At 36.2% G+C, this 61,422-nt stretch overlaps 1 protein-coding gene across 1 annotated transcript; it reads left to right on the forward strand.

Moving 5' to 3' along the window:
- Nucleotides 1–32,168: 32,168 nt before the first annotated feature.
- Nucleotides 32,169–47,794, forward strand: LOC140822580 (epoxide hydrolase 2-like). The gene is made up of 3 exons (XM_073183359.1): nucleotides 32,169–32,766; nucleotides 46,800–47,038; nucleotides 47,343–47,794. The coding sequence occupies exons 1-3, from the start codon at nucleotides 32,302–32,304 to the stop codon at nucleotides 47,593–47,595; spliced, it is 957 nt and encodes a 318-aa protein (XP_073039460.1). The 5' UTR covers nucleotides 32,169–32,301; the 3' UTR covers nucleotides 47,596–47,794.
- The last annotated feature ends 13,628 nt before the right edge of the window (nucleotides 47,795–61,422 follow it).

Consider the following 61,422-nt stretch of genomic DNA (forward strand, 5'->3'; position numbering starts at 1 on the left):
TGGACTTCCCTGGATAATACTTGATTTCACAATCGAAGTCTTTCAGTAAATACAGCCATCTCCGCTGTCTCATATTCAACTCTGATTGCGAAAACAGATATTTCAAGCTCTTGTGATCAGAATATATTTCAAATTTCTCACCGTAGAGGTAATGTCGCCATATCTTCAATGCAAAGACTATGGCCGCCAATTCAAGATCATGAATTGGATAACGGGTCTCATGTGGTTTCAATTGTCTTGAGGCATAGGCAATGACATGCCCTCGCTGCATCAGTATACATCCCAGTCCTCTATGAGATGCATCACAATAAACCACAAAATCACCAGTACCTGAAGGAATCGTCAACACAGGCGCACTGGTCAATCTCTTCTTTAACTCAAGAAAACTGGTCTCACATTCCTCAGACCAATTAAACGGAGCATTCTTCTGAGTCAACTGCGTAATCGGTTTGGCAATACTCGAAAAATCTTGGATAAATCGACGATAATATCCTGCCAAACCCATAAAACTGCGAATCTCGGGTACAGATGTCGGTCTTGGCCAAGAAATCACTGCCTCAACCTTACTGGGATCAACTGATATACCGTCTCCGGATATAATATGACCCAGAAATATCACCTGTTTCAGCCAAAACTCGCATTTCGACAATTTAGCATACAGTTTCTCTGCCCTCAAAATTCTCAATACAGTCCTCAGATGATTAGCATGCTCAATCATATTCTTTGAATAAATCAATATATCATCAATGAATATGATAACAAAATCATCCAAGTATTTCTGAAATACGCGGTTCATCAATCCCATAAATACCGCAGGTGCATTCGTCAAACCAAAAGGCATGACAATAAACTCATAGTGTCCATACCTGGTTCTGAATGCTGTCTTTGAGATATCAGAATCCCTGACTCTCAATTGATGGTATCCAGATCTCAAGTCGATCTTGGAATATACCGATGAACCCTGCAACTGATCAAATAAATCATCAATACGAGGCAAGGGGTATTTATTCTTTACCGTTGCCTTGTTCAGTTGCCGGTAGTCGATACAAAGTCTCATCGACCCATCTTTCTTCCTCACGAACAGTACTGGAGCACCCCAAGGAGATACACTCGGTCTGATATATCCCTTGGCCAGTAAATCCTCCAACTGTTCCTTCAACTCTTTCAATTCGATTGGAGCCATCCGGTATGGAGCTCTCGAAATCGGAACTGTTCCTGGCATTAACTCTATGCTGAAGTCTATCTCTCGAATCGGAGGCAATCCAGGAATTTCGTCTGGAAAGACATCAGCAAATTCGCACACCACTGGCAAATCCGCCAATGATGGGCTCGTCTTCAGTAAATTAACTGAATATACTAGGAATCCATCCGCTCCCTTCTGCAATAATCGAGTCATATTCATTGCAGATATCAAAGGAATTCTAGCACGAGAACCCTTACCATAAAATTTCCACTCCTTAGCCATCTCAGGTCTGAATCGAACTATCTTGTGGAAACAATCGACTGTAGCTCGGTACTTGGTCAACATGTCGATGCCGACAATACAATCAAAATCAGATAAACCAAGAACAATACAGTCTAAATCAATCGTATGCCCGTCGTACTGCAGTATACACGATTTCACAGATTTCACCGATATCAAACCTGTTCCTAACGGAGACGTGACAGATACTACAGTAGCTAAGGACTCAACAGGCAATGAATGCATTAAAGCAAATCGTTCAGACATAAAAGTATGTGATGCACCAGTATCAATCAGTACATAAGCAGGATAACCAGAAATAAAACAGTTACCTGCAACTACATCATCAGGTGCATCTTGTGCCTGCTCCTCGGTCAAAGCAAAAACTCTGGCCTGCTGTCTCGGAGGCTGGCTCGCGATCTGGCCCCCTCCTGGCCTCTGCTGTGACAGAGTAGACGGTGCTGGCTGAAAGGAATGAACGGCAGAAGATCGTCTCCCGGTCTGAGCCGCTGATCCAGACGACTCAGCAACCTGTGATCCCTGGGCACTCCTCTGGGGACACACTCGGGCAAAGTGTCCCTGCTGTTTACAGATACGACAGCTGCCAACTACTCCTCGGCACTAATCTGTGGAATTTCTCCCTCCACAAGTACCACAGTATGGTCCTGCATAGCTCTGGCTCTGACCGGTCTGTCTAGAGCCACTCGAACTGGACGAGGTAGTCCCTGATTTCTTGAATTGCTTCCCTCTAGCCTTCAAGAAATCCTTCTTTCCGCTACCGCTGCTGCCACCTTCAAATCTAGGAGGTGGTGGTTGTCCCGATACTGGAACCACAAACGAAGCCTCTTTCTGCCTCATCAGGCCTGCCTCGGCTCCCTTGGCTCTGTTCAGGGCATCGGTGAAGTTGTTGGGCCTCCCAGTATTCACCAGAGTAAAAATTTCAGGATTTAGGCCATTTATGAACTGGTCTGCTACGGCCTCATCACTTCCTGCCACATGAGGGGCAAATCGGAGCAGAGTAGAAAACTTAGCCACATAATCCTCAATGTTCAACTGGCCTTGTTTCAGGTTCGCAAACTGGGCTCCCTTGTCCTTCCTATAAGAAACTGGAAAGAACCGTAGATAGAATTCAGTCTTAAACACATTCCAGGTAATGGCCATACCTCTCTGTTCCAATGCCCTTCTAGTCGTGATCCACCAGTGTTTAGCAACGTCATGCAACTGGTGTATTATCAGTTTCACCCTCTTTTCCTCAGTATACTCCAAAGATTCAAACAGTGATTCAATGTCGTCCAACCAACTTTCACATTCCACGGAGTTCTCCGTTCCTTTCAAAGTCGGTGGATGAAATGACTGAAACCTTTTCAGCAATTTCTCCATTGCTGTAGGTGTCACATCCATGGGAGGGTTCGAGGTACTCCCCTGTTCTGGCATTCTCCTCGGAGGCATATCTGATAACCAAAAGGGTTAGCAATTCCAACAATAATCCTATTTCAAGCCTCCCTGGATCATCTTACAGCTGATCCATTCCAATAATACACAATACCATATCAGTAGCAGATAAGTCAGGTAACATGTATTAAAACAGGAATCAGGCTAGCAATCAACAGCAGGAAAGAAAACACATTCTACCTCGCTCACTAGCTCCTATCTCAATCTCAAGGATCTATCGCTCTGATACCACCTGTTGTGGGGACCCGGACGCTAATCAAGTTCTTAATCATTATTGGGACTAATTAATCAATTATAAACAGGGTCTAAAATTTTTTTTTTAAAAATGCGGAACGTAGTGTCATACAAACATATATACATATCAGTATACAAAAATACAAATCCTGTATTTCAATATTTATTCAAACTAGGGTTTAAAAACTAAAGTCAAGTGTTCAACCCTACATCTAGTCCAAGTCCGGTGCCACCACTCTAATCACGATCTAGCTCTTCATCTCCTCGACCCTGGACCTGTCCCACCTGTTGTCAAGTACACATACAGACAAGACAACAGCCGGATATACCGGTGAGAATATAATCCCCAGTATAAATCAATGAAACATGCAATCATATAAATCATATAAAGAATGAAATCAGGTAACATGAATACGTATCAAAATCTGAAACATAAACAATATCAAATCAAACTGTCGACATCAATCATAATTCAGACTAGACTCAATCCTAGTCTAGGGATCCCGGTTTCCAGATGTGGTATTCCTATATCGAATTCCGTAAAGGATGGAACCATAATATATATTACTCGATATAACCAGTGCCCTGGTATTCCTATATCGAATTCCGTAATAGAAGAATTCCAATACCCTTTACTCGATATAACCAAATATGGTGTTCCTATATCGAATTCCGTAATAGATTCCATTACTCGATATAACCAAACATCCAGTGTCCTGACCTAACCGTCAAGGACTATAGCTCTATCACTAGCATCCTATCTTGAGACATAGTGCAATGTGCCGTGGCGATACCACCACTATCCGGCACTTCCGTCCCAAGATTTCTATACTATCTTGTGACATCGTGCAATGTGCCCGTGGCGATCCCGCCACTATCAGGCACTTCTGTCCCAAGATTACTTGTCCGATACCTGCTATCTATAATTCAAGAAAACAAGTACATCAATCCAATCAATGCAAATATCAATGCAATAAAGTAAAGTATGTGATTTAGGGAAACTCAAGTCTAAACCGACTCAAGTCGATCTCCCAATACCACATTGACTTATACCTTTCTTTCGTCGGTTTCTGGCTCAGTCGAAGTCCTGAACTCACAATCTGTCTGGTACTGACAATATCAATAATCTCATATCAATATACTAGTCAACTTCATAACAATCTGATCAATCTGGAATTAATTCAAAATCAACGGTATAACGGTATACTTCCAATATCCCCGTCCATACCAATTCACCAAATAATAGTTACAATCTATAACCCATCTCCAATACAATCTATAATCAATCCATAATCCAAATCTGTCCGGTATCAACTTATTATAATCCGAAAATCATAACAATTCCATAATCAGTCTATTTCTTAATTTGACTTCGATTCTACGATGTCTAACATATCAAGAACATCATATATGAATCCTATTTAATTCTGACAATAGCATAATTTCAAAGCATGTCAAAACGTAGCAAAACTTACGTCAAAGTGTAGCCTACGTCGATAGGATAACAGTACCGAAGTCGGATTACAATTCGGACGGACGAATTGATCACATGATTGAAATTGAATTCAAATTCCAAAACTTTCTCTCAATTCCTCGATTTTTCGTTTCTGAAAGAAAAAAATTGTAATGTATATATATGTATATATATATATATATATATATATATATACACGTACATGCAATTGCCAAATGTCGAATTTTCCTTCTGCATGACTCGCGCATATGCGCCACATCTTCCGCGCATATGCGCGAGACCTACTGGATTCGGCCTCGGCAGCTCGCGCATATGCGCGACTCTTTCCGCGCATATGCGCGAGACCTACTGGATTCGGCCTCGGCAGCTCGCGCATATGCGCGACTCTTTCCGCGCATATGCGCGAGGGCTACTGGAGTTTACCGTGGCGTTCCGCACAACTCGCGCATATGCGCGCACATTCATCGCGCATATGCGCGAGACCTTCTGTCCTGTTGGCGCATGTGCGCGCATTGGTTCGCGCATGTGCGCCACAGCTACTGTCCTCGCACATTCCTTTTCACATGTAATCTTATTTCGTGTCTCGGTTAATCCCTTCATAATCATATCAAATTATAATTCAATAATTACTGATTACTGGGATTAATTTTCCAGGCATTACATATTGGAACCATTTTATTAAGTGGATTTCAATCATGTTCATTACTGCTAACTTTATTAAAATACCAATAGTGGATCCTTTAATCTCAACTACTTGAATTAAAATTCGAACAATTAAAAATTACCAATTAATTATTCAAACCATTTAAAGAAAAAAAAACAAAAACAAAAACAAAAAGACATTGTAGTGGACTTGCAATTACCTTAGCTTCCCTGTGGATACGATATTCGGACTCACCGAATAATACTACTTGTGGACAACCTGCTCTTGGGAGTGCAACAATCAAAGTCGCAACAAGTTTTTGGCGCCGTTGCCGGGGAAGTATAATTTAATTTCAAGTCTATTTAATTTCGTTTATAGTTTATTTTTCTTTATTTGAATTTTTATTGCTTTTGTGTGTTTTTATTCTTTTGCATTTGCATTTTCATGAGCATTTGGTCACGTACACTTAGTGGTCGACTCATTCGAAATAATCCTTTATTTTTACAAAACATGGCGGAAGAACCCATCCAAGAAAGTGAAGATGAAATTCAATCTCAACATGATCATGATAGACGAAGAACACTTAGAGATCACATGAATCCTAGACGTATTAGTGCACCTTCATGTCTAGTTTTTCCCCCTGATGCATCTCATTTCAATTTTAAGCCTGGTATTATCCAACTTTTTCCCAATTTTCATGGCTTAGATTCTGAAAATCCATACATGCATTTACAAGAGTTTGAAGAAGTGTGCAACACATATAATGATCTAAATTGTAGCATGAACACCATTTGACTTAAGCTTTTTCCTTTTTCTTTAAAAGATAAAGCTAAAACTTGGCTACAAAATTTTAGATCGGGATCCATTCGAACTTGGGATGAATTGCAACAACAATTTTTGAAAAAGTTTTTTCCATCTCATAGAACAAATTCTTTCAAAAGGAAAATCATCACTTTAACTCAAAAACAAGGAGAAACTTTTTATCAGTGTTGGGATAAATACAAAGAATTGCTTAATCTTTGTCCACATCATGGTTTTGAAATTTGGAGAGTTGTTTCTCAATTTTATAAAGGCTTAACACCTAAATATAGGCAAATTGTTGAATTTATGTGTAATGGAACATTTGAAGATAAAGATCCAAATGAGGCAATTGAGTATCTCGATTCATAAGCTGAAAATACTCAAAATTGGTACACTATAGGTACAATCGAACCATCAAACAAGATTCAATCTCCCACATCTGGTGGAGGTATGTACACCCTCAAGGATGAACATGATCTCCAAGTTAGATTTACCTCTTTGGCAAGAAAAGTTGAGGCACTTGAATTGAAAAAAAATGGTCAATTAAAAGCTATTCAAGAAATTGCGTGTCACATCTGTGATACAAGTGATCATTCTACAAAAGATTGTCCCACTTTGCCCTCTTTTAAAGAATGTTTCCATGAACAAGTCAATGTTTTGAACAATTTCAAAAGGCCAAATTTTGAACCATTTTTTTTCAAATTACAATCCAGGTTGGCGAAATCATCCAAATTTTAGTTGGAGGAATGATAATGCTGCACAATTTCCGCAACCACATTTTCAAAATCAACAAAATTTTCAAAATTATGCACCTTATGTTCCTCCACTGAAAAGGAATTTGGAAGATTTATTGAATTCTTTCATTGCAAAGCAAGAGTCTGTCAATACTCAAACTGCTCAAACCATGACAGATTTGAAAGATACTCTTGCTAAATTTGCATCTGCACTTAATGTTCATGAAAAAGGTAAATTTCCTTCACAACCACAACCTAATCCCAAGGATCATCATTCACAAACTGGAACTTCTGGAACTCAACCGATGGATCAGGTAAAATCTGTTATTATCCTTCGAAGTGGTAAGGTTGTGGAAAAATCCATTCCTGTACCTTGTGAAGATGATGATAAATCAACTCTAAAAGGTAAGGATGTGGAACCCATAACTTGCGAAGAGGAGGTTCAACAGATAGTGTTACCACCATTCCCTCATGCATTGAAAAATACAAAAAAAAAAAAAATCAAATTTGAATTCTGATATATATGATATTTTTAAACAAGTAAAATTTAATATTCCTTTATTAGATGCAATAAAACAGGTACCATCATATGCCAATTTTTTGAAAAATTTGTGCACTGTGAAAAGAAAATTGAATGTGAAAAAAATCATTTTTATCCGAACAAGTAAATGCAATAATTCAAAATAATAATACTTTGAAATACAAAGACCCTGGTTGTCCTACTATTTCATGTATTATTGGATAACGAAAGATTAAAAAAGCCTTGCTTGATCTTGGAGCTAGTGTGAATGTTAAAGTGCCAAGAGCTATGGTAGAAGACGTGTTGGTCCAAGTTGATAACTTTGTATATCCTGTCGATTTAATAGTTTTAGATACACAACCTATCGAAGATTGTAATGCAATTCCTCTAATTCTGGTCGTCCATTTTTAGCAACTTCTAATGCTCTTATAAATTGCAGGAATGGAATAATGAAGTTGTCATTTGGTAACATGACCTTGGAGCTCAATGTTTTTAATTTTTGTAAGCAACCCCGTGACAAAGGAGATGAAAGTGAAGATAAAAATCTTATTGAAACTATTGTGGAAGAAAACATTCAAGAAGGGAGTATTCGTAATCAATTAGATATTTTTTCAATTGAAACTGTTAAAGAAAATATTGAAATTCATCTTGATGATTTTATTAGGTATCACTCGTTACCAGGATCAGAGACAGAATTTGATGCAAAATATGATGACAAAGACGAACCACCCATATTGGAGTTAAAACCCTTGCCAGAAGAATTGAAATATGCATTTCTTGGAGAAGATGAAACATATCTGGTGGTAATTTCTTCCAAACTAGCAAGTGATCAAGAAGCTAAATTAGTTGATATGCTTAAAAGGCATAAAAATGAAATTGGTTGGACACTAAAAGATCTCAAGGGCATTAATCCACTAATTTGCACTCACAAAATTCACTTAGAAGAAAATGCAAAACATCTCAACAACCACAAAGGAGATTAAATTCACACATGAAAGATGGTGAAAATTGAAGTTCTCAAATTACTCGATGTTGGGATTATCTACCCTATTTCTGATAGTAATTGGGTAAGCCCAACACAAGTAGTTCCAAAAAAATCTGGCATCACAGTGATAAAAAATGAAAAAGGTGAATTGTTAACAAGTCGAGTCCCATCTAGTTGGCGGATGTGTATTGATTATAGAAAATTAAATGACGCCACTAGAAAAGATCATTTTCTATTACCATTTTTGGTCAAATTTTAGAAAGAGTAGCAGGTCATCCATACTACTGTTTTCTTGGTGGATATTTAGGTTATTATCAAATTCCCATTGCACTCGAAGATCAAGATAAACTACATTCACATGTTCTTTTGGAACATTTGCATTTAGAAGGATGCCATTTGGATTATGCAATGCCCCAGCAACATTTCAAAGATGTATGCTAAGCATTTTTAGCGACATGGTTGAAAATTGTTTGGAGATTTTCATGGATGATTTAACTGTTTTTGGGAATACATTTGATAATTGTCTTTAAAATTTGGAAAAAGTTTTAAAAAGATGCGAGGAAAAAGGTCTTATTTTAAATTGGAAAAAATGTCATTACATGATTACTTCTGGGATTTTTCTGGGACATATCGTGTCATCTCATGGAATTGAAGTTGATAAAGCCAAAGTTGATGTCATTGCCATTTACCCCCTTAAAAAACCATTAAAGAAATTCGCTCATTTTTGGGACATGCTGGATTTTATAGGAGGTTTATAAAGGACTTTAGTTCAATCTCTATACCCATTTGTAACCTCTTAACAAAAGACACTGCATTTGAGTAGACTCAAGAATGTCAAAATGCTTTTGATAAAATCATTCGACATTTAACATCAGCTCCTATCAAGCAACCTCCTGATTGGTCTTTACCATTTGAAATCATGTGCGATGCAAGTGATTATGCAGTCGGTGCAGTACTAGGTCAAAGAAGAAACGGTAAGCCTTACGTGATATATTATGCAAATAGAACTTTATATAATGCTCAAATGAATTACTTCACAACTGAAAAGAACTACTTGCTGCAATATTTGCATTAGATAAATTTCGTTCTTATTTGATTGAATCAACGAATATTGTGTTTACTGATCATTCTGCTATTAGATATTTGTTGATCAAACAGGATGCAAAGCCACGACTGATACGATAGATTTTGCTGCTCCAAGAATTTGACATTGTGATCAAAGATAAAAAAGGAACCGAGAATGTCGTAGCCGATCATTTATTGAGATTAGTAACAGGATCATCTTGTGAAATGACACCAATTAACGATAATTTTCCTGATGAAATCTATTTTCAGTTATTACTACACCTTGGTTTGCTAACATAAAAAATTTTCTTGTGACAAGAAAAATGCCACCGCAATGGAGTTCCCAAGATAAAAGAAAATTTTTGAATGAGGTAAAAAACTTTTATTGGGATGATCCGTATCTGTTCAAGTATTGTCCAGATCAAATTTTTCGACTTTGCATACCCGACAATGAGGTAAGTAATGTCATTAAATTTTGTCATTCAGAAGCATGCGGAGGACATTTTTCTTCAAAGAAAACGACTGCAAAAATCTTGCAATGTGGATTTTATTGGCCCACTTTGTTTAAAGACACCCACGAAATCTACAAGATCTGTGAAAATTGTCAAAAATTGGGTGCGATTTCAAAAAGAAACATGATACATTTGATTCTTATCATTGAAATTGAAATCTTTGACTGTTGGGGAATTGATTTTATGGGACTTTTTTCACCGTCGTTTGGATACTTGTTGATGCGAACACGGGTGGTCAAGCTCAAAGGAAGGCATGGGATCCTTTGCAGTTGTCGGAGGGACCAGTCACGAGGGGATGCCTGAAGAAGTTCAATGAGGCACTACAGGGAGTCATGAGCAAGCATGAAGGGGTCGTGATGCATGGGAGTACGTCAGGAGGCCAAAGGAACATCATTCAAGCATTGTTGGAGACAGCCGAGACTCCACGGACGTGTACACAGACCTGCACACGGGGTCTGTGCCCTTTACAGCCGAGGATGAAGAATTCCAGTGTCTACACGGTACCTGAGCACGGACCAGTACACGGGGTCCGTTTCCTATGACATTTGCGAAGACCGAGTGTACACGGACCAGTACACGGAGGTGGACACGGGGTCAGTGTCCCTTGTTTCCAGCTGAAGATGATTTCCCTAGAGTACACGGACCCGTACACGGAGGGCTACACAGGGTCCGTGTCTGAGGTGGCTGAGCGAGAATATTTTCCTTTCTAGAGTTTTAATTATTTTGGAGACGAGATTTTTCATATCTTTTGTTTATTAAAAACATGTTGGACGAAATTTGACTCATAATTCAGATTATTATTGATATTTTTATCAAAGTTTAGAGTTTTCTCTCAAACATTCAAAGCTTCGTTTTGTTATTCAAAAATCAAACTTATCAAGATTCGTCTTGTGCCGTTTGTCGATCGTGCTTGGGCGGATTGTCTTAGACTTGTTCTTTGAAGGTTCGTTGAGTTTTTCGATTGCTTTATTCCGTGGTTATTTGTTGCTAGACTTTTCATAGTTTAGTGAAAATCACAAAACACACACTTGATTCAAAAGATCGGGACAACAACGATTCTTTGTTTGTTATTGAATTGAGGGCGCTATTTGATTTTAATTGTGTTTGCTATTCGTTCATACGAAGATTCACATCATTTGGTATCAGATCTTAGGTTCATTGAATTCAAGTAAGTATCTTGTTATTCAATTTCAAGATCTGTTTATTTCTTCGTTCGTTTCCAGATCTGTTTTCGTTTTTCGTTCTTCGTCTCTTCGTGAATCTGTGATTCTCGAAGAAAAGTTGATTTTTTATTTTTTTTTGGTGATTTTCGAGCAAGTACTCAGCCAAAAAAAAAAGTACAAAAATTTCGAAAATTCACCATTATTTCTTTTTGATACCTTGTTCTATTTCCTTTAGAGAGTCATATTCAATTGCCTCTCACAGTCAAAATATATATATATATATATATATATATATATATTATATATAATATATATATATATATATATATTTATTTATTTATCTTCAAATTGCTTGTCTACGCAGTCTAAGTGAGTCGATCACAATTGTTCACAAGTTGAACTTGATTGTTTGATATACAAATACAAAGCTTGAGCACACTTTCGAGCATACTTTCACATTCGAGTGAAATTACTTGAGTGCGAGTGAATTTTATTTGGAGTGACTAGTGAGTATTTGTTGTGAGCAAAAAAAAATAAGAGAGGAGAGACGAGTGAATTTTCTTTGGAGTGACCGTGAGAATTTGGGTGAGGACTATTTGTATTCTACTAACGTTTTCTTGCCGGTAAAATTCTAAAAATTAAATGGAGAGGGAGGTAGGAGATGATTCAAACCAAGGGGTTTCTAAGTTCCAACTAGAAGCCTTATTTGGGCATTTTAGTAGGATGATGAGGAATGAATTAGAGCCCTTGCATGAGAGGTTGGATAAGCTTGAGGTTAGTGCTAGTGGGAGTAAATCTAAGCCTAAGGATTTGGGTAGAGATGATGAGGAATATGATTTGGGAGGAGACGATGAGAAATTAGAATTTGGGTAGGAATGGAAGAGGTAGAGGATTTGGGAGAGGAAGAAGAGAAGCCGCACGGGGTGGATAAGATGGGAATAGGGAAGATGGTAACATGGGTAGTATTAAGATGAAAATTCCTTCATTCCATGGGAAATCTGATCCGGAAGCGTACTTAGAATGGGAAAAGAGGGTAGAGTTTGTATTTGAATTTCACCACTACTCCGAACAAAAGAAATTAGGTTGGCGGTGGTGGAGTTCCTAGACTACGCTCTCATTTGGTGGCATCAATTAGTGACCACTAGAAGGAGGTATAATGAGAGACCTATTGAATCTTGGGATGAGATGAAAAGAGTGATGAGAAAAAGGTTTGTGCCCAATTACTATTATAAGGAGATGTTTAAGAGGCTACAAACTTTGAGGCAGGGGGTAAAGAATATGGAGGACTACTATAAGGAGATGGAAGTAGTCATGATTAGGGCAAACATTGAGGAGGATAGTGAGGCAACCATGGCACGTTTTCTTTATGGTTTGAACAGGGAAATTCAAGATCAAGTGGAGTTTAGGCACTACTTGGATCTAGACGAGATGGTTCAAATGGCCATAAAAGTAGAGCAACAACTCAAAAGGCGTGGAGTTGGCCGCACCAATCAAACTGGGGGTTCATCATCTTCTTGGCGACCAAATGTGGCAAAACGTGATGAAAATAAAGTGGTGAACAAGCCCAAGATTGAGACCAAGCAAGAGGCACCTAAACAAGGAGTGCAATGTTCATGTGGAACTCCTCTTACTCGGTCTAGAGATGTTAAATGTTTTAGGTGTCAAGGGTTGGGTCATATTTCTAGTGAATGTCCTAATAAGAGGGTGATGATCTTGAATGACTATGGTGAGTATGAATCTCATAGTGAGGATGATGATGATGAGATGCCTGAATTAGAGGATCCTGATGAGGGCTATGGGGCGGTTATAGGTGAGGCACTAGTGACTAGGCGTATCATGAGTGCCCAAGTCAAGGAGGAGGAGACTAACCAAAGAGAGAACTTGTTCGACACTAGGTGTTTTGTGAATCAAAAGGTTTGAAATTTAATCATAGATGGGTGGAGTTGTACTAATGTGTCTAGTGTTGAGATGGTGGAGAAATTGGGCTTGCCTACACTAAAGCATCCTCAACCATATAGGCTTCAATGGTTGAATGATTGTGCGGAGGTGAAGGTGACAAAACAGGTGTTGGTTTCTTTTTCGATTCGGAAATACATTGATGAGGTTTTATGTGATGTAGTGCCAATGCATGCTTGTCATATCTTGTTGGGTAGGCCTTAACAATACGATAGGAGGGTGACTCATGATGGTTTCAAGAATAAGTATTCATTTATGTTAAAAAAAAGGATTCCATTGTATTACTTCATTTGTCCCCAAAGCAAGTGTTGGAGGACCATTTAAAAAAAAAAGAGAGATGAGGCCGAAAGAGAGAGTGAACTAAAAATTGAGGTTGCCTTGGAAAATAAAAAAGAAATGGCTGAAAAAAAGAGTGATAAAAAGAGTGAGATAGCCATACAAAAGAAAAATGAGAGGAAAGAAGCCCAAAAGAAATCATATATGGCCCAAAAAGGTGAGTTGAAGCAATTGATGCACACACTTGAACCACTTGTGTTGATTCTTTACAAGGAGATCCTCTTTAACACAAGTGATATAGCCGGGTCCCTTCCGAGCATTGTTTTTTCACTTTTGCAGGAATTTGAAGACATATTTCCGGAAGAGCTACCTCAAGGACTACCACCATTGAGGGGGATTGAACACCAAATTGATTTGGTACCCGGGAGTGCCTTACCAAATCGTCCAACATATAGGAGCAATCCGGAGGAGACCAAGGAGCTTCAACGACAGGTAAGTGAGTTGTTAGATAGGGGTTTTGTGCGTGAGTCCATGTCTCCTTGTGTTGTGCCTGCTTTACTAGTTCCTAAGAAAGATGGCTCATGGCGTATGTGTATAGATTGTAGGGCAATTAATAACATAACCATTAAGTATAGGCACCCCATACCTAGACTAGATGATATGTTAGATGAATTGCATGGTGCATGTGTCTTTAGTAAAATTGACTTGAAGAGTGGTTATCACCAAATTAGGATGAGGGAAGGTGACGAGTGGAAAACTGCTTTTAAAACCAAATACGGGTTATATGAGTGGATGGTCATGCCTTTTGGCTTAACTAACGCTCCTAGCACCTTTATGAGGTTAATGAATCATGTTTTGCGTGCACACATAGGAAAGTTTGTTGTGGTTTACTTTGATGATATCCTAGTGTATAGCAAAAATTTGGATGAGCATGTTAATCACTTGAGACTTGTGCTAATCACATTAAGGGCTGAAAATTTATATGCTAACTTAAAGAAATGTGATTTTTGTACAAGCAAACTTGTCTTCCTTGGTTTTGTGGTAAGCTCGCAGGGGATACATGTGGATGAAGACAAGGTAAGTGCTATTCGAGATTGGCCAACGCCTACTACTGTTGGTCAAGTCCGAAGTTTTCATGGACTTGCAAGCTTCTATAGGAGGTTTATTAAGGATTTTAGCACACTGGCAGCACCGATGACAACGGTAATCAAGAAAAATGTTCCATTCCATTGGGTCGAAGAGCAAGAGAAGTCTTTTAATATTATTAAACAAAAATTGATTAATGCTCCTGTACTTGTTTTACCTGATTTTGCTAATACCTTCGAGATTGAATGTGATGCTTCAGGTGTAGGTATTGGTGGAGTGTTGATGCAAGGAGGGCACCCGGTGGCATACTTTAGTGAGAAGCTCAATGGAGTGGCGCTGAACTATCCCACGTATGACAAGAAGTTCTACGCACTCGTGAGGACTCTAGAGATGTGGCAGCACTACTTGAGGCCTAAGGAATTTGTGATCCATACGGACCATGAATCTCTAAAGCACCTTAAGGGTCAATAGAAGTTGAACAAGCGGCATGCCAAGTGGGTGGCATTCATAGAGACATTCCCCTACATCATCAAGTACAAGCAAGGTAAGGAAAATGTAGTGGCCGACGCACTATCACGAAGGTACGTACTAATCTCTACCTTGGAGTCAAAAAATTTAGGGTTTGAGCATGTGAAGGAATTGTATGTGCTAGATGAGGATTTTAAGAGTTTGTTTGAAACTTGTATGCATGGTCCACATGAAAAATTTTATTTGCATCATGGTTTCTTGTTTAGAGAAGATAGGTTGTGCATCCCTAAATCATCCATTCGTGAACTACTTGTTAGGGAGGCACATGGGGGTGGTTTGATGGGACACTTTGGTATAGCGAAAACTTTGAGTGCTTTGCATGAACATTTTTATTGGCCACATATGAAACGTGATGTTGAACGAGTTTGTGATAAGTGCATAACTTGTAGGCAAGCTAAGTCTAGAACACAACCACATGGATTGTATACACCACTTCCTGTCCCTAGTCAACCTTGAGTTGATATTTCTATGGACTTTGTGTTGGGTTTACCTAGGACTAAGAAGGGGAGGGATTCAATATTTGTTGTTGTTGATAGATTCTCTAAAATGGCACATTTTATTGCTTGTCATAAAACTGATGATGCATCTAACATTGCGGATTTGTTCTTTAGAGAAGTCGTTAGGTTGCATGGCATGCCTAGGACTATTGTGTCTGACCGTGATGTTAAGTTTTTGAGTTACTTTTGAAAAACTTTATGGGCTAAACTTGGTACTAAATTGATGTTCTCTACTACTTGTCATCCTCAAACGGATGGACAAACTGAAGTTGTTAATAGAACTTTAGGACACTTTTGCGTGCCATTCTTAAAAAGAACTTAAAGAATTGGGAGAATTGTTTGCCATTTGTTGAGTTTGCTCACAATCGATGCGTGCATTCTACTACCAATTATTCGCCGTTTGAAATTGTTTATGGTTTTAATCCTTTGACTCCGTTGGATTTGATGTCTTTACCTGTGAGTGAAAGGTTAAACATGGATGGGAAAAAGAAGGCTGAATTTGTTAGGAGCTTGCATGAGAAGGTCAAAACCAATATTGAAAAGAAAAATGAAAAATTCACAAAGCAAGCCAACAAGGGAAAGAAAAAGGTGGTGTTTGAGAAGGGTGATTGGGTGTGGCTACACCTGAGGAAGGAAAGGTTTCCTGAGAAGCGGCGTTCAAAACTATTACCAAGAGGCGATGGACCATTCCAAGTTCTTGAGAGGATCAATGACAACGCCTACAAATTCGATCTGCCAGGTGAGTACAACGTGAGTACTACATTTAATGTTAGTGATCTGTCGTTGTTTGATGTAGGTGATGAGCAAGATTTGAGGACAAATCCTTTTCAAGAAGGGGAGGATGATGCGAACACGGGTGGTCAAGCTCCAAGGAAGGCATGGGATCCTTTGCAGTTGTCGGAGCGACCAGTCACGAGGGGACGCCTGAAGAAGTTCAAGGAGGCACTACAGGGAGTCATGAGCAAGCATGAAGGGGTCGTGATGCATGGGAGTACGTCAGAAGCCCAAAGGAACATCATTCAAGCATTGTTGGAGACTGCCGAGACTCCACGGACGTGTACACGGACCTGCACACGGGGTCAGTGCCCTTTACAGCCGAGGATGAAGAATTCCAGCGTCTACACGGACCCGAGCACAGACCAGTACACGGGGTCCATGTCCTATGACATTTGCGAAGACCGAGTGTACACGGACCCGTACACGGAGGTGGACACGGGGTCCGTGTCCCTTGTTTCCAGTTGAAGATGATTTCCCGAGAGTACACGGACACGTACACGGAGGGCTACACGGGGTCCGTGTCTGAGGTGGCTGAGCGAGAATATTTTCCTTTCTAGAGTTTTAATTATTTTGGAGTCTAGATTTTTTATATCTTTTGTTTATTAAAAACATTTTGGACGAAATTTGACACACAATTCAGATTATTATTAATATTTTTATCAAAGTTTAGAGTTTTCTCTCAAACATTCAAAGCTTCTCTTTGTTATTCAAAAATCAAACTTATCAAGATTCGTCTTGTGGCATTTGTCGATCGTGCTTGTGCGGATTGTCTTAGACTTGTTCTTTGAAGGTTCGTTGAGTTTTTCGATTGCTTTATTCCGTGATTATTTGTTGCTAGACTTTTCATAGTTTAGAGGTGAAAATCACAACACACACACTTGATTCAAAATATCGGGACAACAACGATTCTTTGTTCGTTATTGAATTGAGGGCGCGATTTGATTTTAATCGTGTTTGCTATTCGTTCGTACGAAGATTCACATCACTTGTATATTTTAGTTGCAGTTGATTATGTTTCCAAATGGATAGAAGCAATTCCATGTCGAACAAATGATCATAAAATCGTCATCAAATTTTTGAAAGAAAATATTTTTAGTAGATTTGGAATTCCTCGAGCCATGATAAGTGATTGGGGAACTCACTTTGTTAATAAACCATTTTCTTCATTAATGAAAAAATATGGTATTACTCACAAAGTAACTACTCATTATCATCCTCAAACAAATGGACAAGTTGAATTAGCTAATAGGGAGATAAAGAAAATTTTGGAAAAAACTGTTAACTCAAATAGAAAAGATTGGTCTCTGCGACTTAATGATGCACTTTGGGCATATCGAACAGCTTTTAAAACATCATTGAATATGTCTCCCTATAGGTTGGTTTACGGAAAACATTGTCATTTGCCTGTGGAATTGGAACATAAAGCTTATTGGGCGATCAAAACTTTTAATTCAAGCATGGATGATTGCAACAAATTGCGCAAATTGCAACTTAATGAACTTGCTGAACTCAGAAATGATTCGTATGAGAATTCAACGATTTTTATAAAGCAAAAATCAAATCATTTCATGATAAAACAATTCTTAGAAAATCTTTTGAGATTGGTAAAAAAGTTTTGCTTTATAATTCTCGACTTCACATATTCCCAGGAAAATTACGATCAAGATGGACAAGCCCATATGTTGTAAAGCATGTGTATCCTTATGGAGCTGTGGATATTGAAAATCCTGAAAATGGTGATGTTTTTAAAGTGAATGAAAAAATGATTAAACCATTTTTGGAAAATGAAATGTTTCAAGAAGAGTTTATTTCCCTTTCTGATCCTTAAATTTTTATGTTGCATTTAATTTTGTTTGTTTTTATTTCAGGTTTCCTTAATCTTTTATTTTCCTGGTTAAATGGCGGATAACGGTACTCCATGACTCTCATAGTCGGTCAAATCAGTTTCCCACAATTGCTGATACGAAAATAAAAAAAATCATTTCTTTTCTTTTCAAAATGGATGAAAATCTCTCAAAAATTTGTAAATATTTTCCTTCTGTTTCTGAAAATGTTCTAAGAAAAATTTATGCAGGTAGGTGTGAAAGATTGATATTGTTAATGTAAAAAGGAATTCCAGAAGATATTCGTCTTGTAATAGAAGCTAAGGTCCGATTAGGAGGATAAGTTCCACAATCATTGCTCATTCGGTATTTGTCTGGATTAGGAAAAAGTACTTATGCGAAAATACGAAGGGCCAAAAGGTTATGGGTTTTTCATAAGTGTGCAAGATGGACTTGTGACAAACGATGCAGATCTTTGGGATCTGTTTCCGATAACAGAGAAGATAAAATTGGTTTCATTAAGAATGGGCTGATTAAGGAGTCTTTAGATAACATCTTATTGACTCGTGAGACGCATTCTAGTGGACATGTGTATATTGAACTTCTCCATTTATGGAAACAATTTCAAGATGAGCGTCATAGTCTTGGGAATCCGACTAAAAAAGACCCAGTTTTCCAATTTATAAGAAAATTGAATGAGAAGCATATCCTCGACTCATAGAAGGCGTTGAAGCCGATTCTGTACGTAAAACCAGAGGAAAATTTTGAGCCACAATCACACTACTGTTTATATGCATATGTTTCATTATTGTTTTTACTATTTATTCTGTTTACAGCTGTGACCCATAGTTTTGTAATGATAACATATTACCCCTATAAAATCTCTCATCTTTCTCTCTATTTTCGCAGACCAAAAAGAAAGTAAAAACATGGTTGGATCCTCTGCACAAACATTGAAAAATATTTGTGTATTTTGTGGGTCGAGTTCTGGAAAAAATGAAGTATTTGTAGAAGCAGCGAATAAACTTGGAAAGATATTGGCTGAGAGAAAAATTCACTTGGTATATGGGGGAGGTAATATTGGGTTAATGAGATCTGTTTCAACATCTGCTCATCTTAGAGGAAGTCGGGTTTTAGGTATTATTCCTACAGCTTTAGCTGAAGGAAATATTACAGGTGTTACGATTGGGGAGGAATTAAAAGTTTCTTATATGTATGAAAGAATCACCAAAATGATTGAAAATTCTGATGCTTTTTTCGCACTACCAGGTGGTTTTGGTACATTAGAAGAAATCTTTCACACTGTTTCTTGGGCACAACTTAATATCCATAATAAACTTGTGGGCTTCTTGAATATCAATAATTATTATGAAAGTTTGTTGACATTTCTTGATAAAGCTGTGGAACAGAATTTCATTTCAGAAAATTCACGACGGATGCTCATCTGTGCTTCGACTGCCGACAAATTAATTGATGATTTGGAAGCTTTTGTTCATAAGCCTGATCCGATGATAAAAAAATATCAATTGGTCGCAATCAAGCAGTAAGAAAAGAAAGTTGGATCATTGATTCAAAAATCGTGGATTGGTTTGCGTTTGTTTCAGTTTGTTATCTTCAATAAAATTTCAGGTAATATCTCTTTCATTATGTACTCTTTATTAATAGTTATTTTTACATTAGGGACAATGTCATATTCTGATTAGGGGAGAACAAACTTAAAAATATAAAAAAAATTAAAAAACAAAATTATTTTAAAATAAAAACATGTTTATTGTTTGTATCTTAGTAATTTTTGCAAAAATATCATACATTACATGTTTGAAAGGTTTAGATTAGAAATTGTAATAATCTATCTTAGGATGTTTAAATTTTTATTTGAAAAAAAGAAGTCAATTTTAATATTTTGATCACTATAAAAATATGATTTATGAAATCTTTTTGAATGATTAACCATTGTGATAAAATCAGTTATTAAAGTATATGGTCCAAGATATACCTGATAAGTGTGCCTAAAATTTTTAAACTCACACATATTTGTGAGTGAGTGGAGAGGATTGAGAAAACAGCTTGCGAGCCTTTATTGATTATCACCTGTTGTGGGGACCCGGACGCTAATCAAGTTTTTAATCACCATTGGGACTAATTAATCAATTATAACACAGGGTCTAAAAATTTTTCTTTTTAAATTGCGGGACGTAGTGAAATAAAACATATATACATCTCAGTATATAAAATACAAATCCTGTATTACAAAACATTTATTCAAACTAGAGTTTAACAACTAATGTCAAGTGCTCAAACCCTATCTCAGATCAAAGTCCGAAGTCTCCACTCTAACTCGATCTCTCCTCATCTCCTTGACCCTGAAACTGTCCCACCTGTTGTCAAGTACACATACAGACAAGACAACAGCCGGATAAACCGGTGAGAATAACTCCCAGTATAAATCAATAAAACATGCAATCATATAACAAATATAAAGCATGTAATCAGGTATCAACAATATGTAACAATCTGAAACATAATCAATAACCCACTGTCAACAATACTCGTAGCTACAAAATTCAGACTAGACTCAATCCTAGTCTAGGGATCCCGGTTCCAGACGTCGGTCTGTATATATCGACTAACAGTAATAGAAAAGACTCCAGTTCTATCCACGCCGATATAGTATCGATTAATAGTAATAGAAAAGACTCCAGTTCTATCCACACCGATACAGTATCGATTAACAGTAATCGACGAAGCCCTGATTCTATTCACATTGATATATTATCGATTACCAGTAATAGAGCAAGCCCTGATTCTATTCACATTGATATGATATCGATTACCAGTAATAGAACAAAGTCCGATTCTATCCACATCGATATAACATCGATTAACAGTAATAGAAGGAACGATGAATCTATTCACATCGATATAATATCAATCAACAGTAATAGAAGAAGCTATACATCTATCCACATCGATATAATATCAACCAACAGTAATAGAAGAAGCTATCAGTCTACCCACATCGATAATCAATCATCCAGTGACAGTCTTTGGCACAACCGCCAATACACCATCTTATGACATCGTGCAATGTGCCCGTGGTGATCCCACCACTAACGGCACTTCTGTCATAAGATTACTCTTCTAATACCTGTAATCTATAACTCAAGAAAACAAGTATATCACTCAATCAATGCAAATATCAATGCAATAAAGTAAAGTATGTGATTTAGGGAAACCCAAGTCTAAACCGACTCAAGTCCATCTCCCAATACCACATTGACTTATACCTTTGTCTTCATGATCTGACGAAGACGAAGACTCCATTTCACGTCTGTCCATGTCAATGTCAAGTTGTAGCCTACGTTGATAGGAACTTGGTACCGAAGTCGGATTACAATTCAGACGGACGGATTTCTCAGAAAAGGCGTAAGGATTTTCAACACATATACAAGAACCCTTTTCTCGAGCTTCTCTCTTTCTTCTGAATTCTGAGGAATGAATTCGTTCTATACATACATATATATATATCCAACTTGCATGTGTAAGATACGTGTCTATATTTCATGCATTTCGGCCGGCGCTCGGGCGGTAATAAACTACCGCTCGAGCGCGGCATCCTCTGTCCAAATCCTTCCCGGATTGTACATTGGCGCTCGGGCGGTCACAAACTACCGCCCGGGCGCCACTTCTTCTGTCCAAGATGTGTTCCTATTGGACTTTGGCGCTCGGGCGGTCATTTCTTACCGCTCGGGCGCCAATGTTTCTGTCCAAAAATTGCACCCTTCAAATATAATTTTATTTCGTGTCCCGATTAATCCTCTCATAATCATATCAAATTATAAATCAATAATTACAGATTACTAGGATTAAATTTCCGGGCATTACAAGAGAGGCTGTCTATTGTTTAGATATTGTGTTCTTATTTTGAAAAAAAAATTGATATTTCCTGAAAAAAAAAAAAAAAGATGTTGAAGATTTATGTAATTTTTAAGTTATATGCTGCGACCCATTGAGCTCTCATAAAAGTACAAATAAAAAAAAAGAAAAAAAAAGAAAGAGAGAAATATATTGTACAAATTAACAAATATGTGGTCAAGAAGCATTAACTTAGTTTGATTCCATGATGTAAAAAAAAATCAGGAAAAAAATATATAATAAGAACAACTGGATTTTAAATAAATGGATTTCCTATCTTTTGATTAGTTTGGCTCGTTTGTCTGTCTGCATTCTGTAAACCATTTTCCTGATCATTTATCTGTATTCCAACTCCATGAGAGAAATCATTCCCATAAATTGAAACACTTATTAACCTGTGAGAATATGGAGTTGAGCCTCTTACTAGGAATTTCTGAAGGTCATGTACATTTAACTACCTGAAAATAAGCTTCGAATTGATCAGTTCAGATTATTTCATAAATAATAATTATAATGATCTTGATATAACTTTGACAGTTTTCAAATTTAATTTAAACACTTGGATAGTTCTGATTACATTTTTATTTAAATTAATAAATATGTTTTGTGTTGCTATTAACGCTTAAATTGCTAGGGACTAGCAATAAGCTGGTTGGGGAGTGTGATAATGATAAAAAATTGTATATTAATTAAATGTTTTATAATATAAATATATAATTTTTTTTTATTAAATGTTTAAATATTATATGTTTTATAATAAATTGTATAAAATATAAGTTGTTGTGTAATTATAAGTTTTTACTATTTTTTACAGGTTCGATAAAACAAGAATAAACTTGACGTTGCAAATGGGATTAAGATGTTTCTTGGACCTGTAGAAAGTTGATGTTAATATCTACAATATTGGTGGCAAGCATGACATAAAAAAATTCTCACAAGTGGGATCAAATTAAGCAACAATAAAAGTTACCAAAGAAGTGGCAGTTTTACCATGCTCTAGTATTTTGACCATATCTCTCAAATTACTTGGTCAAATGGTTAAAAAAAATACCACAATTCAAACAACTCAGATATCTACATATTTGTTTTTATGTGGAGAAGAAAACTCAGATGGGAAGATTTTAAAAAGTGATGTGTATTAAAATATTATTTCTGGGAACACCAATGAAGACTTATGTGTAAAAAATAATATTTTATTTGTAGTTGTCTCCCCAAATTTGGCTATAAATAGGGGTGCATTGTAATGTATTAAGATATCCCTCATTTTATGAAAAAAAATTTGAGTTCATAATATTTCTCTCTTTGTTTTTCCTTTATTTCTTCATTTAAATATAATTAGCATGTTAAATTCATATTCAAAGTTTTACACTTTGAATAATGAGTAGCTAACTTCCCAAAGTTGAGATGAAAAGGTGAAACTCTTGACATGATAATAAAGTTATTAAAAGGTAAAAATCTATGTTTTATATTATTTAATCATTATTTATTGTTTATGTTATATTTATTTCTTTAAGTATTATTATACCCTATTTATAAGTGGGAGTTTTGATTTATTGTTGCTATATATTACACTAGATTCTTGGAACCATTTAAATGTTAGTTTGGTATTACCAACCATTTAAAGTGGATGCCTTGATTTATTATATGACTATATCTTAATATTAATTTTTTGGAACCATTTAAATGTTAGTTTGGTATTACCAACCATTTAAAGTGGATGCCTTGATTTATTATATATGAATATATCATAATATTAATTTCTTGGTACCATTTAAATGTTTATTTGGTTTTACCAACCATTTAAAATGAATGCCTTGATTTATTATATATGAAAATATCTTAATATTAATTACTTGGTACTATTTAAATGTTTGTTTGGTTTTACTAACCATTTAAAGTGGGAATTTTGATTTAGTATTTACAAATTTATATATATAGCACAATAAATACTTGACAACATTTACAAGTTTTGGTATATATTATATACTTATAAGATAATAATATATAACTTAATAAAAATATGATTATTTAATATATATTGGAACCATTTTGTTAAGTGGATTTCAATAATGTTTATTAATATTAACTTTATTAAAATACCAAGAGTGGATCATTTAATCTCAATTACTTAAATTAAAATTTGAACAATTATAATTACCAATTAAAGATTCAAACCATTAAAAGAAAAAAAAAACAAAAACAAAAAGACATTGTAGTGGATTTGCAATTACCTTAGCTTCCCTGTGGATACGATATTCGGACTCACCGAATTATACTACTTGTGGACAACCTGCTCTTAGGATTGCAACAATCAAAGTCGCAACAATTACCTGCAACAACATATCAAGTGCTTCTTGGGCATGTTCCTCAGTCAATGCAAATACCCTGGCTAGAAAGACTGAACAGCAGATGATCGTCTATCAGGCTGAGCCACTGATTCAGATGATTCTGCTCCCTGGGATCGTTGAGAACCTCGCTGTGGACAGGCTCTGGCAAAGTGTCCCTACTGTCTGCAGATGTTGTAACTACCAAACACTCCTTGGAATTGTTTTGTGGGATGCCTTCCTCCACAAGTTCTACAATAGACCCCGGTATAACTCTGGCTCTGTCGTGAACCATTGGAGCTAGATGAACTACTACCAGACTTTTTAAACTGTTTCCCTCTAGCTTTCAAATAATATTTCTTCCCACTGCTTCTACTACCACTCTCAAATCTGGGAGTTGGTTGGCGGAACTGAGTTGAAGATGGTTGCTATTTCGGTGCTAGTACGATACTGGGAAAAATCGTTGACAAAATTCAGTTTTAAAGATCTTCCAAGTAATAACCGTACCTCGATGCTCCAAAGCCCTTTTAGTCGTAAGCCACCAATTCTTTGCAACATCATGCAACTAGTGCCCAATCAATTTGACTATTCGCTCATCTGTATAGTCTAATGAATCAAACAAGATCTCAATATCATCAAGCCAACTCTCACAATCAACAGACGTCTCAGTGCCTTTCAGAGTCGGCGGTTTAAACGACTGAAATCTCTTCAGCAGTGTTTCCATCGGTGTCGCTGTAACATCCATATGATTATTTGAGGTACTACTCTGTTCTTGGATTCTTAGAGGAGGCATATCTGATTATCAAAAGGATTAATAATCAAGTCTAACAAATCTGTTTCAGTCCTCTTTTGATCATCTTACTGCTGATCCAGAATCGGTTCTGATTCATTTTCAAATCTCACTTGTTTCCAATCAAATCACATAATCAGGTAAACATGTATTAAAGCAGTAAAACATGCTACCACTACAAAATCAAGGAAAGAAAACTCAATCTACCCCGCTCACTCTCTTTTATTCCAGTATAAGGAACATACAGCTCTGATACCACCTGATGTGGGGAACCGGACACTAATTCATCTTCTAAATCATCTTTGAGATTAATTGGATCAATTAAATTAACTGGGTCAATTTTTTTTATATACAATAATTCATAAACTGATGTACAATGACTATTACAATTTATGCTTCATTTATTAAATGCACAAGACCAAGTGTAATCTCTAACAATGATCCAAGATACAAACTTGTTCAAAATACAATCAGAACAACTAGGGTTCAACAACTACATAATAAGTGTTGACAACCCCTTCTACTTATGGGCCCAGATCTCCACTCTAATCTCGATCTCTCATCCTCTTCTCGACCCTGATCCTGTCTCACCTGTTGTTATGCACACATACAAAAACAACAACAACCGGATAACACCGGTGAGAATATAATTCTCAGTATAAACAATGTATATATTCATTTCATATAAGCATATACGAAAGCATATGCAGTTATCAAATAACATGTATCATAATCTGAGGAACATGAATCGATATAACTGTAAATCAAACTCTTAGACTCTTAATCTATGACTCGACTCTTCTCTAGGGATCCCGGTTCCCGGACCTTGGTATATTATATCGAATCTCTACAATAGGAGTTGATCTACTCCTAAGCACATCGATATAAACCAAACATCCAGTGCCTTGGAACCTTTGCCAAAGACTTGGCACCTCTGCCACACACTCTTTCTTGATATCTATCTTCTATTATCTGCTTTCTATAAATCAATAGAATAATCATATTCATTCAAAGAATACAAAGGTAATAAAACAATAACAAATAAGTATGTGGTTTGGGAAACTCAAGTTATATCTTACTCGAGTTATTAATCCTGGTTCAACATTGGTTTATACCTTTCTTTTCGTAGTTCTCGGTTGAATCAAATCCCAATCTGGCTCTATTCGTTCTTCGAAGCTTTCAATATCAAATCTGGAATAACATATTCGAGAAGTATAATATCATATACAACTCAAACAAGAAATCTCAATCTAGTACATTTCGACGGCATAACAGCACAATCTCGAAATACCGGCAATATCAACAACAAACGACAAATCTCAACAACTCATAATCATCAACAAACACAATTCCAATACCAAATCTGTATAATCTCAATCAAATCAATTTTGGAAAATAATTACAATTTCATATGGTGTCCGTTCTGTGATCCGGTTTCGATTATACGATTACAACAATCTCAGGAACATATCATACAAATCATATCATGATTTCCACAATATCATATTTTCGAATCATACAAGAACATAATAAAACTTACGTCCTTGTGAAGCCTTCTACGAGAGAAACACGATACCAAACTCGGATTGAAAATCAGAATGTCGGATCTTGTAACATCAAGTTTCTAAAATGTAAAACTTGAGATGTAGTGACCCGTTCCAGAATCACCTACTAATCAAGAACTAAGCATGCGATTAACTTAATTAAAAACAATCAGAAATAAAGGCGGAAAACTGTCACCAAAAGATAGTTATACAACCCAATCGAAAATCCAGGACAACTCAACTAAAATGAAATATACGGTACAACCATAACGAATCAAAAAGATACCGAAGAACTAAACCAACCAGCTACTCAACGTCCTCCTCCTCCTCCTCCTGAGCTGTCCAACCTGAGGCCTGCCCCGTGGGAATGGGGTGTCCAAGATAAACAAAACCGAGGACATGAGCGATAAGAACGCCCAGTACAAAAGCATGAGTATACAAACCTATATGAAATGCACATGCTATGATATGATACCAGGGTAGTCAAGAAACAGGAGTAACAAAGGATCTCAATATGCTCAGTCTAGAGGCGCCAAGTGGATAGTGCCGCGCGGTACTCCTCTGGGTCACTGCATCCACTACAAGAACAGACGTGGACCTAAAATGTCCCGGATCACCGAAGCCCTCCGGACCCGTCGGCCACTGTGTACTCTCGGTGTCCATGCGTCCACAACACAAGACAGGGCTGAGCGGCCCCACAAGATATAGCTTATCTCGAAAGAGATACAGCTCAACAGTAAAGGCTATCTCGAAGGAGATACGGCTCAACATGAAATGCAACATGCATCATACAGCGTGACATAATAGCATGCATCATATGACATATATCAATGCACCACATAATCATGCAACACATATAAGAATGTATACTCGACCAGGATATCTCGGATAGTACTTTCGTACCTCTATCAGTGCAATCCTAATCCACTGGAAAACCAGACAAACAGGTCTATTCCAAGCCTATTCATCAAGTGAAAACCATCACTAAAACTTATCTACCAGACTTAACTAGATAATCCTGAAATAATAATGATACAATTCCAAACCTTCGTCCGTCGCTAGCCCGCTGATGCCGCTAGCTCCCAACTAGAGCACAGCTCCGCTACAAAGCCAGTAGCTCCCTGCTAGTGCCTGAACCTCGGGAAAGACTAGAAACCTCTCAGAAACGACTAAAACGCTCTGGAACGCTCTGAAATGGCGAGTAAGAAATGAAGCCTCGCGCCTCTATTTATAGCCAATGTTCGGACGATCCGATCCACTTCGGAAGCTCCGATCCGGTACATTCGGACGATCCGAACCCACTTCGGACGATCCGAACCTTGCATGCGTTCTACGTGTCCAGCCACCTGTCTCGGACGATCCGAACCCTTGCTCGGACGATCCGAATTCTGCATGTCTGCCACGGGTCCAGCCACCTGGCTCGGACGATCCGACATCTGGCTCGGACGATCCGAACCATGATCGGACGATCCGAACCCGGTTCGGTCCTTCCGATCCCACCGAAAATAATTAATCCAATAATTAACTCAAATTAGGAATCGGGATACTACATGAGAATTCTCCAGAGGTTCTCGGTTCTTCTTTCTTGCAAAGGTTCTGAATGGAATAAAAGAAGATTACCACTTAAATGAATGGCAAGGCCAAGTGGCTTAATTTTCATACTGCACGTCTCGCGCATATGTGCGACCTTCACCGACGCATATGCGCGAGACTCTTTGTTTCGGCACTTCTGCATTTCACCATCTCGCGCATATGCACGTCCCATGCTCGCGCATATGCGCGAGACCTACTGTCTCGGCATTTTTGGAAAACACCAGCTCGCGCATATGCGCGTCCTCTCTTCGCGCATATGCGCGAGGTCTTCTGCCTCGGCATATTGCAGCTCGGTTATAGGCGCACCTCGTCTCCGCGCATATGCGCGTGACCTTCTGGTCTCACACCACACAATACTCGTGCTATACAAAATCGTGTCTCGTGTGGTCCTTTTATAATAACATCAATTCATAAATCAAAAATCTCGGATTAACAGAATAAAATCTCGGGCATTACAACCATGACATAAAACCACAAAACAAACACTAAAACATTTTTCCCAAAAATGGAGTACACGTACCCCGTGCACCCCTCCGGGTTCGGGTCCGTGTAGGTATTGTGTCTTTACTCTACGGAAATAACTCAGGCACAGACCCCGTGTAAGGGTCCGTCTACAGGTCCGTGTACCTACTGGGTTTTGACATCTCGAAAGAAACATAGGCATGTACCCCGTGTCAGGATCCGTGTACAGGTTCGTGTACCCACTGTGAACGCAAACCAACGAAAATTCTTATACTCAAGGCTTATTTCTCCTAACTTGATCACATTGACCGTAAACCGACACCTCGAGACTCATCCTAGGATGCTTTTACATTGATTCAAACCCGTACAAACACCCCAAATGTTCCCAAGCAACTGCACATCCCAAACAACACAACACAAGTCCGTGGATACGACATTTGACACAAACCATATTTTTATCTAACCCCCACTCAAGTGCCTAACGACACGAAACGAATCAACAATAATCATCCCAACATCAATATCGATATACCTAAACGCAGCAGCGATCACCCGTCAATCCCCAACGAAGCCTGCAACAATAAAACTTCAAGAACACATCAATAGCATATATTTTCGGAAAACGCATTTTGAGCAGTCCCACGAAAACGATCATAGCTCACTCATTTCTTATCCAAATATTTCGAATTTACTGTCAAATCGAAGGTATCAAAAAGTTCTACGTTTTATATGCTGAAAGTTTTTCCAAAAAGGCGAACGAAAAATCACAGTATTTAAAAGAACAGTAAATTTCAAGTTTTAGATCTAAAAACGTTTCCAAAAATCTACGTAACAAGTTTCTGCTCAAACTTTGCACATCACACATGGATTTTTACGCATAAAAACATCACAACAGATAATATGACTAGATCGACGCAGGAAAAATAAAATATACATGTCTTTAAATCTTTAACGTTACCAAACGACGACACCGAAGTAGGAAGGATGCGAGAGACGATCCGGGACAAACGTGGCACGATTTGCTTACAACGAAAGTGACGAAAACTTGCTGAAAATTGAGAGGGATAGGGGCGGCTGCTCTCTCTCTACTAAAAATCCTAGTTTTCTCTTTTAAAAATTATGAAAGTGAACAATGAAGTGTGTGTGTGTGTGTGTGTGTTAGCCAATAACATGTGTGTATGAGTTAGCCGATAACATGTGTGTGTGTGTTAGTGGGTGTGCGTGAATTAGTGTGATTAGGGAGGTAATTAGTGAGTTAATTGGCAAATAAAAATTATTAATAACAAATACACCCACTACAAAAAAAATACTAATACATCACTAAAATACTAGCATCAATAAATTTAAAATAAAGCACACAAGTGATTAACTTTAAAAGTTTTAAAATTCTGAAATCACTAAATAAATAATTTAGGCTTTAAAATGAAAAACTTAATAAATTATTTAAAATGTCATATCCTTAACTTAAAATAAAATACCACGTTTGAAAATTGACAAACTCGTCGCCGGTCTCATTTCCTCGATCCCGCATCAAATAATCTCTTGAAACATGAAACTCAAGAAAATATTTTTAACGTGCATCACATATACATAAAAAATTTAAAATAATGTAGTTTCATAAAACATGCATCACTAAAATCATTTTAAAATTAAATAAATGATTTAACAATTAAATAAATACATGGAAGTTACGTGTACTGATTTTGGGCTCTATAGAGTTTACAAAAAAAAAAGTTCCTTGTAATTCGTTTAAGTAGTAGACGTTTCACTAAATCATATATTTATAACAAACAACAAATTGATATACAGCAAGAAATTTAATTATTGACTTAGTTATTTTAATCTCTAGATAATGTCAAAGGTTATATTTAAGACTAAACAAAGATTAGGGATTACTATTCTAAATTCCAAAGATATCTATCTACCTAGTGCCACAAGAACATTTTTCTTGCTTTATATTCTCAACTGAATTTGAAACAATAAGGGGACGTGTCTGACTCCTCTAATTCCAATGATATTAACCGCCGAGTCCTTTGCTCGGTTATCCTATCACCATTTATTCAAATTTTAACTATTCTTATCAGCACTAATTACAATTTTTAATTAACAAAAAATTAATCCCGATCTTGACTTTGAATTACTGATTCGAAATTCAATCTTTGTAAAGTAAAATTTATATTTAATTTGATATCACTAAAATTTCACGTCCCGAAATGCATGACATGAACATCGACAGTGTTCTTGGTATTTAATAATTAAATTAACCAAAAACACTAAGCCTTAACAGTATTTAAATCTAAAGTAAACTATATTCAACGAATTCATTGTTTTACAACCCAATGACAAAAAAATAAACCCAATGTTCAACTTATTCGGATAAATGTCAACACTACACAAAGAAATAGTAACTTCCTAGCCAAATTACCATCCTCAAAATTCAGTCAATTCTTGATCTTATATCTCATTCTCAGTTGAAATGAAATGTAAGGTGGGAGTGATATGATCGTCCCTCAGTAATTAGAGGGAAACATATCTTCAAGTTTAAAAACATCATAATATTCTATATATTATTATATCATATCATTAAAACTTATAGAAAACAATAAACATAAAATATCTAGCTTAAGTCCTCACAGGATCATAAGTATATAGTTTTACCTTACTAGGGAAGGTCACAAAAAAGATAAAGATATCACCAAAAATTTTGTTGAAATCTATCGCCATACAATACATCATATATTTAAACTCAACATACTATGAAGATAAATATTATAAAAATATCAAGAAAATACACGTTCTACTTACAATCTTCTGCTAGTGTTGAAATCAAGATTGACTCACATTCTTTGTAGAGAGAGAGAGAGAGTTTTGAGAGTGTATTGTTTTTAACGTAGAGTGTAGAATAAGATGAATTAAGAGTTATAAGTTTTACACACATAACAGAGAGTTGGGTCAATGTTATAATTGGGCTCAAGGGCTTGGATCTCACACAAACATCAAAATCCAATAAAAAACAAAAGCTTGGCTTGACTTTAGAAGGGGACCAGAAAAATAAAATTAAGAGGACGAAAAAATATATTAAAATTTTTAGAGAGGGCAAGTGCATTTCAATGAGAGAAGTGGAGTAAAATAATTATATCTAATATCTTTTTACTTAAAAATAAAAAATCGAGCAGGGCGACAACAGTTACCGCCCCCCTTTGGCTCGGTCTCCTACTTTGATATGAATAATTCATATGGAACTATTCGGCTTCTTACATACCTATAAATTTGATTTGATTCCAATTTTTTTTTTTTTCAATTATCGAAGAGGAGCATGCTACAACATCGATTTCCATTTATATGATTTTTTTATTAAAAAAATTAAATTAAATTTATTTTAGAGATTAAAAGTCGGCCTTGACTTTGAATCTACCCACTACTGGGATGCCATATTATTAATTATTCAACCATCTGATTCTCATCCGTCTCATTTACTTCCTTAACAGTAGAGTGGAGAGTAGGTCCCAAACATTAATCGCGCTGATCACGGTTTCCTAAATTGCAGTATATATTTACAGGTCAAACACCATTTCTGAATCATTATTTACCCGATCCCTTTTCTTAAAACAACTCAATTTCACTCCATAAATCCAAGAAAGATCAGTGTGTGTCTTTGTTGTGTTTGTGTGTGCAAAAGCAAGAAATGGAGGGGATAGAGCACAGAACCGTGAGTGTTAATGGCATAAACATGCATATAGCGGAGAAAGGAGAGGGCCCGGTGGTGCTCTTCCTCCACGGTTTCCCGGAGCTGTGGTACACATGGCGCCACCAGCTGACGATATTCGCCGCCTTGGGGTACAGAGCCGTGGCGCCGGATCTTCGGGGATTCGGAGACACCGATGCACCGGAAGAAGTTTCGAGTTACTCGTGCCTGCAAATTGTGGGTGACATAGTGGCGTTGATAGAGTGGCTGCGTGGCGATCAGGTCTTCCTGGTGGCGCATGACTGGGGCGCCATGATCGGGTGGTACCTCTGCTTGTTTCGGCCGGATTTGGTGAAGGGTTTCGTGTCTCTTACGGTGCCATTTCGGCCAAGGCATCCGAAGGTGAAACCAGTTGAGGGCATGCGAGCTTTCTTTGGAGAAGAATATTATATGTGCAGATTCCAGGTTTGGTTTCTATGCTATATACTCACCATACATATATCTGCAGTCTTTTAATTTGTTATCTTTGCAAACATATATAACTAATCTCGATATAATTTTTCACAGACTATACACTTTTTTTAAAAAAAAAACCTAATATTTGAGTGGCTTTATCTATATTGGAAAAATTGTATAAATTATTATCAAAGTCAGAAATAAGTATCCGATTCTCGTGAATACCGATTTCTTGCGATTGTTGTAGGGAAAAGCAACAGTTGGTTGAATGTAAGATGATAAATAATTGATCGTAATGTCTTATAATATTTTTATTATTTTAATAACTAAATTTTATTTTTTAACTTACTGACTAAACAAATATGTATGAAAGAGGGAGGGACATAAATCACCACTTAATATAAAATATGGTTGTTAAAACAAGTCAACTCACCTTAGCCTCTCTTAAACTGCCACCAAACAAGGCAGGTTTGGACCCCAAACCCAACCCAAGTAGGGATAGGTGGGGGTTGTTTTGTTTTATAACTGTGGTCAAATTTTTTTTTAAAAAAATAGTTTCCAGTAATGTATTTGTTCATTACATGGGAGGGTTATTTTTAAAAAAAAATTTGACCAAGTTTATTTTCTCAAATATCCCGAATATAGATGGACTTACCCACAAAATGTTTTCTCTTTAAAAAAAAAAAAGAAAAAGAAAAAGAAAAAGAAACACTACAACCAATGCCATAATTTTTCATATTACATAATCTATTGCAATATTTAACAAAATATTAAAAATATTGGAACCTTCACCAGACATAGTTTTCTTATAATGTAAGCCATATTAATCATCTACATATAAAATACATGTAGATAAAAATCGTTACAAAGTAAAATATAAATGAACCGTAATTTGTAAATATAATTAATTTTTAAGTAATTAATAAAAGTCGGGGATGGATGAGTAAAATCAATCGTTTAATAATTAATAAAAGTTTTTTAAGTTTTTTTTAATAAATATGATGGCCAACCAGCGTGGACCAATAATCCAAAGGGGTTGGTTGGTAATTATTTTTACAGCGGGTTAGATGGACCCCACAGTCGAAATTGACAGCTTTAAGCATATGGGTCGGGTCTTGTCATGAAACATGTTACAACCTCCATGCATATTTTTGGGTGTAGGATAGGATGGATTAGGGGTGCAAACGAACCGAATCGAGTCGAATAATAGTAAAAAAGTCAGGCTCGAATTCGGCTCGAAATAGGTATATTCGAGTTCGAGCTCGATTCGAAGTTCGATAATTTCAAATATTTGGGCTCGAGCTCGGCTCGAAATGAAGTTCGAGTTCGAGTTCGGCTCGAAATATTCGAATATATTCGTAAACTATTCGAATTATTGCTCGGATATTAAGGTTTGAAAGCTCGAAATGCTCGAAATATTCGAAATGTATATATATATATATATAATTATATTATATTAATAAAATATTAAGGCTCGCGAACTATTCGCGAGCTATCGAACAAAATAATTTGGGCTCGAGTTCGGCTCGAAAAAAAGTTCGAACGTGTTCGAGTTCGGCTTAAATTCGATAAGTTCGAATACGAATCGAATATTTATCGAGCCGGCTCGAAAAACTCGCGAACATGTTCGGTTCGTTTGCAGCCCTAGGATGGATAGATTTATAATTGAATCATCTGTGTAATATAATAGTAAATGAAAAATAAAAGTCAATATGAACAAAATTATGACATTGATAATATTATATAATAGTAAATGATAAATCCCCCAAAATACTCTTCTTTTTTTAGTCATTTTTTCATTAAAAATTCATTCATTTAAAATATAAAAAAACTACTTTCAATTTTTTTAATAATAATACTTATATATATATATATATATATATATATATATATATATATATATATATATATATATATATATATATAAAAGCAACTAGGCGGCTAGTCTTTATGAGTGATGAATCGATAGATAATGACTATGTACTTGCAAACTTTGTGGAAATTTGTGGCATTTATGGGCAATGATTAAAAAAAATGTTACTTTTGTTTTGTGTTTTGACCTATTAAAATATATCGGTCAACACAGCTTGTAAAGAGACTTGGACTAATCTTAATTTGTAGAACCCTTATTAAGAATGTACGTTCACCGACTCATATAAAATTTTCTTCAACTTCCCACTGGATAAACCAACTAATATATCTTGACAAAAACTTGTGTGAGACGGTCTCACGGGTCATATTTGTGAGACGGATCTCTTATTTGGGTCATCCATGAAAAAGTATTACTTTTTATTGTGAATATGAGTAGGGTTGACCATGTCTCACAAATTAAGATCCGTGAGACGGTCTCAAATGAGACCCACTCAGATATCTTATATTTCCCAATCTTTCATCTACATTTTCTCCGAATCGATGTAATACAATCTATATCTAATTTCAAATTATCAATATAATCTCATTTGCACACACGCAATGAGTGTGCCAAATGTTAGTGTATATATTCCCTCCGTCTCATGTATTTATTTTATTTGTGTCATACATATTAACAATTTATTAGGAAAATAAATTTTTCATTTTACCCCTTATTTAATTAAAGTTTTAATATTTAAATGAACAAATTAGTAATTAAAAAATCAATTTGAATAGAGGTATATTTGTAAAAAGGTATTGAAAGTAATACTAAATACGAAAACTGGATTATATAGTTGGGACGAATTAAAAAATTAATTGAGCCTAATATATGGGACGAGGTAGTAAATATTAGTAAATTATCCACACGTGTTGCGCGTGTAAAATATTCATCATAATTTATATAACTGAAGTGATAATATTATTTTCTTATTTCATTAAAATTTGAGAAGGTTAAGTGAATTACATTTTTGAGGAAAAAATAAAATAATCTAGTAAATCGATATCGAAATTTAAGAAGAAGTGAATCAAATTTTGGAGTAAAATGATAAAATATTTTTTTTGTGATTTTACATATCAACATGAAGGTCATCACCTATATTATATAATACTAAGGTCATCCACAATAAAAAGATATTTCTTTCAAATATTTGTATATCTTTTAATTCACGTCATCAATCAAATATTTCTCTATTCAAATATCTCATATTTCACAATCAAATATCACACCAACCAAATATTTATGGATCCCACTATCACTTTAATTAATATTTTATTTTCATTTAAATAAAATCATTTCACCACTTTAATTACTTTTATATATTATTAATATTATATTTTTATTGAAATATAAAATTAGAAAGTTTATAACGATTATTTTTAAATAACTAATTTGTAACAAAATAAAAATTAAATTTATATTTCACATAATAATTAAATATAATTAAATAAATAATAAAAAAATTGAAAAAAAAATAAAAAAAAAATTCGACCCAAGCTCGAGCTCTTCACCACCCAAGCTATTCACTCAAAGTGTGTGAAGAGATTGGGTGTTCGACCCAAGCTCTTCACTGGGTCTCCAAATGTACAGCTTGGGTGCTCCTCTTCACTTTTATGAAGAGCTCGACCTTTGTTCGACCCAAAAATAGAGATCGACCCACCTCGCTTCACAAAAGAGCTCCACCCAAAAAATAAACGCGTCTCAATCATGCTGGTTTGAAGAAATAAAAAAAACTGCAAGACCCGGTTACAAATTTGTAATATCGGGTATTGTTGTTGCACACAAATCAATGGTGTGCAGTGATGAATATTTAGATGGAGATGATATTTGGATGACATGACTTGGATTATATCCATCATTGTGGATGTTTTAATGGACGTTACAGGTGTTGCGTTTGTATTATATAGTATATAAATTATAATATAACGCGTGAATCTTTCAATTAATTATTGAATAAGTCTTTTGTGAAACAATATCACAAATTTTTATCTGTGAGACATGTCAACTCTACTGATATTCACAATAAAAAGTAATACTTTTAGTTGATATAAATATAAGAAATGAATTTTTTAAATTTGGATATAAATTTTAATATCGAAGTTTATATTGTTCGATTTCGAATTATATATATCAAAACAAATCGACGGAAAAAAATCAAAATTAATTAAAATAATTATTTATATGATATATATTGAATTAAGAATATTTTTTATAATTTTTAGTTGATTTTTAATTATTTAATTCGTTTAGATTTATATTTAAAGGTTTTACTAAAAAAAATTAACTAAAAAGATAATGTATTATATTTTAATTACAAATTTAAATAAAGTCAAAACCAAATAAATTGAACCGTTTTTGTAGAAATAAAACCAAACCTAAGGAAAAAGATCACATATCGAACTATATATTTTTAAAATGTAAAATCGAAAAAAAAAATGCGTAAATCCAAACTGAATCAATCGATGAATATTGATATGTCCACTGCCATTTTTTATATATAAATCAAAAACTCGAAAATTACTAATTAAAATAAGAGTGAGTCTCATGTAAGACCGTCTCACGGATCTTAATTCGTGAGACGGGTCAACCCTACCCATATTCACAATAAAAAGTAATACTCTTAACATAAAAAGTAATACCTTTTCATGGATGATCCAAATAAGAGATCCGTCTCACAAATACGACCCGTGAGACCGTCTCACACAAGTTTTTGCCTTAAAATAAATTAACATTTCATGTATCATAATAATTTAACATTTGAAATCTCGAGTGCCCAAAAATCCATAAATCGACTACTAACTAAAAATCTTACATCGACATTTAAAAAGATCAACTAACATCAAAATAAATAATAAAATTCTCTACTAAATTCGTTAACAATAATCTTTTAAAATATTTTATCTATCAAGCTAATAGGGAAATAAAATGTCCGTCGGGAGTGTACTGTCGCACTCGATCCACTCAAACGTCAGCGCCTTCTCATATTATCAAATCCTGAAACATTCAAACCTAGTGAAACATTCACCGCCATGGAAATACGATCATAAGCTTCTCTTTGAGGATTTTATTGTAAACGGGCTTCCTCTGGGACTTTTTTCCTTACGGCATTCTCATAAAAATGTAAGTTCACTGCTCTTTCTTAAAACAGATCTCCCACATATCCTCTATCTTTTGTCACAGTCAACTCACATCTCACAAAATATATTTCCTTTTCTTTTTAGAGAATACAATATCATATGACTTTAAAAAATAGCATTTTTTACAGTAATAATTACACAACTTTATCATAACTCATAAAATATCATATTTTCATAAAATCATCATTTTATATTATTTAATATGTGTTATGACCCTTCGGGACGCTGCCAACCTTTTTCGTATACCCAAGTGTAAAATAACCGTTTTGCCCCTAGACGTAATATTTCTCGATTTTGATATTTTCTTACTTTTATTGACATGGGCTTATCCCAAATAATTGTTTAAACTTAAATCTAATTTTTTATAATTTTATTTTGCTTAAATTCATGGGTTTCAATTTAATTTCCTATTTACTAATTCGTGAGTCGTTTAATTCTTGAATTAATTCAAACTTTAACATTTTCTTCCCAAACTTTAAAAATAGACTTTTTATTACCTAAACTATCTTTGTGAGCCATGAGTCACCTCCGTGGTTCAACCCTTTTCTAATAAACATGATTTTCGAACCCTTAAGCTAAACCCACCGAGCCAACTCTCATTTTTCTTAGACTATGGTTGAGCCACCTCGAGCCAAACCCTGACAGACCCCTTATGGACCTTATTGAACGTCCTTGACCCAAGGAGCAAGCCCCTAATCGTCGCACAATCCCTGCACACATGACTCGAGTTCATGCGTGAGCTTCCTTGTCTTCCTAGGATTCTATTCGACCTAGGACACAATTAGCTTCTTAACCATTGATCACCTATGACCTTTACCGACCATGGACATGTCTCAGACCCAACCGAACCAGCCCCGAGCCCCCTAGTTCATGCTGCAGCCCCCTGCACCAGCAAAGCCGCACGAGTTCCTCCTAAGCGCATAAAACTCCTTACTCTGCTAGGACACTTCATTCGAGCCACCCTCCAGCCCGAACCCTCCCGACCCTCTCTGGACCCCACCCTGAGCTACCGCCTAGCCAAGACATTAGCCCCTCGGTTGCTGCAGCTCTCGGCCGCGCGTCTACACACATGGGGAGAGTCTCACCCCTTGTGGACTCTTCTCCCGCTGTTGTCAATGACTCCTAGCTTTCAAAGCTAGGACTCTTCATAAACCCATCCCTGACCAGCACGACCCCCTAGCTCAGCCCCTGCCGAGCCATGCATCACATCGCCCCTTGAATCATGTGTGAACCCTTCCAAACTCTCGAATTCTTCTAACAAATCATGTGCAGCCTTTAATCTTGTTGTCCAGCCTTCTTTTCATCTTAAACTGTTCATGCTCTAACCTTATTTCACCATATGTTGGCAGCGTACTTGTTGGTAATCATAATACGTTCATATATACGTAAAAACATTCAAAACTTTTGAAAATAATCGTCATATCGTTAGACCATCGAACATAAATATTTTTCATGCAAAAACAATTGAAACATGCGTATTATGGTTTGAATGATGTGTCAAAGGGTTTAGAAAACGTGCATTTGAGTTTAAAATGCTCGAATAAGCGATCGTCGGCGAGGGGCACGAGAAGGGACAAATGGGCGACGAAGAACCCTAGCTTTTCCTCCTTGATATTTTCGATTTTAGTGTGTGTAAAGTGTGTGTGAAATACGGCTGATATGTGTCTTCCAAATCCTAGGTATCTTATCTATAGATATTAATTTGCATGTTAATGGGCTTTGTTTTTAGCTTCCGAGTATGAGAGCAATTGGGTCTACTCAATTTAGTTAAATTTGGCCCAATAACTCTTATTTAATTGAAGCATAAAAGTTTATAAAATTTAGTTTCCAAAAATAATAGTTTTGAGCTTTTAAAAACTCATCGTTTGCCCAATACCGGATTCCCTGGTAAAATTGAGTTTGTCTCGTAAAATTTTTCAAACTTTACTATTTTTTAAAAAATTAAATTATTTTAATCAAATTAAGAAGTCTTGAATATATTTAGTGAAGAATATTTATCTTGTCTTGGTCGTCTCTGGTCTCATTTCTCTGGTCTATTATCGAATATTTGGGTAAAATCTTTCAATTTCATGAAATCATGCCCTATTATCATTTAATCATGCAATCATGCAAGCATTTAAAATAAATTAAATAAAATATTTAAGAAATTCAAGTAATTTTGCATGTATGTGGTTTACATAGGTTGATTTTTCGGACATTACAAATATCCCTAATTATTTTTATTTGGGTTAAAAGAGGTGCGATAGTTTAGTTTACATAAAAAAAATTGAATAAGAAGTTGGGGGGGGGGGGGGGGGGGGGTGGGGTTGGTGAGATTTAATTAAACTTTGAACATATTTTTATTTTAAAAAATTTCTGAAATTTTTAAAATTTAATTTACCAACATATTAAAAGTTAATTCATCTATGGAGTTTAACTTTTATATATATGTGTCTTAATATTTCATAGACACACGCGTGTTGCATATACATAATAATTTTATACATAAAATAATATTTTGTTATTATAGTTTTTAAATAGCATATATGTTGAAGTTGAGGAAATTCACCAATAGTTAGAAGCGTGTTTTACATTCTTGCCTTTCTTAGACCTAGAAGGTAGTTGTACAGTTACGTTTAGTTTTTCCAGAAATTGATTCTTAGTTCAATGGAATAACAGGAAACTTCCCACATTTTGTGTTCTTTCTTCCTCTTTTCCTCTTGTGATTTCTGGTTTCAACATGGTATCAGAGCAAGGCGAATTTTCTGATCCGCGGATATGATTACACGTTTCAATTGCGTACACTCGATTGCATATATTTCGATCGAGATCTGATTTTTTTTCGCATTGCCTGTTCGTATTGATGGCTTCTGCATCTGGATCGGTTGTGTTTGAGATCTCCGATCCATTGCATATCCTTCCATCCGACACACCAGGTATCAACTTAATTTCTGAGCAATTGATTGGAGGCGAAAATTATGGAATTTGGAGTCGCGCCATGCTTATCGCACTACGCGCTAAGAACAAGCTCGCATTTGTGGATGGGAGCTGTCGTAGACCTGATTCGAGCTCGAATACACTGATGCAGTGGGAACGATGCAATGCAATTGTTCTCTCTTGGATTATGAATAGTGTTTCGAAGGAAATCTTCAGTGGAATTGTTTATTCTACGGATGCAATGGTAGTATGCGCGGATTTGAAGGAACGATTCGATAAAGTCAATGGTTCTCGAATTTTTTCCTTGCACCGAGAAATTGGGAAGTTGACGCAAGGGCAAAACACTATATCTACATATTATTCGAGCTTACGACGATTATGGGATGAGTACTCATCGCTTGTGGTTCTGCCTTCATGTTCTTGTGAGTCCGCCAAGGTATACTTAGAACATGATCATCAGCATAAGCTTCTCCAATTTCTAATGGGGCTGAACGAGAGTTATGTGCACGTCAGGAGTCAAATACTGATGATGAATCCATTACCATCGGTTGGGCACGCATTTGCACTTATCTCACAGGAAGAATCTCATATGGGGATGCTCAATATGGGTTCTATCCTCGGTGAAGCTCCTACTGCAGCCTTTTATGCTTCTCAGGACAAGAAAAAGAAATATCATTTGCATTGTGATCACTGCAACATGTCTGGGCATACCAAAGCCAATTGCTACAAGTTAATAGGCTATCCAGAAGGTCCTCGATTCCCTAGAATGCAGGGGAGAGGATTTGGCTACAATCCTAACAGAGAACTGCCTCCAGAGAAGGGAAAACCGAGAAGAAATACAGCTAACTTGACTGTTTTGGAAAATGAAGGAACAACTCCGAAATGTGTACCTGAGATCAGCTTCACACCAGAGCAATACACTGCCATTTTGAAGCTGCTGGATAAAGAAACAAATCCTCCTGCCTCTGTGCTAGCTTCCGCCAATATGGCAGGTACTTCTCTCCCATCTTTATGCTCGGATTGGATCGTTGATACAGGAGCAAATGATCACATGGTTGGACGAGATGCACACCTGTATAATGTTGTCTCTTGTGCTGGGTCCAATGGGATTGTCCAACTGCCAAATGGTAATAAGACTAGAGTCACACAACTAGGTTCAGTGAACATTACTCCCACGATTGCACTCCATAATGTACTATATGTGCCTAGCTTCCATTTTAACCTGCTGTCAGTGTCCAAATTCACAAAAGACCACCAATGTTTCATCACTTTTCATCCCACCTTCTGTTTTTTTCAGGACCTATGCACTGGGAAGATAATGGGGACTGGTAAAGTGAAGAATGGACTCTATCATCTAGATACTTCCTGTTTTGATTTCAGCGGTGTTAGCTCTTCTTATTTTCCTCCACGTTCTTTTGCTCCTCGTTGTAATACCTTAGTTGTAAACTCTACTCCTTTAAATGAATATACTTGGCACCAAAGGCTTGGTCATATTTCCTTATCAAGAATGAAATTGTTACCATTTCTGTCACATGAGTTCACATTTTCACATTGTGATATCTGTCCCCAATCTAAACAAACTAGGCTCTGTTTTCCCCAAAGTACATCTACTGCTACCACACATCCCTTCCAGATAGTCCACATGGATTTATGGGGTCCCTTTCATTCTACAACATACAATGGTGAGAGATACTTTCTCACCATTGTGGACGATTTTACACGAGCAACTTGGGTTTATTTGATGCATTCCAAACTAGATACGCTTTCCATGCTTAAAGCCTTCGTGGCTCTCATACGGACTCAATTTTTTACACCCATTCAAATCATTCGAACTGATAATGGTACTGAATTCTTCAACACTCAATGTACTTCATTTCTTACTTCTTTGGGCATCATCCACCAAAGTTCTTGTGCTTATACACCCCAACAAAATGGGGTGGTTGAGCGCAAACATAGGCATATTCTGGACATTGCCAGGGCACTCAAATTCCAAGCTTCCATGCCTTCCAAATTTTGGGGCGATTGCATCCTCACTGCTGTGCATTTAATCAACCGCATACCCACTCCTCTTCTTTCTAATAAAACACCTTTTGAGCTGTTATTTCATCGTCCCCCTTCTTACTCGCACCTTCGTGTTTTTGGATGTTTATGTTATGCTTCCATCCTCCCTCGGGGTCATAAGTTTGCACCTCGGGCTACGAAATGCGTCCTTCTTGGTTACTCCAACACTCAAAAAGGGTACAAACTTCTTGATCTCACTAGTGATAAAATTTTCATTTCTAGAGATGTCTTTTTCCATGAAACCGTTTTTCCTTTTTCTCAACAACCGACTCCTACTCAAGTTTTTCTCCCCCCCTCCTCTATTGATGATCACGTTCCTGTTAGTTCATCTTCCCCTCATCAGTCTCCTTCTCACTCTGGTGCTAGTCCTTCCTCACTTATCCCACCATCCTACCCTCAGCCTAGGCATTCTTCTCGATTGTCTCGCCCACCCATTTGGACACATGACTATGCCTGTCCTTCCATTCGATCCCCTCCTGCTTCAATGCACCCTATTGCCAATTACATATCTTACTCCCATCTTTCTCCATCCTTCCAAGTTTTTTTAGCCTCCATCTCCCATATTAAAGAACCTAGTACTTACCATGAAGCAGTTGGCGATCCTCGTTGGCAATCTGCTATGGATGCTGAAATTGCTGCATTGGAGGCAAATAACACTTGGGAACTTGTCCCCTTGCCCCCTGGAAAATCTGTCATTGGAAATAAATGGGTTTACAAAGTTAAATACCACCCTAACGGGAATGTGGACAGATTTAAGGCCCGCCTTGTGGCTAAAGGTTACACTCAACTCCCCGGAATTGACTATCATGACACTTTCTCTCCTGTGGCTAAGATTGGCACGGTTCGCTGCCTTTTAAGCGTTGCTGCTATGTTGCAATGGCCTTTATACCAAATGGATGTCACCAATGCTTTTTTACAGGGGGATCTTGATGAAGAAATTTACATGGCTCTTCCCCAAGGATTTGGAAATCAGGGGGAGACATCTGTGTGTCGATTACGCAAATCCTTGTATGGGCTTAAACAAGCCTCAAGACAATGGAATATGAAATTTGCATCCATTATGAAGTGTGCTGGTTTCAGCCAATCTAAACACGATCACTCGCTATTTGTCAAGAAAGATGATTCTTTCATTACATTGTTACTATTATATGTAGATGATATTGTCATTTCAGGAAATCATGAAGAGTCAATTCAAGCACTAAAAAGGCATCTGCATGCAGAAATTCATATCAAAGATTTGGGAGAATTAAGGTACTTTCTTGGAATAGAGGTAGCACGTTCCAAGAGAGGGATATGTCTAAATCAAAGAAAATATGCACTGGAATTGATATCTGATTCGGGACTATCAGGAGCCAAGGTTGTTGATACACCCATGGAACAATACCTGAGATTAACCACAAAGGAATATGATGACAGTGCCAAACAAGATGAATCTGTTGATGGAATATTGAATAATCCAGGAGAGTATAGACGGTTAGTGGGAAGATTGCTGTATTTAACCATTACAAGGCCAGACATATGCTTTGCCGTTCAAGCACTGAGCCAATTCATGAGTAAACCTAAGAAATCTCACATGGATGCAGCCATCAGAGTTTTGAAATATTTGAAAGGGGCACCAGGACTAGGAATTCTTTTATCATCAAAGAAATCATTTGTGCTTGATGCCTACTGTGATTCCGATTGGGCTACCTGTCCAATGAGTAGAAAATCCGTTACGGGATATTGCATCAAATTTGGGGAGTCCTTAGTGTCGTGGAAAACAAAGAAACAAACCACTATATCCAGATCATCAGCAGAAGCGGAATACAGATCCATGGCTGCAACAACGTGCGAAGTCATGTGGATCGTTGGTATATTGAAAGATATGGGAGTGCAGCTTGATCTTCCAGTAACACTTCACTGTGATAACAAGGCAGCAATGCAAATTGCCGCGAATCCGTTATACCATGAAAGGACAAAGCATATAGAAATAGATTGTCATTTGGTAAGAGAAAAGATTCAAGAAAACCTCATAAAGACGAGATACATTTCGACAAACGAGCAAGTAGCGGATGCTTTCACAAAGGCTCTAGGAAAAGGCCAACACTGCTATTTATTATCCAAGCTTGGTATGTTGAATATATATACCAAGCTTGAGGGGGAGTGTTGAAGTTGAGGAAATTCACCAATAGTTAGAAGCGTGTTTTACATTCTTGCCTTTTTAGTCTTGTAGACCTCACTATAAATAGAAGGTAGTTGTACAGTTACGTTTAGTTTTTCCAGAAATTGATTCTTAGTTCAATGGAATAACAGGAAACTTCCCACATTTTGTGTTCTTTCTTCCTCTTTTCCTCTTGCGATTTCTTGTTTCAACAATATATATATATATATATATATATATATATATATATATATATATATATATATATATATATATATATATATAGAGAGAGAGAGAGAGAGAAGGATCTCAGAGAGAAAATTAAGAAGAACAGAAATGATGAAATTTTAAGTTACAATGATATTTATAGACTTCACCAATACACCAAAATATTTAATATATGAAATCTAATTTAATATGGGCAAAAACTTGTGTGAGACGGTCTCACGGGTCGTATTTGTGAGACAGATCTCTTATTTGGGTCATCAATGAAAAAGTACTATTTTTTATGCTAAGAGTATTACTTTTTATTGTGAATATGAGTAGGGTTGACCCGTCTCACGGATTAAGATACTTGAGATGGTCTCACATGAGACTCACTTTTTAATATGATACTAGCGATTGAAGCATACACCTTGAATGTGCACAAATCAAGGATAAATCCGAAACATAGAGATTTGAGACGGTGGTTATTTTTATCGAGTGTGAATTGAAAGAAGATGGAGATAGCTTAATTTGGATGGAAATTATATAAAGTTGGGGGAATGTTTAGTTAAAGTGTTATATATTTCTTAACAAGTATATATATATATATATATATATATATATATATATATATATATATATATATATATATATATATATATATATATGACATTTATGGAATTTTAAAATGGTTCACCGACACAACAAAAATTAGTTATTCTAGGGATTACATGTATATTTACTAGCGTCTCTGTTGCGTGATTAATATAGTTAGAATAATTATTTAAATACAATAATTTTTTATTTTTAAAATAATGATTTTCCTTAATTTAAAATTTTAAAGTAAAATATATAAAGATATGATTGAATATAGCAAAAACTTGTATGAGACGGTCTCATGAGTCGAATTTGTGAGACGGATCTCTTATTTGGATCATTCATGAAAAAGTATAATTTTTTATGCTAAGAGTATTTCTTTTTTTATTGTGAATATGAATATGGTTGACTCGTCTCACAGATTAGTATCCGTGAGACGGTGTCACAGGAGACCCACTCATTTAATATTAAAATATAGATAAAAATAAGTTTGAAATATTTAAAAAATGGTCATTTTGGGAAAAAAAAGTTTAATCAATAAAGTTATATAACGAATGTATAATTATAATTTTAAATAGAATTTTATCAAAAACTTGTGATTTCTGAGTGCATTCATGTTCGTCGTTCTTCGAATATAGTTGCTCATAATATTGCTCATTTTGCTTTTCTTCTCCATCACCTTTTGTATGGGTGAATAGTGAATTTCCATCGTGGTTGGTCAATCTTGTAATGGATGATTTTATTTAATAAAGTACGAGTTTTACCTTAAAAAAAATTAGAATTTAAATAGTATAGGAGTCTCAACTTTAATTAGATAGGATGCATGGCGGACTTTGCACCATCCCCTGTTGAATGGCATTTTACGGTATTTTCACATTATTTCTTGTTTTAATTTATTCCAATAATTATTTTTAAAAAAAAAATTAATTTTTGAAAAATCCAATAATTCACTGACTTTTTTCCTAAATATTTCTTCATTTTTTTTAAAATGATACATTTTTTTTTTCAGGATAGCATGACAAGAAGTTGAAATTTATGATAGATAAAATTGAAGTGTTTAAAAAATATTATTGTGCAGGAACCTGGAAAAATCGAATCAGAAATGGCAAAATATGGAGCTGAAGCAGTGATCAAGAAAATCCTCACAGACCGCAAACCCGGCCCTTCCCATTTACCCAAAGAGAACCCATTCGGATCCGACATAAATCAAATAAATTTACCTTCTTGGCTTAAAGAAGAAGACCTCAAGTATTATGCTACAAAATATGAACAGAAGGGCTTCACTGGTGGACTTAACTATTATCGAGCCCTTGATTTGTAAGGCCGATTTATCAATCATATATATTGCGTCCTCTCTGTTTCTAACATCTCATATCTAATCATAGAGTAATACTTATGCTCGAAATTAGGATCTCCGACCTAGTAAACTAGGTTCTTATTTAAGCTCAGTTGTGTCTTCTTACGTCCATGCATCAAATTAATACTGATTGAAACACGTGATCGTGCATTGTTGCACATAACTGAGAGACCCTCTCACTCAATATGCTAGTTTTCGAGTTGGTATATCGTGTTGGGCTCTTATTTGAAGTGCTAAATTCTTATTTGATGAATTTTGGTGTAGCAATTGGGAGCTAACAGCAGCATGGACAGGAGCAAAAGTGACAGTTCCGGTGAAATTTATAGTTGGAGATGTTGACATGGTGTACACAACCCCGGGCGTGAAAGAATACGTGCATGGAGGTGGATTCAAGAATGATGTGCCATTACTGGAGGAATGCATTGTGATGGAGAACACTGGACATTTCATCAATCAAGAGAGACCGGAGGAAATTAATACTTACATACATGATTTTATCTTAAAGTTTAAAAATTAATTAATGGGAAATGACAAAATTGATCTTGTAAGTTGGTCTATATTCATTCGGTCCTCTAGTGGGTCAAAATTCAGTCTTAGCACAACAACTTGGCATAGTTTACACATTTAATTCTTTTTCGTTGGAATACAGAGCTACGGCTATCGTTTCCTGCAAAACATTGCAAATAATATGGCTATCGATCGTCAATTGGCATTCCATCAAAAAATGACTGGTATTGTGAAGGAGGTCCATATTTTGCATTAAAACAGAATTTCGACCAACCATATGTTCAAAAACCAATATAGGTTAGCTTATATATGATTAGTTTTACTTTTTTTTTTCTCTAAAATTAATTTAGAATACAAGAAAAACGCCCAATGACAACGGTTTTCTAAAAAGCGTTGTCTTTCAGCGCTTTTTTAGGGCAAAAGACAACGGTTTATGAACTGTTGTCTTTTGACATGTTTTTCTTGACAATCGACAACAGTTTTTGAAAACCGTTGTCTTTTAGGGTGTCAACGACGACAACTGGTTTTCTAAAAACCGTTGTCTTTCAGCGCTTTTTTAGGGCAAAAGACAACGGTTTATGAACTGTTGTCTTTTGACATGTTTTTCTTGACAATCGACAACGGTTTTTGAAAACCGTTGTCTTTTAGGGTCGGTGTCAACGACGACAACGGTTTTCTAAAAACCGTTGTCTTTCAGCGCTTTTTTAGGGCAAAAGACAACGGTTTATGAACTGTTGTCTTTTGACATGTTTTTCTTGACAATCGACAACGGTTTTTGAAAACCGTTGTCTTTTAGGGTGTCAACGACGACAACGGTTTTCTAAAAACCGTTGTCTTTCAGCGCTTTTTTAGGGCAAAAGACAACGGTTTTATGAACTGTTGTCTTTTCATGTGTTTTTTAGACAATCGACAACGGTTTTTGAAAACCGTTGTCGATTAGCGTTTTTTTTTAAAAAAACAGCAGTTTTTCAAAACCGTTGTTTATTAGCGTGTTTTTTTTAGACAAACGACAACGGTTTTTAAAAACAAACTTTGCCACATTTAGCGACGGCTTTTCTAAAACAAACATAGCGACGGTTTTATAACCCGTCACTAATTTCAAATTAACGACGGTTTTTAAACAACCGTCGCTAGATACTGCGACTGTATAGCGACGGTTTTCAGTACATTCGTCGCATGTTTAAAATTAGCGACATTTTTAAAACATCCGTCGCTCAATATAGCGACGGTTTGATATTAACCGTTGCTACTTTTAGCGACGGGTTATACAGTCCGTCGCTAATTTGAAATTAGCGACAGTTTAACCAATACCGTGCAAACCCTCTATAAATATGATCTCCATTTCCCCCCACAATACTTAAATTTTTTTTCTCTCTTATACAATTTTATTACTTCACACAACACTTAAATTTTTTTCACTACTTCATAATATTTAAAATTTTCTCTCTTACACAATTTATCACTTTACACTTTATCACTTTACACAATACTTAAATTTTCTCACTACTTCATAACACATAAAAATTTTCTCTCTTACACAATTTTTATCACTTTACACAACACTTAAAATTTTTCTCACTACTTCATAACACATAAAATTTTTCTCACTTCTTCATAACACTTCAAATTTATCTCTCTTACACGATTTTAGTTTCGATTGTTAGTTTCTTTTAGATTTATTAAATTATTAAACGAATTTTTTTTTATTTTTCGAAACAAATTTAGCAATGGAAATAATGATACAAGACCGTCGCTAATATTAGCGACGGTTACATTTCAAGACCGTCGCTAAGTTAGCGACCGTTGTCTTAACCGTCGCTAATTAGCGCCGGTTGACTTAACCGTTGCTAAAATTATTAGGGACAGTGTTGAACAACCGTCGCAAATTCTACCTACCACAACGGGTAAAAACCGTTGTCGTTACGGACTTTCAACAATACCCTCAGTTACAACAGTTTTAAAAAGGCTACTACAACGGATAAAATCCGTTGTTGTATGCTGTTTTTCTTGTAGTGTTATGATTTAATTTTCCCCAAGACTCAATGCTCAGTTTTAATTTTTCCCCAAGACTCAATGCTCAGTTTGTTGCTTGGATGCACTGATTAGAAGTGTACTTTGGAAACAAGTTTTATGTACACACGCTAGCTTACGCTGAGTTGTCTTATTTTCTTTTGTTATATACACATATTAGGAGATATGTTTTTTAGTTAAGAGAACAAGTTCGTTGACTGTGAGCTCGTGCAATTCTTCTTCCGCATTGCGGTTATGGTTATGGAGAAACCATTTTTGCAAGTTCTCTACATTTCTGAAATGGTATTATAGCATTAATCTTCTCCAGACTCTACTGTTACTTTTCCATGACCAAAGGTGGTCAAGCTTCAAGTAATTACGTTGTTGCTCGAGCATCGATGGAAGATTCCAGCAGCACGTTCTATTTGCACAATGGTGATCATCCAGGATTGAATCAGGTGTCACATGTTCTTATAGGTACGAATTATAATACCTAGAATCGTGCTATGTCAATGTCTTTGACAGCCAAAAATAAGCTTGGATTTGTCGATGGTAGCTTCTCGTGACCCCCAATTGACGATCTTCTATATGGATCGTGGTTGAGATGCAATAGTATGGTGATATCATGGATACTGAATTATGTTAATAGTGAAATTGGCGATAGCTTACTGTATTTTCCAACAACACATGAAATTTGGTCAGATCTGCTCGATCACTTTCAACAGAGCAATGCTACTCGCATTTTGCAAATTAAGAAACAGTTAAATGGATTACAGCAAGGCTCTGTGGAGGTTAGCACATACTACTACACGTGAAACGTCTACTACTAGAATACTACTGAAATTTTTAGTTTTATATTTTTAAGTAATGGCCGAAACCATAACCATATGAATCTAAGGAAAATTCGAAACTGACACTGTATAAAAACCATCCAATGAATGAATAAAATAACTGCAGTTATCAAATTTTGAAAATGTAATCAATCTCAGAGTTTACTATTTCAAAAGAAAAACTCAAACATGTTACCAAAAATATTTTAAATCAACAACGTATTAAAAATTCATAAAACATTTAAAAATAATGTTTTAACCCATGTCTCAAAAATCATATTGTGCGGAAGAAATGCAAGGTTCTCGGGTTTTCACGTGAACCCTTGTAAGGTCTAAGAAATTTAAATTACGTAACCTGAATGCATGCAATTTATAGTTTTATTTAAATCATGTGTTTATTTATTTTTATGTATTTAATGCATAATTATTGCATGGGTAGGATTTATTTCACGATATTTTTAAAAGTTCACGCATTAAGGTTTCTAGATGCATTACGCGATCGAACGAGGAATGGAGACCGTGGATTATCAGGAAAAATATTTTTTATTACATGATTAATTTTAATTAATTAATATGAAATGTTTTTAAGGGAGTTTTCGAAAAATGGGCCTTGGTGGGTATTTTTACTCGCTAGGTCGTAATTTTTATCGTTACGCAAATTTTAAAGATTCAGAGAACTTTTTGAGGGCTCGAATGATATTTTCAAAAACTGTACCAAAACGAAATATTTTGCGGGAAGGTTTTTGGGCTTGATGGGTTTGTTTTTATGCTAAAGGGGCTCAAAATCATTTTTAAACCTTTTAAAATATTACTAAGAGCCCATTAGTGGGTGGTTTATTCAGCAGCCTCCCCACCAGTTTCCATCAGCCACTCTCGGCCGTAGCCTTGTGCTTTCAAGAAAAATCATTCCCGCTCCTTCGGTGCCTCACCGACGTGAAATTGTTCGAGTTTTCAATAATAAAGCATCAAAGCACACTATGTATCTTCCGTGCTCATCATGCATGCTATAATCTTATGCTGATATGCTTGTCTTGATCGATGGTTGCACAGTTATGCATGTCAATACATTATTCATTCTATTGTCTTGAAACCTTCATGTCACGCATTCAACTCATGTTTTTTATGATTTTTTGCAAGGGGCTGCTGAGTTTTGTCGCTGAGGGTCTGTAAACGTCATGGAGGAAGGGATTTCTAGGCTAAAGTCGAAGCCTTGTCGAGTAGGGAGGGAGACGAGCGAGTTCCTTGAGGTTCGGTTTGTTTGTGAGGAGATCGATGGCTAGGCATGAACCGATGGTGCAAGGGCGACTCCAGACCATGGACCAGATTTTGTTGTGTCTGAACCATGGTCTGGAAAGGCATGAACATGGCTTAGATTAGGTTAGAGGCCACTTCAGCGATGGGCACTCCTGTTGGCTCAAGTGTGTTTCGAGTGGAGCGAGGAGATGTGAAACGTCTACTTATTTAAAAATGCAGATTTTTTTTTTTATAAAGCTCACATTTTAAAAACAAGCATTCAAACATTTTGCATGCAAAGAGTCCTACTTAAAATATCATTTAAAATTAATCATAGTATTTGCTAATAAAAATATAACGAAACAAGTAAAAATCCTAACATCCAAAAAGTGAAATAAATTAGCGTACAAAAATACTCAAATCCCCTCAATCTCCTAAAATCATAAATGTGTGGAAACGTGTGATCTTTGGGTTGTGTCGCCCCACCAAGCCTGCCGGCTCAGAGTTCGACACCTGCAGTCCCCCCGATATCATGCTCACTGCATCTAAGGACTCAACACACATGTACTAGAAATAGTAAGTATATATACATAGCGCACATTAGTGAAAATATCCTGTAGTCAACATACCTTTCGTGTCGTATGAATTTCTTGACATGTCAAAACAACTCATCATTAATCATCATTCATCGTTCATCATTCATCATTTTCTTTAGTGAATTAAGTTCATTAGTGATGACTATCGTACATCAATCATCATTTACGATTGATCCATCATACATAGATCCGCAGTACGCGCCGGCTGTCAGACATCAGTGATAGTGTTACCCATCCACTATGCTTAGGCATCATCATCATCATCATTTACATATACGTCTTAAGCATTTAGATATACTTCGATAGTCACAACTAATTCCTATCATTCAAAACATCATCACTTTCATCACTTATCAAAATTATACGCATGCGTAAATTTTCTTAAATTCAAGCAAGCAGCATATATTTCAGAAATTCATAAAAATCGTGATCATGATGCATAAACATTTAAAAATATTATAAAATGTGCTCAGGGCGCTGCCAGGACTAAAATATCACCCTGGGTGCAAAATGGCCCTTTTGCCCCTGGAAACCCAAAATGACCGTTTTACTCCTCGACCTCTAAATTTTTACCCGAGCTTACCAAACTCCTTAAAACATCCAAAACATATGTAAAAGTATTTCTTAGATGAAAACTCAAGTTCGTTACAAAACTTAATTGACTCGTTTTAAAACTTGGACCGGGGTCCCCGTTTTAACCCGAATTGACCCGAAACTTAACCGTAATTTCCCCAAAACCTTACCATACCTAAACCACACACTACCAGACCCTAATCTATCAAAACCAGACCACTTTGACCATTGAACAGCCCCTGAAAATCTGCTGTAGTTTTCGGCAACTTCCCACTCGAACCCTAGGTGTGACTATTCCCATGCTTTAAATCCTAGCCTACAACCGGCGGGACCAGCCAATTACCAGCAACTCCTAGACAACACTATGACCCCTCTGGACCTGCTGAACCCACGGCCCCAGCCCCAGCCCCACCGTGAAGCGGCCATGCATGCAAGTCACCAACTAAGCACAAATTCGGCCCCTTTCATCTACTCGACTCCACGTGTAATGCCCGAGACTTAATTACTGTAATCAGACGTTGATTAATTGACATGATTGAGGTTATACGAACTTGAATGAAGAAGCCGGGCATCGTTACATTATAAGCCAAGATGTTGAACCGAACATCTCAAGATGTTGGGCCGAACATCTCAAACGGCCGGCGCACATGCGCGAAGAAACACGCGCATATGCGCGAGTGGTCCAGAAGCCCTCACGCATATGCGCGAGATAAGTCGCGCATATGCGCGACACCTCCAGAATCTTTGGCGCATATGCGCTAGACCTCAGAATCTTGGCGCATATGCGCGAGACGTGTTATGTGAAAGAGTGCGCCACTTGCCTTGCATGCACGAGATATATATGTATATATATATGCACAATCGTCTTCTTCAGCAAAAAAGAGGAAAGAAAGAAAGGTTCCGAGGAAATATTTCAGTTCCGATTTAGAAATTGATTTATGAGAAATCTGTCCGTCCGATTTTAAATCCGACTTCAGTACGGTGTTTCTATCAACGTAGGCTACAACTGGACGTAAGTTTTGTTACGTTTAGACATGATATGAATTTATGATGTCGTCAGAATTGAATACGGATCAGATATGATGTTTCTGCTACAGTAGGCATTGTATAATTGAAGTCAGATTAAAGAATAGACTGTTTATGCAATTGTTATGATTTTCAGAGTTGAATTAATTGAGATTTGATATCAGAGTGTGTTATTACTGATTTTAAGTGTACCGATATTAAGATTATGAATTGTACTGATACTGATTATGAATTCTGATAGTACATCTGTGATGTTGAGATTGACCGGGTTATCGAGATTGTATCGTTATGCCGTCGAAACATCAGTTGGTTTAGATTGATCAGATTCAGTAATGATTTCGATTGTATCGTGATATCGTGGAGAGGAATTAGATTGTACATGGTTCCGATATGGATCAGATTATGTATTGATTTGAGTATTGATCAGAACAGGTCTTAAATTGGATTATATACTGACATGGTATTTATGTGATTGTCATTGCCATACTGGGTATGGACAGATTGGATTACAAGACTTCGTCTTCGTCAGAGCAAGAAGATAAAGGTATAAATAAATGTTGCTTCGGGATTGCATAACTCGAGTTAGGTTTGACTTGAGTTTTCCTAAATCACATACTTTATTTCATTGCATTGACATTTGCAAATTATCAGATTGATATGTTTAGCTTATTGAATTATAGCAGAGCAAGAGTTTGAGTCTAGGACAGATCAGCCTAGCTAGGGCAGAACCACCGAGTCTTTGTCAGAACCGCTAAGACTCTAGACTTACGGTGTATCGATGAGCTTAGATGTAGAACGACTTCTATTGTAGACATTCGATACAGCATGCCGAAGTCTAAATTAGATCGGGATCCCTAGGTTAGAAATAAGTTATGATAAGATAACAAGTCATTGACTTAAATACAGATTCATATTGATTCATGTAATCAGATTGGATACATGTCTTAATAATTGTTTATGCTTTTATATATGTTTATATTAAATGCATATGTATACATTGTTTATACTGGGATATGTATATCTCACCGGAGTTATCCGGCTGTTGTCTTGTTTTGTATGTGTGCATGACAACAGGTGGGACAAGATTGGGGTCAAGAAGATGATGAGAGAAGACGAGTTTAGAGTGGTGATTCCGGACTTATTGTAGATTTGGTTTAATACTTGAAAATTAGTAATTGAACCTTAGACTAGTTTGAATAATTGTTGTACGTTATTGTACTTATATACTGAGATGTATATTAGTTACATTCCACTACATTCCGCAGTTATATTTTAAAAAGAAAAATTTTTAGACCCTATTATTTTAATTGATAATTAAATCCCAAAGATGATTAAGAAGATGATTAGCGTCCGTGTCCCCACAACAGGTGGTATCAGAGCGATAGATCCTTTAGACTGAGATAGAAGAGAATGAGCGGGGTAGATTGAGTTTTCTTTCCTTGCATGTGATTGCTAGCATGAGATTTATTCTAATGTTGACTTACATTGTGTGTGCTAGCATGACATTATGCTTTACTGCTTTAAAATACATATTACCTGATTTTCGGATTTGAATTGGTATTATGTATTATTGAGTATGAATCAGATCTGATTCATGATCAGCAGTAAGATGATCCGAGAAAAAATGGAACAAGTTTATAGTATTGGGTTACTAATGTTTTGGTAATCAGATATACCTCCTAGTAGAATTCCAGAACGGGGCGGTACTTCGGTTGAACAGATAGATATATCAGAAACTCCGATGGAAATACAGTTGAAGAAGTTTCAGTCATTTCAACCGCCGATTTTGAGGGGTACTGAGATGTCTGAAGAGTGTCAGAACTGGTTATATGATATAGAACTATTGTTTGATTTACTGGATTATTCAGATGAACAGAGAATTAAACTGGTATTCCACCAGTTACGAGAGGCTGCCAGAAGTTGGTGGATTACAATCAAAGGAGTATTAGAACAATGTGGTACTGTGATCACGTGGGAAGTCTTCAAAGCTGAATTCTATCAAAGATTTTTCTCAGTTTTGTACCGGAAGGACAAAAGAGCAGAACTTGAGAATTTGAGACAAGGCCAACTGAATATTGAAGAATATGTTGCTAAATTCTCTACTTTACTGCTTTTTGTTCCTCAGATAGCTGGGAATGATGAAGCTGTAGCTGAGCAGTTCATCAAAGGATTGAATTCAGAAATAGTTGCATTGATAAATATGCAGCGACCTTACCATTTTGCCGATACTTTGAGTAGGGCAAAGAGAGCTGAGGTGAGTCTGATTCGACAACGAGAAAGGTTAGATGTTATTCAATTCCCGACACAGCAACTCCCTCTCAGACTTGATAAAGGCAGTACGAGTGGAAAGCAAGATTTGCTGAAAGCTCGAAAGAAACAGTTTATGAAGTTAGGGAGCGGACTGAGTGGTTCATCTAGCTCCAGTGGTTCTAGCCCGAGTTATACTGGAGTGTATTTCAGAACTTGCGGAGGAAGACATCCCACAGAGCAATGTCAGTGAGTGACTGGTAGTTGTCATATCTGTAGACAGCCGGGACACTTTGCTAGAGTTTGTCCACAGAGAGGTTCGAAGATTTCAGGGAGCAGAATTATCTGGTGGCAGTGACCGAAGAACAGCCCCAGGAGGCACTTGATGATATAGTGGCATGTACTGTTACTCTATGATTATGTTGCATATGTATTGATATATACTAATGCATTCATTATCAGTATTTTTGAATGAATTGCATTGATATATGTTGTATCGGTTGAGTCTGTTTGTACTGTAGTATTGATTTCCTTACTTTTTGGGAAAGAAAGATTGAGATCAGAGATTGCTATGAGATATTGTATACTACAGTAAGATGAGAATGAGATCGAGTTAGATTATGAGTTACTTGTGTTTCTGACTTGACCGCATTATTGTTATTAATATGCTGAACAAGTACAGAACTATTGTAAATTCCTTCCAGAAAAATATAAGATTCAGACCAGATAGGGCTGATGAGTAGAAATTCCACGGTAAGGATTCTAGATCTAGAATTCCTTTGATATCTGTATTGTCTATGACTCGATTGATACAGAAAGGAGCATATGGTATCCTTATGTATTCAGTAGATATACTGAAATCGAGCCTAGCATTGGCAGATTTGCCAGTGATATACGAGTTGGCTGATGTTTGCCCAGATAAGATTTCAGATTTGCTTTGTATCAGAAAGATAAATTTCTGAATTGAATCGATACCAAGTATTGTTTGTTGTTTTAAAACTCAGTACCGAATGATATCGAATGTGCAGAATGATACAGAATGAATTGAAAGATCAGTAGAAGAGTACCGATCAAGAGTTACATCTGATTTAGTGTTTCTCTTTGGAATATTTCAGTATTTTCAGAGATATTTTGTTGATTTCATACTTGTTGTATCCTATGATATCTTGATATACTTACAGCATCTGATTAACTGAATTGAATATCTGAAGATTGTATTGAATATTCTGAGAACTGTGATTATTGTATACAGAAATTATTCAGATATGAATCCTGCTTGAAACACATTGTATTCAGAAAATGCGATATCTGAAGTTAGTATACAGATTGATTTTGACACAGTTGAGATCATTATCAGTGACTGAGAAAGATACCGATACCAGAAATACCAGAAATATCAGAAATATCAGAAATGTCACAAATGTCAAAATGTCAGAAATTTATTTTTGTCTGAGTTGGCAGATTTTCTTATACGATTGCTGTTTTGTATCTGCTTGAGTATTGTTATTGTTCTAAAACAGTATTTGAGACAGCTTGTATTGTTTGGGGGCATATTATATCTGCAGATGAGATATAGCAGTTAATCAGAACGACATGAAGACGTGTTTGATTAGTCAGAATTGACAATATTGCCAGAAATTTCCGTTTTATGAGTTTAATGAACTCACTAGATCAGTATAGATTATTGCTATTGTGAATCTGATTTAGTAGTACCGTTATTCTGAGCCAGTGTTTGATACAGATTATTCAAACCGAATCAGAGCTGAATTCAAGAATTACGGCAGTTCAGAGATTTAACCAGAATGTTCAGAACTTAATTTCGATAATCAGAACGGAGCATCGATTAGAGTGACAGATATGTGATTTTTACTGTATGAGAATGATTATCTTGTGATGTCAAATGTTTCAGAATTACAACAGAATTTGATATCGATAGTCAGAACCGAATACCAGGTAGGTATTTTTTTTAATTTATATTATTAATTGATTTGTTTATACCAAATAGTTCGAATCCGAAATGACAGATAGTGTCAGAAACACACAGTAGTAGATTCAGTTTTCATTTTGGTGACTGAGAATGTATAACATTTGAATAGACAGATTTGATATAGACAGGTTAAATCAGTTATGATAGAATTTGTACTGAAATGTTGGCAAGAATTGTATTGAAATATCTGAATTGCCAATAAATGAAGACAGAAAGATAGAAATCAGAAGATTTATTACAGAATTTGTATATTTCTGACTAGACATGGGGATTATATTTCGATGAATTTCGTAATGAGACCACTGCAATACTTTCCAGATTGTGATATGATATGATTGTGATTGACAGATTGTTCAATCTATATATAATAGTTTGTACCAGATAACATACAAACATGACCAAATGACACAGATCGACGTCAGAGAAGTGGTCAGAGTAACCAGAATGCCGAAGTAGAGTATATCAAATTGTGATTTTGCTTGATTTTGTACTTGTGGCAGAATATACCACGAACTCTTTTCTATACTATCAAGATCTGGGAAGTTATTTATAGAGCCGTAGTGCTGGATGTTAGCACTAGTGAAAACGAGGCATTGTCACCTTGTGCATCCGGGTACAATGAGAAACATCAGATGAGTATTGGGATAGCTACAGACGACACATGGTACAATGAGAACTGCAGATTTCCCGTGTATAAGGATAATGTTTCAAAGATATCTGAAATACGATCTGATACGGTCAGAGATATGACAAATAAAATGTAGCTAATTCAGAATAGAATGAAGATAGCTCAGACCAGATAGACTTTATATGCCAACGTCGGATGATGACGATTGGTATTTGGGGCCAAAGATAGAATATATCCTTGAATGAGATAAACAGATTTAATAACAGCTGATGGTAGTTATTTATTATGAGCTGTGGTTTGGTATATACGGAGGTTGTATAACCAATATCTAAGATTTATTCTATTAGAATTATTTTGAATAGTATTATGAGATTTTAATTTTTGAATTATTATTCCAGATTGGAATCAGAATCAGTAGAAGTAAGAGGATTCAGAATGAAGATTATTCCACTGTTGAAAGTTCAGTAGAGTTGTCCTGATATGAGATTAAAATTTCAGAATTGATTCATCGAGATGAGTTTCTGATTTAAACTCTGTTATCCATCTCTTATGATATATCTGAATTGATTGTTTGCGAGTTCGAGGACGAACTCAGATCTAAGAGGGGGAGAAATGTAATGCCCGAGACTTAATTACTGTAATCAGACGTTGATTAATTGACATGATTGAGGTTATACGAACTTGAATGAAGAAGCCGGGCATCGTTACATTATAAGCCAAGATGTTGAACCGAACATCTCAAGATGTTGGGCCGAACATCTCAAACGGCCGGCGCACATGCGCGAAGAAACGCACGCATATGCGCGAGATAAGGCGCGCATATGCGCGACACCTCCAGAATCTTTGGCGCATATGCGCGAGATGAAGCGCGCATATGCGCGAGACGTGTTATGTGAAAGAGTGCGCCACTTGAATTGCATGCACGAGATATATATGTATATATATACACAATCAACTTCTTCAGCAAAAAGGAGGAAAGAAAGAAAGGTTCCGAGGAAATATTTCAGTTCCGATTTAGAAATTGATTTACGAGAAATCCGTCCGTCCGATTTTAAATCCGACTTCAGTACGGTGTTTCTATCAACGTAGGCTACAACTGGACGTAAGTTTTGTTACGTTTAGACATGATTTGAATTTATGATGTTGTCCGAATTGAATACGAATCAGATATGATGTTTCTGCTACAGTAGGCATTATATAATTGAAGTCAGATTAAAGAATAGACTGTTTATATAATTGTTATGATTTTCAGAGTTGAATTAATTGAGATTTGATATCAGAGTGTGTTATTACTGATTTTAAGTGTACCTATATTAAGATTATGAATTGTACTGATATTGATTATGAATTCTGATATTATATCTGTGATGTTGAGATTGACGGGGTTATCGAGACTGTATCGTTATGCTGTCGAAACATCAGTTGGTTTAGATTGATCAAATTCAGTAATGATTTCGATTGTATCGTGATATCGTGGATAGGAATTAGACTGTACATGGTTCCGATATGGATCAGATTATGTATTGATTTGAGTATTGATCAGAACAGGTCTTAAATTGGATTATATACTGATATGGTATTTATGTGATTGTCATTTCCAGACTGGGTATGGACAGGTTGGAATAAAAGACTTCGTCTTCGTCAGAGCGAGAAGATAAAGGTCTAAATAAATGTTGATTCGGGATTGCACAACTCGAGTTAGGTTTGACTTGAGTTTCCCTAAATCACATTCTTTATTTCATTGCATTGACATTTGAAAATTATCAGATTGATATGTTTAGCTTATTGAATTATAGCAGAGCAAGAGTTTGAGTCTAGGACAGATCAGCCTAGCTAGGGCAGAACCGTCGAGTCTTTGTCAGAATCGCTAAGACTCTATACTTACGGTGTATCGATGAGCTTAGATATAGAACGACTTCTATTGTAGACATTCGATACAGCATGCCGAAGTCTAAATTAGATCGGGATCCCTAGGTTAGAAATAAGTTAAGATAAGATAACAAGTCATTGACTTAAATACAGATTCGTATTGATTCATGTAATCAGATTGGATACATGTCTTAATAATTGTTTATGCTTTTATATATGTTTATTAAATGCATATGTATACATTGTTTATACTGGGATATGTATATCTCACCGGAGTTATCCGGCTGTTGTCTTGTTTTGTATGTGTGCATGACAACAGGTGGGACAAGATTGAGGTCAAGAAGATGTTGAGAGAAGATAAGTTTAGAGTGGTGATTCCGGACTTATTGTAGATTTGGTTTAATACTTGAAAATTAGTAATTGAACCTTAAACTAGTTTGAATAATTGTTGTACATTATTGTACTCATATACTGAGATGTATATTAGTTACATTCCACTACATTCCGCAGTTATATTTTAAAAAGAAAAATTTTTAGACCCTATTATTTTAATTGATAATTAAATCCCAAAGATGATTAAGAAGATGATTAGCGTCCGGGTCCCCACACCACGCGACTCTAAGGACGAGATCAGTAGGTTGTGGACCTTCCCTAGACTCGGATGGACCCTACTGGATAGTGTCTCAGCATGGTTCAGCCCTTGCCCGGTTGAACCCGCTTTCACCCTACACCAAAACCACCTGAAACCCTTAGCTAGCCACAAGACGCCCTCGGCCATTGCCAAGAACCGAGCACACCCTAGGCACCAATCACCATGTCACCTTAAATGCTACATGAC

The sequence above is a fragment of the Primulina eburnea genome, unplaced genomic scaffold, assembly GCF_022965805.1.
Source record: "Primulina eburnea isolate SZY01 unplaced genomic scaffold, ASM2296580v1 ctg962_ERROPOS2771506, whole genome shotgun sequence".
NCBI lineage: Eukaryota > Viridiplantae > Streptophyta > Magnoliopsida > Lamiales > Gesneriaceae > Primulina > Primulina eburnea.

What these genes read in the sequence shown, in the direction of transcription:
- LOC140822580 (XM_073183359.1), top strand. Translation starts at nt 32,302, where the DNA reads ATGGAGGGGATAGAGCACAGAACCGTGAGTGTTAATGGCATAAACATG. An exon ending in ATTATATGTGCAGATTCCAG is followed by an intron (nt 32,767 to 46,799) that starts GTTTGGTTTCTA and finishes ATTATTGTGCAG; the next exon opens with GAACCTGGAAAAATCGAATC. An exon ending in TATTATCGAGCCCTTGATTT is followed by an intron (nt 47,039 to 47,342) that starts GTAAGGCCGATT and finishes ATTTTGGTGTAG; the next exon opens with CAATTGGGAGCTAACAGCAG.